This window comes from Garra rufa, chromosome 2 (genome assembly GCF_049309525.1).
Source record: "Garra rufa chromosome 2, GarRuf1.0, whole genome shotgun sequence".
Lineage (NCBI taxonomy): Eukaryota > Metazoa > Chordata > Actinopteri > Cypriniformes > Cyprinidae > Garra > Garra rufa.
The window spans coordinates 19,929,003-19,995,130 of record NC_133362.1 but is presented as its reverse complement, the minus strand read 5'-3'; the positions used below and the strand labels follow the sequence as shown (position 1 = coordinate 19,995,130).

The 66,128-nt window shown below is 36.2% G+C and overlaps 5 protein-coding genes across 6 annotated transcripts in view; 1 reads left to right on the top strand and 4 right to left on the bottom strand.

The window, feature by feature from the left end:
* Positions 1–7,200: 7,200 nt before the first annotated feature.
* Positions 7,201–23,846, bottom strand: LOC141326228 (metal transporter CNNM2-like). 2 transcript variants are annotated; one of them, XM_073834948.1, is made up of 8 exons: positions 22,394–23,846; positions 14,936–15,079; positions 13,176–13,313; positions 12,895–13,064; positions 11,894–11,987; positions 11,492–11,554; positions 10,329–10,507; positions 7,201–8,201 (listed from the first exon to the last, which is right to left on the bottom strand). In XM_073834948.1, exons 1-8 carry the CDS (start codon positions 23,844–23,846, stop codon positions 8,004–8,006), a joined length of 2,439 nt encoding a protein of 812 aa, XP_073691049.1. In that variant the 3' UTR covers positions 7,201–8,003. The 2 variants fall into 2 exon arrangements, with proteins under 2 accessions (XP_073691049.1, XP_073691050.1); XM_073834949.1 differs by lacking the exon at positions 11,492–11,554.
* Positions 23,847–26,663: 2,817 nt separating this feature from the next.
* borcs7 (BLOC-1 related complex subunit 7) lies at positions 26,664–30,334 on the bottom strand. Its single transcript, XM_073834947.1, has 5 exons — positions 30,200–30,334; positions 29,912–29,974; positions 28,337–28,380; positions 28,134–28,154; positions 26,664–28,042 (listed from the first exon to the last, which is right to left on the bottom strand). The coding sequence occupies exons 1-5, from the start codon at positions 30,329–30,331 to the stop codon at positions 27,991–27,993; spliced, it is 312 nt and encodes a 103-aa protein (XP_073691048.1). The 5' UTR covers positions 30,332–30,334; the 3' UTR covers positions 26,664–27,990.
* Positions 30,335–32,361: 2,027 nt separating this feature from the next.
* Positions 32,362–36,488, top strand: cyp17a1 (cytochrome P450, family 17, subfamily A, polypeptide 1). Its single transcript, XM_073834616.1, has 8 exons — positions 32,362–32,694; positions 32,765–32,903; positions 33,343–33,572; positions 35,131–35,217; positions 35,464–35,673; positions 35,758–35,927; positions 36,022–36,125; positions 36,205–36,488. Exons 1-8 carry the CDS (start codon positions 32,362–32,364, stop codon positions 36,486–36,488), a joined length of 1,557 nt encoding a protein of 518 aa, XP_073690717.1.
* A 2,162-nt stretch (positions 36,489–38,650) lies between these two features.
* Positions 38,651–55,236, bottom strand: wbp1la (WW domain binding protein 1-like a). Its single transcript, XM_073834946.1, has 4 exons — positions 55,052–55,236; positions 48,713–48,815; positions 44,975–45,136; positions 38,651–43,812 (listed from the first exon to the last, which is right to left on the bottom strand). The coding sequence occupies exons 1-4, from the start codon at positions 55,199–55,201 to the stop codon at positions 43,076–43,078; spliced, it is 1,152 nt and encodes a 383-aa protein (XP_073691047.1). The 5' UTR covers positions 55,202–55,236; the 3' UTR covers positions 38,651–43,075.
* A 10,345-nt stretch (positions 55,237–65,581) lies between these two features.
* fbxw4 (F-box and WD repeat domain containing 4) overlaps positions 65,582–66,128 on the bottom strand; it is a 40,921-nt gene continuing 40,374 nt past the window's right edge. The window contains exon 9 of the mRNA XM_073834945.1: positions 65,582–66,098. Coding sequence (XP_073691046.1) covers positions 65,964–66,098 — 135 coding nt within the window. The 3' untranslated portion in view covers positions 65,582–65,963. The remainder of the gene's footprint in view (positions 66,099–66,128) is intronic.

The following is a 66,128-nucleotide window of genomic DNA, read 5'->3' as shown; positions in this document are numbered from 1 at the left end:
CTTAACACAGTAATAATAATAATTTAATTAGAAGGGTTATATTGACCAATTGGTTTTGTTTACATCTACATTACATATATATGTGTGTTTGTTGGTTTGGCTGTTTTATTAAAAAAAATTTCAGAGGTAAATCAATAACAATTGTATTTTTTTTTCAATATTTCAAGTGTAAATTATGAGATTTGTTGTATTTTGAAAAGCAAAAAGTTGATAATACTAATTTAAAAGTTAAGGATTTATTAGTTTGAATATACATTGAACCAAAAACTATCAAAACATATAATTCAGTATACTTTATTTTTGACAAAACATCCCATGCTTAGGTAGTGACTGCACATTTTCGGTAGTTACAGTAATGCTAATCAGCACATGGTTTGCTAGCACAGTTCTCAACAGTTGTTAACATAAAAACTGTTACAGTTTAACTCCTAAATAAAGTGTGTTTATTTGTAGAAAATGGTGTAACAATAGCCTTTTTATTTGACCATTTATGACTCAAACATCTGATGAGCATACTGACACCTTGTCAGCTCACAGTGGGTGCACCTATAAACCTGTATCCTATTTTTCCTATTCGGGTCAGATTTTTCGCGCGCTGTCTGCGGATGTGACGTCAAGCGCGTTCATGTTAAACGTTTCAGATCACTCTGCCACCACCGCTAGCAGTCATATATATTGCAAACAAACTTAGTTTCTCAATCAATATATGTATTTGACTGTTCTTACCTCTGTAAACATAATGTTGACTTCTTTGCAGCGGATGACTTGTGAAGTGTGTACAGAAAGGAAGAGCAGTTCCGTTTTTTGGCCACAGGTGTCAGTCGCGAGTTTAAATTTCAGAAAATTGCATATAGTCCCTTTAAAATGATGGGACCTATCTACTCACACAGTCACACATTTCATTTTAGGGGTTAGGGTTTGGGACAGTCACCTTCCAATTGAAAGTACCCAATAAATGATTATTTTTATATATGTTATGCTTACTGATATTTTAAATACTATTGTGGGTTTCAAAAGAAGGATCTTAGTAAACATCTAAAGCTGCTTTCACACTAGTAGCGACTTTTGTTGGTTTTTGGCCATGAGCAGGGTTGCCAGGTTTTCACAACAAATCCCGCCCATTGATTAGATTAGATTAGATTAGATTCAACTTTATTGTCATTACACATGTACAAGTACAAGGCAACGAAATGCAGTTTAGGTCTAACCAGGAGTGCAATAACCAGCAAGTGCAGGATAAAGGTATAATTTATAAGTTATAAGTGCACTTATAGGAGATATGTACAGGGGGAAGCTATGGATAATATTTACAGATGAAGTACTGTGAACAAAATTTACAGATGATAATTAACTTCAATTAGAATGTATAAATAGATGAACACAATATACAGGTTGCTATTAACTATAATGTAAATTGCAGGTAGATTTGAACATAATTATACAGGTTGCTGTTTACTAAAGCGGAATTTACAAATAGACATGTGTAGATATAGATTTATCACAGATTTACAATATGTATATGTGCAAAGGAAATGTGCATTTACAAATGGGTATGTACAGTGTAGTGCAATGAATATTAAGTAGTGCAATGGTAGTGGGGAGAGTGTAGGGTGTGTGAGGGGGGCAGAGGTGTCAGTGGGGGCAGAGTTCAATAAGGAGACAGCTCTGGGAAAGAAGCTGTTCCTCAGTCTGCTAGTTCTTGTCCTGTGGCATCTGAAACGCCTGCCGGAAGGCAGGAGAGAAAACAGTTTGTGGGCTGGGTGAGAGGAATCCTTAAGAATACTGCGTGTTCGACGCAAACAGTGCTTCTTCTGAATGTCCTCAATGGATGGAAGTGGAGTCCCTATGATGCGTTGGGCAGTTTTCACCACCCGCTGCAGTGCCTTACGCTCCGCAACAGAGCAGCTTCCGTACCAGACTGTGACATAGTTCGTAAGGATGCTTTCTATCGTGCAGCGATAGAAGTTCACCAGGATAGCTGAGGACAGCTGATTCTTCTTAAGTGTTCTCAAGAAGAACAGGCGCTGGTGAGCCTTCTTGACCAGGCTGGAGGTGTTGGTGGTCCAGGATAGGTCCTCCGAAATGTGGATCCCCAGGAACTTTAAATATGAAACAGACTCAACAGCCATCCATTGATGTGGATGGGTTCGTGTGAACCTCTTCTTCCCTTCCTGAAGTCCACAATGAGCTCCTTGGGTTTGGTGGTATTAAGGAGCAGATTATTGTCTGTGCACCACGTGGCCAGGTGCTGAATCTCCTCCCTGTGGGCAGTCTCATCGTTGTTGCTGATGAGACCGATCACCGTAGTGTCGTCTGCAAACTTGATGATGGTGTTAGATCCATACACAGGCCTGCAGTCGTGGGTGAAGAGGGAGTAGAGGAAGGGGCTCAGCACACAGCCCTGTGGTACACCAGTGTTGAGCGTGAGAGTAGCTACTCATTGCTACTCAAAACTAGCTAAAAACTATCCCAGTTGCATTTTGTATGAATGAAAGTAAAAACGGCAAGATGAGGCTCTGTCATGTTTTATTTTGTTTTATTTAACATTACCACAACTTAAATATAGGCTGCGTGTTGGAAAGAAAGTGCGCGAGATAAGACCACTACAATCTGTTAACGGTCTAAACATAAACATTTTGACTATATTTATAAGATATATAAGTTTATATGTATTTAAGTTTGAAAGTAAAATAAATTACAATATTTATTTATGTTATATCATACAATGCGTGACCCTGCCGTTGATTTGCTTTGATGACGTTCCAGGGCATTCCAAATGAGTGATTATTGTCAGCAAAGTCCACTTCAACGGATATACCGTGCTAAGGGAGTAGGGAGCAGTGAACATCGCGTAGGGACCCTGTCGATCGGAACGCACCTTGGTTGATTTATTTGCCATGCGTAAATTGCATTCTATATATACACCTGAAGCAGCCTTACAATGTCTTTTCACAACACATCATCAGTCGGCCATATTGGCAGCACAGAATATACACAAAGCCACTGAACTAAACAGAACTCGCAAATTCTTAGTTTTGTTGCTGCGGAAATTATTGTCATATTTTGTGCTGTACTAATCAGTCGGACCAGAAAAAACATTTGGAGTATGATAGACTGACAAAAGTTATAACAAATCAAGAAGAAGAGTGCAAAAACTGTCTGAGGAACAAAAGGCGTTTGTGGTTGGCCAAACCGAACCAGGATTTCCAGGGCAAGAATCTTGACAACATTCAAGTTTGTTCTTATTTCTGGTAAGGTAGGTAAAATATTAGGCTAATATCTTAATTAATACTGCTCATACGTATCTTTACCACCTATTAACTTTAGTTTGTCAAAATATTGCACCCTTTCCTGCTAAATCCTTCTCTATGATTTAGCAGCTTCCACATACTTTTTTCTGTGGTTTAGACAGCATAAATTAGCGTATTCAGTAGTACATTAACCATGCAATCTATGCTGTTGTTCACATCCGATTATCTCCAACATGGCCGCACATCCAGGTAACTGATCAATCTTATTAGAAACATTCAAAACATAAATACTTAAAAAAACAAAAAAAACAATGCAGGCAACCATAAAGTTGTCAAAGTTTTATTATAGCAATTTCCATCTGCATTATATATATATAATATGTATATTTAAATCTGATATAGCATTGTCTGTTTTATAGTATGTAAGCATACAATAGTACTCTCTGATTTATGACTGTACAGTATCTCTATACACATTCAAGATTGAAAATAGCAGCAGTGTATGACAGACTCAAACCGCATGTTAGAGCACCACATTTTGAAAGACGTTTCCTCTTTTCTAAGGCAGTCGATCCAACGTGAAAACACTGATCTGATCTGTAGGACGTTACCAAATGCTTTAAGTGAAACGAAAGGGTGTTCCTCTTTAACACAGTGTGAAAAAACTGGAATAAGCGGTCGATGTAACAGAAGAACAGGAATGCTGACCGAAGCCTTTGTTAGTGTTCAACAATCACTATTTCACATCTCAAGCCCCTAAACAGTAGTTATGTTAATCGAACAGACTTACTCTACCTCTCAGTCTCATATTAAATTCCGCTAGTTAACGTTCAGATATTTTGTCCTACCTGTGAGCACATTAATTGGTCATGATTGTCCCTGCATAGCTGTTGCACTATTGCACTGAGAGGTTGCTACATAAACACTTGAGACGTGAATGTCCTGGTATCCAGCGGCTTTACGCTTCTGACAGAAGCTTCTCAGGAGGTTTTGATAAAATAAAAAGTCAGCGGATAAAAACATCAGCCAGAGATTCGTTCCCCTTTTTATCAAGAGCGTCAAAGAAATAGTTCACACAATTCTGTCATTAATTACTTACCTTCATGTCGTTCCAAACCCGTAAACCCTTCGTCCAACTTTGGAAGTCAAATTAAGATATTTTTGATGAAATCCGAGAGCGTTCTGACCCTACATGGACAACTACCACGTTCAAGGCCCAGAAACGTAGTAAAATAGTCCATGTTACAGCAGTGGTTCAGCCGTAGTGTTCTCGTAACCTACGAGATTACTTTGTGCGCAAAGAAAACAAAAATAACGACTTCAGGTTTCCGCTGCGCGTTAACGAGAGTACCACCAAAGTCCTCATCGCATTGCTTTCCTCTGCTTGTAAAAAAGGCACAGCGCATGCCTCGTAGTACTATCGTTAATGGCGGCGGAGAACTAGTGTAGGAAATACAAGACACAAACAGAGATAATGGAAAATAATCTTAGGGTATGTTTACATTAAATCGGATACATTTGAAAACAAAGTTTTCGTTTTAAAACGCTCTCCATCCACACTGAAACGTCGGATAACATTAAATTCGCCTAACTGCACATGTGTAAATCCTCATAAAAGCTCACTGAGATGATACAGACGTAATAGATTTTCTCACAATTCTTCTGGCAGGATCATTTTATTTACGGAAATATCTCATCATTCACTGACGTTTAATCTAAAAAGCAGCTGCCCTCATGTTTTGCCACAGGACATCAATTGTGAGTTTGTGACTTTTTCTGTCATCTTTCTAGGACTGTAAAATCAAGAATGTACAAAGTAACATCTTTAGCAACAGTGTGAAAGTGAATAGCATATAACAGGCACAATTACTAGGACTGGGAAAATTATGTGGGTGCACCACAAACCAAGAAATGATTTAGCATCGATTCTGAGATTTCCCAAAGCTTAGTTCTTGAGCTTTCCTTAGCTTAGTTTTGAACAGCAGATGGCACTGCATGCTTTAGAAACAGCCGTACTCTGCTTGTTTCCAAATCCTCACACACACTATAACCTAAAATAATTATGTATAAAATTCAAAAAGGTTGAAGTGAATTACAAGGGTGTTTACAGTAATCTTGCATCATAAAAGCATTTTGAGCCGAGGTGAAATGACTCAGTCAAAGGCACCAGTGCTCTTTAGCACTCTTCTTCATGAGCATTTGAGTGTGAGGATAAAAACTAGATTAGAGCGCCATCTGCTGTTAAAATCTAAGCTCAGAATCAGGGTTGCCAGGTTCACACAACAAAACCTGCCCAAACTGCTACTCAAAACTAGCCCAAACGCGTTTTAAGGTGGGTCCCTCATTAAAAATCAGGTTCTGGGGGGTAAAATACACTTTTTTGGCAGGGTTCCCCTGGTAAAATTAGGATTCCAGGAGCTAAATATTACATTATTGGGGTCACTTCAACCCGCGAACATTGAAAAAAACAAACAAAAAAAAAAACAAAAAAAAAAACAAAAAACGCAGCAACAGTGGTCAAGTAGCCCAATTCCGTGGGAAAACCATTTAATGCATTCGAAGATCTCAGAGCTGATTCACGATTGATTTATCGTTGCAGCCCTAACAATTACCGATATAAACGTAGATGTCTATTGGTACAATATGCGTCACATGACTAAACTATGCCATTGTTTTCAAAAGCCTCCGTTTTCACAGTCCATACTTCAACACGAAAACGGTGTTTTCAAATGTATCGACTTTGGAGAACATTTTCAAAAAGCTTTGTTTCCTCTGACAAAAAAACTGCATCTCAGTGTGGACGGAAGGCCAAAACGGAGATAAAAATATGCGTTTCAAACTAAAACATATTAGTGTGGACATGGCCTTAAGGAAATAGGGGTGCAGAAACTTATTTTAAAATCAACCTTAAGTATGACAGAAAGAGCTCAGGTTCGAGAACTGTTGAATACTGTTTGTTTTTTAATAGGATACGATGGATAAATTTTGTTTTGTTTTATTTGTTAAATGTTATTATTATAATTTGCTCCTTTTCCTCCTATATCCTCATCTCATCTTCTAGAATTAGATTGTAAAGATACTGATCGATCCACACCATGCCAACCATGGAGGAACGTAAATCGCCAATAAAAAACAAAGAAGACTGACCTGAAAGAGAAGAAATTGTTGAATAAAGTCATTATTTTTGTTTTCTTTGCGCACAAAAAGTATTCTTATAGCTTTATAAAATTAATGTTGAACCACTGATGTCACATGGACTATTTTATCGACGTCCTTACTACATTTCTGGGCCTTGAATGTATATGCAGTCGGATTTCATCAAAAATATCTTAATTTGTGTTTCGAAGATGAACAAAGGTTTACATGTTTGGAACAAGCTAAAGGTGAGTATTTCATTTTTAGGTGAACTATCCCTTTAATGTAATCTTGTCATGATAAAGCTAAATAAATATATTAATGCTGAATTATTTTCCTTTTTCATCTGTTTTAAATTCAATAAATCATCAAGTACCTCTTTTACAATCCCATGACATTGAGTCCTACATGAATAGCTTCTCTAAAAATAATACAAATAATAAGATAAAAGCAATTATGGAATCTGAGGATGAGATATAAGTTACGGTGTAAGTTCCTGAAATAGTGTGTTTGAGGTCCTAAATGCAGCTAGCTAGCTATCTGAAGAAAGGTAGTTGGGACATACAAAATGTTTCTTTTAAAAATTAAGAGTTATGTGATTACAACAAAAGCACTGAAAATCAAAAACGTATCGTTAATAAAGTGGTCCGACGTACATAAAAATGGAACCAGTCATGAGACGTATACTCTATTCACCTTAAAATAGGTGACGCTGTACCTCAGCACAATCAGGATTGACGTAAAAAATCTCTTTCTCTATATATATAAATATATATATTTATATTTATATATATAGATGAAAAAGGCCCTCATATGTAAACACTTTTGATTTCTTTGTACTGCGAACGCTGTACGTAGCACATCTGCGCGTGACGTGGATAAACCTGGGCAGAAGAAATCTCTGAAATCGTCGTCGGGGTTATTTGGCACAGTCCAGACAAACGCCGTTTTGCCTGCTTACGCTTGTCATGTCCGAGGCTGCTGTGTTTGTAACAAATTCTCTTGAAAGACCCACAGTTATGCCTCCTGTTTTATCCTGTCTACGCCAAATGTCTTTGGTCGTGAGGCCTCTTCTGATAGGCTGAGACGTATCCTGGCTAAACGTTGAGTGGTCGCTGATATCGCATCTGTGGCTGCATCTGCTCAGGCTTCCTGGGTCGAATGGAAGAATTTGGAGAGCTCTGTGTTCGCCCCGGGCCCTCGAGGGCCTCCTTTGTTGACAGTAACCGAGCACTGTCTAAAGGCACCGTTATTTCTTTGTCCTTCTTGTATCGTGTGTGGTTGAGGTGTGGTGTGGGTCGTCACCTTGCTCCTTCTTAGTGAAAGTGTGTATTTCAAGTGTGTCTGTCCTCTAGCGAGAATGATGTGGTGGTCCCTGACTGATCCGCTGCCTACAAAAGGTGTTAAAGTCATTAGTGCATGCATTGTGGGATATGCGGCCCTTCACATTGTAGTCTTGGCGTACGTTCCCCTTTGAAATCGACTGTGATGAGAGGACTCGTTATGTCAAAGTGAAGCTGCCCGGTGTACGAGAAGGCCTCTCGCTCAGTACGTGGAAGGGAGAGGCTGATGGAGCCGTTAGCGCTCTTTTGCCATCTCTCTCTCCGCTGAGGGTGGTTAAATTGCCCCGTCGTTGTGACCGGTGTGGTTGGGCTTGTGTGCGTTGGTGGTCAAAAGAGTGGTCGACTCTTCCAGTGGTCCATCCTGATGCTCTGTGAAGGTTAATTCGATCTTGGTGAACTCGCTGTCTGTGGACTGGGGCGTCTTGTCCATGCGAGATGCCATCAGGGCGTTCTGATATTGCTGGCGACTCACCTGACAGAGGAAGAATTAATGAAACATAATTATACTGGTCTATTCTGGACATTTTGTAATGGGGTACTGCGAATATCTGTAATTAATCACATGTGGTTGTAGTTTTATATCATTTTTAAGTTGCTTTTAATAGAAGCATCATGCAAATTCACATTGAGATTTTCAGATTTAGATGAAAATCAAATGTATTGAACTACGAGTAGTCACTAAATTATAGCTGTATGATACAAGAAAACTTTTGATTCAAGAAAACTTCAGGGTTTTTTTTCTTGCTTTTTTGCATTTTTAATAGGCTATTTTAATAAGTTAAATGAAAATATAAAATATGTGTAACTATTATAACATTAACACATCCATGATTTAATTGTTAGTTTCAATCAACTTTCTAAAGACAAAATAGTAAATTTAATAATTTGTTTTATTTTATTCTACAATAACAATTTCAACAGTTTCATTAAATAATTTGACAGTTCTAGTTCATAACAGTAAGAAAGATCTGTTCTTAGGTTCTTATGACACATTTTCTGAAATCTTTCAGTGGCGAGTTTTACCTCATGATTTCAGCTTGGATATTAATTGTAAAAAAAAAAATGTATATGAATTCATTTTTAATTTTGTTGAAATGTTTATCTTCAGATTTATATAACATTATATAACATATATATAACGTTTTTTCACCAAAATCTATTAAAGCTAGTTTGGGTCACTGAATAAAAAAAAGAAATAAATAAATAAAAAGGTAATTGTGACTTTTTATCTCACAATTCTGACGTTTTTCTCAGAATTGATTTATAAACTTGTAATTCTGGCTTTTTTTTCCTCAGTATTTATATACATTTGCAATTGTGACTTAACTCATAATTGTGTGTTATACAGTTATAATTGCAATATATAAACTGGCAATTTTGAGAAAAAAGGCACAACTGTGAGATATAAACTAATTTGTGAGACAACTGTGACTTTTTTCCTCAGAAATGTGTTTATATCTCGCAATTCAAACTTAACTCACATTTGCGAGTTTATATTACGCAATTTTGAGAAAAAAAAGTCAGAAATTCAAGTTTGTATCTCACAAAAGGCTCAATTGTGAGATACAAACTTGCATTTCTGACTTTTTTTCTTCTTTTTAAAAATCATTTGTGAGACAATTGTGAGATATAAACAAGTTTTAATAGATTTTGTGAGTTTATATCTCGCCATTATGACTTAACTCGTAATTGTGTTTTAAAGTCATTTTAAATTGCAACTGCAAGATATAAACTCACAATTCTAAGAAAAAAGGCACAATTGTGTGATATAAACTCATTTGTGAGACACACTTGTGAGATATAATAAAGTTTATATCTCACAATTGACTTTTCCTCAGAAATGTGAGTTTATATCTCGAAATTCTGACTTAACACGCAATTGCGAGTTTATATTATTTCTAAAGTTTATCACACAAGTTTATCACACACAAATCTAACTTAATAACTTGTCATTGTGTTTTATAGTCATAACTGCGGAAAAAAAAGGCACAATTGTGAGATTTTATATTATGAAATTTCAAGAAAAAGACTCAAGTTGCAAGTTTATGTCCTGTAATTCTGACTTTACATCTCACAATTCTGAGGGAAAATGTTTTTGAATTATGAGATGTGAATTGTCAGAATTGTGAGATAAAAAGTCACAATTAACTTCATTTTTAACTCAGCGGCTATATAAATATCTGTTATAAATACGCAGTAAATAAATAATTCACCTTAATACCAAGTAAATAATTTTCTAGAAAAAACTGAAATGATTTGCTTTTCTCTAGTACAGAGATTCCCAAACCTTACTGTCAGTCGAACCCTTACATAAAATATTTACATATTTATTTATAAAGTACACCCTAAGATTTTAAGGTGAAATGTCAATAATTTAATAAAATGTCAATGGTCATGCATGAAGCCCCTGGCTTTGGATACAAGCTTCTGCTTAATGTTAAAATATAATAAGATTTTTATTTTTAACATGACTGTGGTCAGAAAATGCTTCAAACTTTAAGCTTCTATAAAGCTTGAGGAACTTTCAGCAATTCCATGCATTTCAAATAAACCAGTTTGAGTTCAGAAGTGCAATTTAAATTCTCAGCAGCATTCAGACCTTGATGTAGAGCAGGTCAGAGGCGGCTCTCACTGAGTAGTCTGGCACGTAGACCTGCAGGAATGAGTTGAGCTGGTTGTTGCTGCTGCCCAGTGTGGGAGTGACCGCCTCCATCCGGTCACTCCTGTTCAGGGAGTCCGAGTGGTTGAGTCCGAACGGTCGTGGAGGTGACTTATTTTCTGTATAGCAAATAAAAGGTAACATGCAGGTCAGTGGTCAGCCGCTGGCATTGCTGTGATGTAAACAAACGAAACAAAAGATTCTTGTCTGATGTTCCATTCATTTTTCCATTCATTTTGGATGACCCTGTCTATTCTCATGAACCGTGCTGTGGAATGCTTTTGTGTGTTTAGACACAGTTGAGCTTCAGTTATTTACAATCCTAATTTGTGATGAAGCAGCCATTTAATGCAGCCTCTGCTAGAAATCCAGTGAGGGTTTGCTTACACAGCCAAAAAATTAACATAAATAAGGGAAAACAACCATAAGGCTAATGACTTCTAGCATTCTTTTGGCACTACCTTTTGTTTTGCTGATAAAACAATGGATCCATTCTCTTTTTACACGTTTCCAAACTTTGCCAGAAAGTGACATAATTAAGATTAGAACATCTGCTTAATAACTCGCACTTAATGCAAGGTGAAGAGTTTTTAATCAAAATAAGATTAGGTTCTCCACTTCTTAAAGAAACAGTTCAAAGGGTGTCTGTGGGGAAGCAGTCCAAGAGTCATTACACTGGAATGTATATAATCCCAGGGTCAGATGTCTAACCGTGTCGATTTTTTCAATATTAGAAAAATATACATGAAAATTAGTTATTAAACAACAAATGGTTTGCACAGTAGCATTAAAAACATTTAAGTCAGTAAGATTTTCAGCAGCCATTACTCCAGTCTTCAGTTTCACACGGTCCTTCAGAAATCATTCTAATATGCTGATTTGCTGTTCAAGAAACATTTATTATTACTACCAATAATTCTGAAAACATTTAATCAGTTCATCAGATCATTGCTTATAGGCTCCATGAACATTATCAGATAACTGACAATTACTTTGTAAAAGAAAATGAGGACCTTGAACAAGAAAAACTCCTAATAAACCATGCAGATTCTAATGTGAAACAGGATTTAGAGTGAAAAGGGGTGAAGAAATGAGTGTGGTACCTGGAGATCCTGCCAGCGATTCTGCCCTGCTCACCACAAAGGTTCGAGACAAGGAGAGAGGAACTGGAGAGCGAGAGGAATCAAGGGAAAAATAATGAGAAAAGATGGGAAAGACAAAAGGAAATCATGGGGAAGAAAATATGACTTACACAGGACTCCATCAAGAATCAGAAGAGTAATCATTTGCATAGTGTGCATTTACATAATGTGATTGATTAAAGAAAGCATGTATAATGATAGATCTGAGAGCAAAAACCTTCATGCATGATTTGGTTGAAGATATAAACCATATGAAAGAGTGTAAAAACTTTGGAATGAAATTCTTTCATGATTAAAGATTGTACAATTAACAATAAAATCATCTTCATTCAAATCCTGACATTTAGAATCCATAATTCAGACCTGGTGAAGAGGTTAAAGACAGCACTCCATAATAAGAGAAGGCACCAGCTTCAAACTTCATCCCCTCTTTTCCAGCCTCAACCTCCACCTTCCCCTGTGGGTCAACAGAGTTACAAGTATTTGAGATAGATCTCAGTTAAAAGTGACATATCATGAAAATCTGACTTTTTCCGTGTTTAAGTGCTATAACAGAGTCCCCAACCCAGAAAACGTAAAAAAGAACAACCCAGTAACTAAGTAAGCCTTTCTCTACAAGCTTGTGAAAAAACAAGCCGCTCAGGTTTTGCTCCCCCTGTGATGTAGAAAGAGATCTTATTATAATATTACCGCCCCTTAATCTGCACGTTTCCGCCATTGTGTACCAGTTGTAACCCCATGGAGAAAGTTCAAACTGTTCTGTCATTAGCTACACAGATGAGCACAGAACAATATTTAGACTCCCAGCCTCAGAGGAGACAAGAGAGCAGTTGATTTATGATTCATTTACTGTATATTACGCTGCTGCCACATAGATCTAATAGAAACATGTGATTTCTTTCCCAGCTGTTTACCTTCACAGACATAACCAACTGTTTTTGTAACTCATGTGTGCTTTTAACATGAACGCTTTTAACATGACCATTTAAGCACAATAAGACATGAAAGAGAACTTAGTACTTACATGCCGTGTGACAGCAGCTTTCTGTGCGCATGCTTTGGATGTTTGCACTCAGAAAACTATATATCAGAAGTTTAAACTAATATGGCTCAAAACACATGATTTCAGCATGATAGACATTATAATCAAAACCAAACTGAGGTTTTTTGAAATGGTTAGGGAGCAACAACTCATTTGCATTTAAAGAGGCATGCAGCGTGTTTCTGCTTCTGCCACTCAAAATAGGTATTTTCAAAATGAAATAATAAATGAAACCTTTCTAGGTAAACAGCTCTCTAGGTTTTGGACTAGAGCTTCAATTGAATCTCTCAATCCTTAGTGGCCTCTCAATCAGAACTCATACCTGCAAGATGAGAATGAAGTAGTCCACAGGTTTATTGCGGTGAAAGAGGTAGTGCTCTGACATTTTCTTGTTTTTGTCATCATATTTGAGCTCCTGGATGACATTAGGATGTTTCAGCAAGCGCAGGAGGATTTTCTCTGACATTTGAGCTGTACTAAAGGACTCCACCTCTGGGGGAAGAATGAAAAATGGGTTTAAGAATGCTTTACAAGTTTGTGATTGCATTTTTAATCATAAAAAAATAACAGAGACACATGTAGTTACATGCTGGACATCAGTACCAGTTGCCAGGAAACGCAGTGCAGCCAGAAGAAGCTGCGGTGATATTTTCACCCTCAGCTCATTATCTGTGGGTTTGAAAGCAGAGAAGTCCTGTTTCTTCTCTCTGTGAGCGATCCTCTTTTTCGTCTTGTTGTCAGCTTTCATTTGGGAATAACAGAACAACATGGTTAGATGGTTTTACTTACATTGTGTTAAAAAAGAAAAGCACTTGAGAAGGTGCCAAGTTCTCAGATAGGTAGTCTTTGCATTCATTTTTATTTATATGGTTATGAATAAATGTTATTCCAAAGAGGTTTCAATTTTAATGAATGTAAATAAAGTGTAACCATAAAGTAAAAAGTGGACTACTTTGAATCAGTGTTGCCAAGTCCAACATTTCCCCATAGAATTGGGCTACTTTAACACTAGCCGTGTTTCCATTACCCTTCAAATTGCGCAAATTGAAATTGCGAATTGAAACTACGCTTAATAGAAACATGTCAGTTTCACAAAAACAAAAAAATTTTAATTTAATGCTTGCATGAGGTGGTTTTTCAGGCAATTCGAAAAAGGAATATTTCACAAAGCTGCAATGGAAACGTTTTTTTTCGTATTTACAGGTCCCCTGGCATACATAAAAGTCACATGAACATTCTTTAAATGTACTATAACCTCTAAGAAACACTTCATATGTAGCCACTCACAAGTATAAGGTGCTTTCCTAGCCATTGATGCTTAAATAACCCCTTATTTACACTGCATTACGGCTCTGACACAAAAAATTATGTTTTAGCATAATTTGTGATTGGAAACTACGTCATTTTTTTATCGACATTTATAAAATAAATCACAAAAGTTTTCACAAATCTGTAATGGAAACGTAACCCCAATAATGTGATATTTAGCCCCTAAAATGTGAATTTTACCAGGAGAACCCCACAAAAAAAAAAAGAAAGAGAAAAGTGTTTTACCCTTTGAGTAACATTAGGGCGTTTTTTGTGAAAACCTGGCAACCCTGCCTTGAATACATGTGAGCGTAAAATATCTTAAAATTATATACAGTAGTCAACATTTGAAGTGGATCAAAACCTTCTTCAAAGTTGTCCTAAAACAATACCCGTTCTTGTCTTAGGACAACTTTAACTTTTTTGATCCACTTCAAATGTTGACTATATATATTATATATTTTTTTATATATTTTTTTTTTACTAGTGGGTGCAGGACACTAGTTCATTTATGTAAGTGAGGATAGCAAAATAAAGTAAACTGTGACATATTATGCCCAAAAATTCTTCATACAGTGGGCTACCAGTAAAATGTATAACAATTTGGGACCAAAAATTATTCAGATACTTTGACCTGACCAAGTTTTGCTTAAGTGTTTTTCTTTCATTGTTAATACAAACCTTTTACACCACAGACTGAACAAAATGAAGCATTGCTTGGTCAACAAAGTATTGATAGCTGTGTAAATATTGTCCTGTTAACATGAATTTTTGGTTGATTGTAATTCATTACATAACTTTCAATCAAAGTTACTGGACACTATCAAGATGCATTTGTTCTGACACAGTTTAACTGGTCATATTTTATTACCATTTTCTAAACTATAGCGAATAAACTGATAATGTGAGAAATGTTGAAGGTGTCCGAATAAATTTTGGCTTGACTGTATGTATGAACTATATATTTTGGAATAAATTAACGGTAAGTTGAATAAATAGAATAAAATTAATAAATAAACTCAAAGGTTTGGATTTAAACAGTAAATGGTACTCACTGTATAAGTCTGTCTCATCTAGAATCTCAGATTTGATGATTTCCTCAATGACGTCCTCTAGCGTGACAATGCCCAGAACTTCATAGAACGGGTCTCCCTCTCCTTCGTTGTTCACTCTTTGGACAATGGCCAAATGGGATTTACCTGCCAAAGCAAGAACCAAATACAGTTACACTACGAGTTTATCTCCGGAGATCTTTTCAAACTTGGTGGTCCCAGTGTACCCTAAACAACCATAAATGCACTAAACCTCACAGAATAACAGTTCTGTTGGTTTATGATTAAAATATGTCACACATGCTTAATAAAAACCATGAGATTTGACAGTTGTGACTATTCAAACACAAGGTTCTTGGAATCAGTCAGACAACGATCCATCGCGTTTTCTTAGCAAATCTCTCATGGTTCCACATCTGTTTTCCCAGGACCTCCTTGATAAGCTGCTTAAAAAATTCCTGCCCAGCACTGTCAACCAAAACGTTAAAGAAATTCTTTTCCTGTTTCTCAGCTAGTGATCATTTAAAAGGAATTTTCCAGACCCAGAGCTAATATTAGATCTGAAATGAAGTTTCCATTCCACTTGGGCAATGCTCTCACCGGCGTGGCAGTGTAGCAATTTATTATGTAGGGTGTCCGTATAAAACTTTTCCATAAATAACAGTATATAGCAGCAAAAAAGAGAAGTGGTTTCTTTTAAAAAAAAAAAAAAAAAAAAAAAACACTAATGGGCGGCAGTGAGACCCAAGTTAATGACTGACCAATCTTTGGTCAAAGGGACATGCAGGCCTGTTTCATGCCTGTTGGAATCACCAATACTTGCCTGAGGAAATATAGGTTTGTTTCCATTTAAAACCAGCATGACTTGAAAACAGTGGGAAAGTAAGATTATTTTGTAAATAAAAACTGTTTAACAGCCCCTCTTTGTTACAGTCTAGGCCGCCCACATCTCTCACCCCTGATCTGTTTGATCTTAAGAGAGATTTAGACAGTCACTCCTCAACATATGAACCAAATAAGACACAATAAATGATCTGTCATTGGTTCAGTCCAGTTACAGCCAAATTGAGAACACAGGTAATATATCCAAAGGATCTACAGAAGAAGAGCCATTGTTTTGAGTTTCCAAGAAATGCCCACACAGTGTCACAGAGGCTTTAACAGCAAATAATAAAAAGTCTAACTGTTTGATTTTGACCATTTTGAGAAGATATTTTGAAGTGTATTCAAATTGCATAATGTTCTTTCACATTTCTAGTTTTCATGTGCACTAACTGATGCACTCATGTTGAATTGTTGCATTTTTAAAATCAAAAATACAGTAGAAACTAATATTGCACAATATTATTACATTTTTAAAATAATGGATTACTATTTTAATATATTGTGTACTGTTTAACACTGAATTTTTCAGCATCATTACTCAAGTCTTCAGTGTCACAAGATCCTTCAGAAGTCGTTCTAATATGCTGAAAAAAGCTCTTCTGATCTTCCAAAGTACAGCAAAAACAGTAACATTTTGAACATTTAAAATAACTTTTTTCCTATTTGAATATATTTTCAATATTTTGAAATGTAATTTATTCCTGTGATTTCAAAGCTGAATTTTTAGCATCATTACTCCAGTCACATGATCCTTCAGAAATTATTCTAATATGCTGATTTGCTTCTCACAAAAAAAAAAATATCAGAGAGTAAAAATACACTTTTAAACAGTAGTCTATAGTCAGAGCATACAATTCTCCCACACTTCCCAAGGCATAAAAATATGACCTCTGGCATGTAATAATAAGACACTTCCTTTCCATGCTTAAGACATGACTGTCAATCATAAAGCATTCTTTCGAGGGGAAAAAAAAAACTCCAAGATGGATTGATGGAATGCTTTCTAGAATGGTCTTATATTAAACATTTGGGCTCAAGTGAACAGAACCCATGGTTTCTAGACAACACACAAAGACACATTTTGTACATTCCCACCTTATTTATGGAATGAGGTTTTTCCTTAGATATTTTCCATAATGGAACTTCCCTATAAATAGTCGATGGGACTGTGGGTGGCACGTCTGTGATGCTTCACTGGAACATCTTACAAATGTTGCAGGCACTTATCAAGGCCAATGTGCCTTTTTATATAGTACTTTTTTTTAGGTTCCCAAGGAAAAGACTAAATAACTTTTCAACCCGGAAATGGAAATTTCAGTGCAGTAAATTCACCCCTAGTTCTTCTCCCCTGTGGCAGGCCTATGACTCGTAGCATCATGAACTGTATAATAGCACATGCACAGTTATTTCAGATACAAAATATAATTAACATTAGCTTATTAAATTACAAAGCTTCTCTTCAGACCTCAGTATGTTAGTCTCAGTCACATCAAAGTCACAAGTCAAGATATTAAAGCTTCCAGACATACTGAAAACTTCAGGGCTCATAAACATGTTTACTTTAATTAAAATGTTTAAAAAAAACTTCACTTCATCATCTATACCTAGAAGAATTTTGAAGAAAAAAACTCTTAACTGAGATAATTACATAGAATAACATTTAAACTGGTAACAATGAAAACTACTGGTGGCACATTTAAACATTTATTACAATTATAAATACCCTACTAGTCAAAAATTTTTGAACAGTAAGATTTTACATTAAGATGTTTTTTCTGCTCTTCTGCTCACCAAGCCTGCATTTATTTGATTTTTTAAAAATATTTTTACTAATTTAAATAACTGTTTTCTATTTGAATATATTTGTAAATGTAATTTATTCCTGTGATTTCAAAGCTGAATTTTTATCATCATTATTATAGTAACATAATTCTATTATTCCGAATTGCTGCTCAAAAAACTTATTATTATTATTATTATTATTATGTTACGTAGAATAAAAAGCTTTTGCAACATTACACACTACCATTCAAAAGCATGGAGTCAGTATTTTTATTTTTTTTATGGAAGTTAATATATTTATTTAGCAAGGATGCTTTAAATTTATCAAACGTGATGATTTCAACATAATAGTAAGCTGTTTTTGACATAATAATAATCAAAATGTTAGAAAGATTTTTGAAGGATCATGCGACTGGAGTAATGATGCTAAAAATTCAGCTTTGAAATCACAGGAATAAAAATCATACTGTTCAAAAACTTTTGACTGGTAGTGTAGATATAAGTATTCAAAAATATACACTCTACAAATTGCTGGGTTAAAAGTTTAACCCGACCTTCTGGGTAGTTTTATTTAACTCAACTATTGTTTAAAAATTACTATATTTCTTGCTTAAAATAGGAACCTAGCATTTATTAATATGTTCAATAAATCAAAATTTATTAAAAATGTGAATAAATTATTAAGTAATAAAAATTTTATTTTTTATAAACTTGCTGCTCATGAAACACTTCTTTATAATCAATGTTGAAGTTTTAGGATTCTTTGAAAAACTGTTCAAAAGAACAGAATTTATTTAAAATACTTTTGATCAATTTAATGAATCCAACTTTTGAGTGGCTGTGTATAGAATTTATAATGTAATATACTTTTTAAATTAAAGTCATAATATAATATACCATATAATAAATGCATAAATATGTTTATAATTTAGATTCAGAACTTTTCCTCCTTTTTTCCTGTATCAGTTTACTGCTCAGCTGTAACTGTAACAACAACGTAAGCCTTAAAAGAGTTTTTACTGGAAACAAGTGGCTTCATCATGTTTACACGATTTATGTTTAAGTCTGCCAAATGCGCCTTATTTTGTCAACATAAACATCAGTTAACCCTGTGAATTCCTGACCCTGCTTACAGGATTACACATTCCAACCCCACAACATTTTGAACGCAAATACCTCTCATTCCTGAAAAGAGTCATTTTATAAAACTAGAAAAGCCAAGAGTGAAAAAGCCACAGTCAAAGCGGTTTACATAACAAACAACAACCTGAAATTCAAGCAATAAAGATAATAAAATAAACAGTGGTGTACAAAATGCTAAAACAGCCAGAAATTAGAATTGTTTAACAAACAGTACAGGACCCTAGAATACAGATATACATAGTATATAGATATAGACCATCAGAGACAAGCAACGTAATGGTCATTTGTCCTTTGACACATGAGGTGACAACATGCTTTTACCATAACAGCATATCACTACATTTGTGTTGAGTAAACACAGTTTGAAAGCTATGCCGAGTCACAACAAAGACAGGGAGAGAAAGGCTTATGTGGGTGATATGGAGTCATTTACACAGGAGATGTGCGGGCTTCTAAGACAGGCTTTGTTGATGGACTCAAGCTTTACACTGTACTACACATACCTCAATTGTTGCCCAAATCTGGTTAAGTCCATTTCCTGTTGAGCCACAATTTGTGGAATGTTGGGCCACAGTCCTACTATGGTCTGCGTCCACAACTGGGTGACAGCGTGTTTGTAAATGATCATCGAACGCAGAATACTTCAACTCAAACTGGCTTCTACACTGAAACAACTGATTAAACCTATTAAGATACTGTAACTAAAACTACAATTTACCCATTTAAATGCACATGTTACAGCAGCATTCTTCTACAGAATGAAATTGCATAACCTGACCCATTCATAATGTTGTTATAAAATAATTCACCGGTTCTGATTGCTCAGAGCACTGAATGAAAATTACAAGCCAGAACGATTACTCAGTGGCTGTTGAAGGAATGATTCCTTAAACAGCAATCATAAAACAGCTTTATGGGATGTGATGTTGTAAAATAAAAACTTGGGTTATGTCTAAGCCTAAGTTAGCGGTGGATATGGCCTTTTCCTGAACTCTGCTCCAGAGGTCAATGTTATATCTGAGCTAGAGACTGGCTTGCATCACTCACGGTGAAGTTTAATTCACTTTCTTGAACCGTCTTGACCTCAAAGACAACAGATCTTCTCCTCAACAGGTGTCTTCACATAACATTTTAGAGTTGAGGTCAAAAGTTTGCATACATCTTGCAGAATCTGTAAAATCTTAATTATTTTACTAAAATAAGAGGGATTAAATGCATGTTACTTTTTTTATTTAGTACTGACCTGAATAAGATATTTCACATAAAAGATTTATGTAGGTTTTTATGAAGGTTTACATATAGTTTACAAGAGAAAATAATAGTTCCAATTATAAAAATTATACAGTTAAAAAGTTTACATACAGTTGATTCTTAATACTTTGTTGTTACCAGAATGATCCACAACTGTGTTTTCTTTTCTTTCTTTTTTTTGTTTGTTTAGTGATAGTTGTTGATGAGGTCCTTGTTTGTCCTGAACAGTTAAACTGCCCGCTGTTCTTTAGAAAAATCCTACAGGTCCCACAAATTCTTTGGTTTATCCACATTTTTGTGTACTTGAACCCTTTCCAGCAATAACTGTATGATTTTAAGATCCATCTTTTCACACAACTGAGGGACTCATACCCAACTATTACAGAAGATTCATATGCTCGCTGATGCTCCAGAAGGAAATCCAATGCATTAAAGAATTTGAAGATCAGGTAAATACAACTTATTTTGTCTTCTGGGAAACATCTTTTGTAGCTTCTGAAGGGCAGTACTAAATGAAAAAAAATATGATATTAGGCATAAGAAAAATGTACACATCTTCATTCTGTTCAAAAGTTTACACCCCCAGCTCTTAATACATCGTTTTTCCTTCTGAAGCATCAGTGAGTGTTTGAACCGTCTGTAATAGTTGCATACGAGTCCCTCAGTTGTCCTCGGTGTGAAAAGATGGATCTCAAAAATCATACAGTCATTATTGGAAAGGGTTTAAATACACAAATGCAGAAAAACATTCATTTGTGGGACCTGAAGGATTTTTCTGAAGAACAGCAGGCAGTTTAACTGCTCAGGTCAAACAAGGAACAACTATAACTAAAAAAAAAAATAAACAGCTGTGGATCATTCAGGTAACAACACAATAAGAATCAAGTGTATGTACATTTTTTAATTTTTATAAATTCAACTGCTATTTTCTCTTGTGGACAATATGTAAACGTATTTTATGTGAAATATCTTATTCAGGTCAGTGCTAAAAAACATGCATTTTGTATGATCCCTCTTATTTTGGTAAAATAACTAACATTTCGCAGTTTCTGCAAGGTGTATGTAAACTTATGACCTCAACTGTATATTACAACCAATAATCATTACTTACTGAGCTATGGCAAAACAATGAAATGTTAGAGCAGTGGATAAAATCTTTACTGACCCAGGGATCCCGACCCTCACCCTACCCAGGGAACTTTCTCTGTAAGGCTTTATAAAAAAATGTTAATTAAAAATTAACTAACATTACCACATTATAATACACTAAACAGATAATTAATCAAGGAGTTAAAAATTAGTCATTTACAAACATTATGAAATGCTTTACATACTAATTTAAGTGTAAATGAGCTATTGCCCTGCAGCACAGTTTGCCAGATTTCTTAAAGATATGTGACTCTGGACCACAAATCCAGTCGTAAGTAGCACAGGTATTTATAGCAATAGCTAACAATACATTGTGGGTCAAAATGATCGATTTTTCTGTTATACCAAAAATTAGGATATTAAGTAAAGATCATGTTCCATGAAGATATTTACCGTAAATATATCAAAACTTTGCATTGCTAAGCACTTCATTTAGACAACTTTAAAGGTAATTTTTGCACCCTCAGATTCCAGATTTTTTGCAGTTGTATCTTGGTCAAATATTCTTCTATCAAAACAAACCACACATCAATGGAAAGCTTATTTATTCAGCTTATGGATGTATAAAGCTCAATTTCACAAAATTGACACTTATGACTGGTTTTGTGGTCCAGGGTCACATATAGTATATCTTATAGCAGGGGTGCCCAAACTCGGTCCTGGAATGCCGGTGTCCTGCAGAGTTTAGCTTCAACCCTAGTTAGACACACCTGAACCAGCTAATCAAGCTCTTACAAGGCATACTAGAAACTTCCCTGCAGGTGTGTCGAGGCAAGCTGAGCTAAACTCTGCAGGACACGGGCCCTCCAGGACCGCTTTTGGGCACCCCTGTCTTATAATATATGATGATATGTAAATATATCACAAATATCTGTAGTAACAAAGAGATAAAGGGTATATTTCGACGTACAGCCAGGTATGATAGTTGGAGCGGCGTACTGTTGCTATGGTTACCTCCTCAGCCGAACGTGACTTCTATTTGCTAGCGAACTTTTAGTGGTTAATTAAAGTTTAAAACTAATACTGACACATGATAAAGAACATGTACTTTTATTTTAATATACCTGACTTATTCATAAAGCAATGAAACTGTCTAACTACCATTTTTAAACTTCTAAAACACACTTTTACAGTTACACAGGTGAATATCTTTTTTGGAGTCCTCAAGCATACTTTTATTATTATATCACTGATTTCCTCAACAACTGAAGGTGTAGCTTTAAAAAAAAAACAGCGCATTATACAACTTACCTTTTTTAAACTCCTCTAGCATGGCATCCAGCTTTGTATCATTGAAGACAAAATGCAGAGGGTGGCTGTAGAACTTGGTGATGGTTTTCAGCGGCGTGCAATCATCTGGATCCACAAAGGCCAAGTCCTTGACAAACAGCAGGTCCACAATATGACATCTCTCGCCCTCATACACAGGTATTCGCGTGTAGCCGCTCTCCATGATCTCAGACATGGTGTTGAAGTCCAGGATGGCATCTGCGGCAATCATGAAGCAGTCTCGCAAAGGCGTCATGACATCCTCCACAGTTTTAGTCCTGAGCTCCAAAGCGCCCTGGATGATGTTGAGCTCCTCTTTGACCAGGTCATTATACGGATCTGTCACCCTGAGCATCTCAAGCAGCTTCTCCCTGTTGTACACAGTGCCGATCTCCTGCCCCAGCACGTGGTCCAGGAGTTTACTGACAGGATACGATGCGGGGAAAGTAAGGATCATGAAGAATTTAGTCAGGAGTATTGTGTTTGCGCCCACGGCGAGCCCGTGCCTTGAGCAGATGGCTTGTGGCACGATTTCTCCAAAAATTACGATGCCTATAGTGGACACCACCACAGCGATCAGCCCTGATCCTGCGATGTCATCGAGCAGGATAGTCAAAGTGGTATTGACCAAAACATTTCCCAGGAGCAAAGAGCACAGCAGGTAGTTTCCTTGGCTTCGGACTGGCTCGATCTTTTTCGCGTAATTCTTCTCCTTCTCAGTCCCGCAGTTCTGGACAATCCGGAGCTCCATGGGATCCAGCGCCATCAGTCCCAGATTCAGCCCGCTGAACATCCCTGACAAACACAACAACATGGCAATAAAAATCACCTGCAGCCAGAAAGGCAGCAGGAACTTTTTCTCCTCGACCACGACAACTTTAGTGTCATGCCCCTCGTGATAGATCCAAGTGTTTTCGGACCACGAGTCCTGCGCGCCAGGTGTGGAGGTGGCGATGCACAGGTAATACACTTTACTCTTCTCGGTTTTTCGCAGAGGTTTCACCTCTATTTCAATAATCCCAGATGTCTTTCTGTTTACCTCCACGTTAGGAAGGATGATGATATCGGAGGATCGGATGCCGCAGGGACGCGAGGCAGGTTCGTCTCCTGGACTCTGGCTTTCCGCAGGTGCGCTGCCGATGCTGTGTTCCGTAAAGGCGAGTTTGGACCACGTCTCGTTGTTGATGTTTTGCCCATAGACCCTTAACCTGACACGAGAGCGCTCGCTGATGCGCAAAAAGCCTCTGTCCATAAACGTCACCTCGTCGGTGTCCTCGAGCCGGAGGCCAATGATGACAGTCTCTTCTGGCGCGTCTTTACCATCAATGCTACTGATCAGACAACTGCTGACAATTAAGAATATAACAGTCAATGATCTAGCCCGGTTCAGCGCCGCCATATTAGAAGTGGGCACTGCGGTCCATTGCTCTGCCATGTTGACAATGGGCAGACTTTAGTCAATGAATGTAGGATGCCACAGTCAGAGGGAATCCTCGTCCGCCTTCATCCTCTCTATAGCCGCCCTGACATCAAGCAACAAGGCCGGCATTACTCACCGCGTATTGCTGCCTCTCTGCACCACGATGACACACCAGCACGCTCTATGTGAACTGCTGTGAGTACAGATGCCTAATGACAGACGTTTGTTTTGACCAATCCGGCCGCGTATGCAAATTAAGACCTGGTGTATCCAATCACATCGTGCGGAATGTCGGAGGAGAGGCGGTGCTATAAAGCTTAAACGCAGTAGTGGGTGTATCCAAAGACCAATCAGCGGGTAAAATGAGCGGTACCTAGAAGGTGGGAGTGGTCACTGACGACCAACGGTATGTCACCATTGAAACTAGTGGCCAATACGTTGCATTAACGTAGTGACATTTCGGGGTTAATTTTTAAAACAGAGGAAAAACAGTGTGACGGATTTAGTAGGCTAATTTAAACACAGGGAAATTTGCAATAATATTATGACACTGAATAAAACGATTCACTTTCTTTTTGCTTGTTAGCGCGTGTGCGCGTCTCTGTCAGATAAACAAACTCGTAACGCCTTCATTCATGCGTTCATTATGCCACTTTCAGCAAGACTTCCAAAAAGTCTGTTCGTTCATAGAAACACTAAATTCAATAGCAAATCAAACTGTTTATGTTGCAAAAAATCAAAGAAAAAGGGAAATTTGGATACTAATATGATTGTTATTTTAAATTGCTCTTATTTGGCCACCTTTTGGAGAGATTTTAAATTACACAAGACAAAACGATTTTAATTAAAACTGTTTTAATTTATATCTATGTTTATAGGCTAATAATACATAATTAAACATTCTAAAGTGTGGCTATTTTATATTTCAATTATTTCAATTAAAATAATAGTTTATTCATAAAATGAACAAAACACAAAAAAGTAATTGGCTTAGTCAAAAAAGACAAAACTGAATCCTAAAACAGTAAAACGTACAAGCATTTCACTCATGCAGAGAGAGAGGAAGAGAGAGTTTCGTACATCTTTCTTGCTCTTTCATGTTCTGAATCATATTGGGATGATCAATGTTGTGAATATATATAAAATAATGTATAGTTGAAGTCAAAAGTTTACATACATCATGCAGAATCTGCAAAATGTTAATTATTTTACCAAGGTAAGAGGGATCATACAAAATGCATGTGATTTTTTTTATTTAGTACTGCCCTGAAAAAGATATTTCACATAAAATGTTTATATATAGTCCACAAGAGAAAATAATAGTTGAATTTATAAAAATCACCCAGTTCAAAAGTTTACATACACTTGGTTCTTAATACTGTGTGTTGTTACCTGAATGATCCACAGCTATGTTTTGTTTTGTTTAGTGATAGCTGTTGAAACACAATGCATTAAGAGCCCAAATGACCTTCAAATTTTTGAATTTGAAGGTCAGGGTAAATTTAACTTATTTTGACTTCTGGGAAACATGTAAGTATCTTCTGTAGCTTCTGAAGGGCAGTACTAAATGGAAAAAATATATATATTTAGGCAAAATAAGAAAAATGTATACATCTTCATTCTGTTCAAAAATTTACACCCCTGGTTCATAATGCATTGTTTCCTTCTGGAGCATCAGTGAGCGTTTTAACCTTTTGTAATAGCTGCATATGAGTCCCTCAGGTGTCCTCAGTTTGAAAAGATGAATCTCAAAATCATACAGCCATTGTTCAAAAGGGTTCAGAAACACAAAAATGCTGAAAAAACAGAATTTGTGGGACCTGAAGGATTTTTCTGAGGAACAACAGTTTAACTGCCCAGGATAAACAAGGGACTCATGAACAACTATCACTAAAAAACAGCTGTGGATCATTTAGGTAACAAAGTATTAGGAAACAAACGTATGTGAACTTTTGTACAGGGTCATTTTTTATAAATTCAACCCATATTCTGTCGTGGACTATATGTCTTTAATGTGAAATATCATATCATACTAAGGTCAGTATAAATAAATTACATGCATTTATGATCCCTCTCATTTTGGTATAATAATTAACATTTTCCAGGTTCTGCAAGGTGTATGTACACTTTTGACTTTAACTATATATATATATATATATATATATATATATATATAGACATGTATAGACATACATAGCTCTTGCCTGATTGCATCCTTGTCACTAAAACCTGTTAACCTGTAAATTATCTACTTAAAGGGGCTATATGCAACTTTTTCCCCAAAATAAACGTAACAATAGCCTTTTTATTTGACCATTTATGACTCAGAACATCTCCTGATGAGCATACTGACACCTTGTCAGCTCACAGTGTCGGGTCGGATTTTTCGTGCGCTGTCTGCGGATGTGACGTCAAGCGCGTTCATGTTAAACGTTTCAGATCACTCTGCCACCACCGCTAGTCATATATATTGCAAACAAACTTAGTTTCTCAAACAATATATGTATTTGACTGTTCTTACCTCTGTAAACATAATGTTGACTTCTTTGCAGCGGATGACGTGTGAAGTGTGTACGTACTAGCGCGCGCTAGCAGTTTTTTGGCCACAGGTGTCAGTCGCGAGTTTAAATTTCAGAAAATTGCATATAGCCCCTTTAAAAACAAAAAAATTGGTAATGTGTTTACCTATAGAGGGAGCCAAAACACTGTCCTCAATTTTCAATATCAATGCAGCTTGTACAAGACAGACATAGTCAAACAGGCCAATGTAAAATGTGCAAGATGATGTTGCAGATCTGAAGGGCACAGAACCATTACAACCATTCTTAGCTCTGTAAATATTTATAGTTGGCTTTATTATACATTATGTGCATAGAGTTGTGCATATGCTGTGTCAAAGCAAACTATAAATGTTTTTTTTTTTTTGCATAGATTCGTAAATTAAATAACATCGTATATGCAAGATAAAATGGCATATTCTTCAGTGTCGCTTTGACTGATTGCTATGACTATTCCACAGAATTTAATTACAGCCACAACATATTTTGTTTATATTAAGTTGTAAGACATCATCCTTTTGAAACAACTTGTAATAGTAAAGATTAACTCAAGACTTGCCCTTTCACAAGCTCTTGGCAGACTGCAAGACTTCATTATTATAGACCTTGGGTACTGATAAGTTAAACTGGGGAGGTACAGAACATTCATTCCAATTCAAGGTCTCCAATGATCCTGTGAATGTGAACAGGCAGATGTGCATAGCACAAGACCATTTACCAAGCACTTAAAGGAAATATTTGTTATTTATTATAGATAGTTGATATTGCATAACTAATATTTTTCCTTATAATATTAAATTTGTCTTGTATTATTCATTGTTTTGTTAAAATAAATTAATGTACATATCTACATATTGCAAATGCAGTTGTTACCATCCAATGCATTTCAATGTTGAAAATAAACATTGATGCTCATGCTTATATTTTGACTGTAATGTAAAACAAATATATGCACGTCTCGCAGGCACAAGTCAAAACTTAGTTGAAGCGAACAGTTTTGCTCAAGGCCTTGCTCTAGGTCTAGGACATCCATCTGCTTGCCCTTGCATGTGGGATAAACTTTGTGTTGGACTTTCAACAAAGGACACGTTTCATTCATTCACTTTAGCTTTTTTTTTGGAAAAAAAAAAAACGAATTAGCAAAATGTGCAGAAACAATTCCGTTACATTTTATACAAATACATTCAAGTAAATTTGGCACAACAATAACACCATAAAACAAGACACATATAACTTAAGAGAAAATACAATTTTTACATTTGGTGTAGACTGAATTGGGAAATCTTCACTAGGACGCAAGATACAAAAGCAAATGTTCTCACACAAACATAGGCTTAAAAGGAAACAGAGTGAGAGTTTTGACATTGTATCATTTCAAAAAGACAAATATGAATACTGGAAACAATCTCCCACAGAAGAGCCTTCACTTATGCAAGGTCTCATGCATGTTTTTCATGACCATCCAGAAGAAGGTGTTAAATAGCAATCTGGTATGCAATAAGCCATCATCTGCAGTCACAAAAAGTAATCTACTGTTAAAAAAAAATCAATGAGAAAACTAGAGAATGCGATATCCACAGCATGTTATTATAAGGGCTCTATTATTTCATCAAGTGTTTGAGCTGGTCCTGCAGGTTTTTGGAGTGTTCTACACTGTGAAAGGCATTAAAGATGAAAAGTTATCAATTGTTTAGAGAAATTCACAGATAATAATGATTTGAATGACCTAAATATAATGACTTACTTCTTTTGAATGGCCTCTTGCCTGTTTAGATAAAGAAATATATCAGGTTTCAGACAGATTTCTAATCTATGATCTATGAAATAAAACAAATTAAAGTATGGGAATCATGTTGTGACCAAGGTTATGAGGTACATGCATGTACTAGTACTGAAGAAGACATTAATGTGGATAAATGCATTATGTATGCATATTAATCTACTTACTGATATTGCAAGTGGGTAGTAATAATAGACATTTTCCGTAGACTCTGCAAAAATAAAATACTTAAGTTAAATCTCCTTCATTAAACATGAAATAGCCAACTGTATTGTATCTGATACATGGAATTCTAAGGCCTCTAAATTATCAACATGATCAAAACTTCTGTTTAATTAGTTCATAATAATCAACACTTTTTAACACTTTACACTTTAGGTTGTGGTATATATGTCTTTTTGCATTGGAATATTTTAATGGTTTACTAAAAGTAAATATAAAAAAATATTTTAATATAGTTTGATATATATTTCAAGATGAACATTTACTGGGCTGAATCAGCTTAGCTGGGTAGGTTTACTTGATTATCCATACACCACTTTTAAAATCATATTAAAATCTAACGTTAAATATGATACAACAGTGTTTTGTTAAATTGTGCATCTTTCAGATCATCGCATTGCATTGTATGGTTTGCCCTCACAATAGAAACTAGAACTTTGATCATAAAATGTCATTTAAATATCATCATATCAACAAAAAAACATTACTAGGAGGTATAAAACAACTATAATTTCTATGCATTTTATTTAGTCTGTTATACTGTTTTATCTTGAACACTTTACAATAAGGTTAATTAGTTAACATTAGTTAACAACATGAACTAAGAATGAACTTCTACAGCATTTATTAATCTAATCTTAGTTAATGTTAATTTTAACAATTACCGATGAATTACTAAAATCAAAAGTTGTGCTTGTTACCATTAGTTAATGCAGTTCAGTAGTTCACTTTCAGAACAAGAATTTACAGATAATGTACTCACCCCCTTGTCATCCAAGATGTTCATGTCTTTTTTTCTTCAGTCGTACAGAAACTGTGTCAATATAATGGACTTCTATGGTGCCCCAGAGTTTGAACTTCCAAAATGCAGTTTAAATGCAGCTTCAAATGGCTCTAAACGATCACAGCCGAGGAAGAAGGGTCTTATCTAGCAAAATAATCGGTTATTTTCTAAAAACATTTACAACTTATATACTTTTTAATCTCAAATGCTCGTCTTGCTGAGCTAGACAAGATGAGCATTTGAGGTTAAAATGTTTATAAATTGTAACTTTCTTTGAGAAAATAACCCGTCATTTTGCTAGATAAGACCCTTTTTTCCTTGGCTCAGTTGGCTGTGATCGTTTAGAGCCATTTGAAGCTGCATTTTGGAAGTTCAAACTCAGGGACACCATAGAAGTCTATTATATGGAGAGAAATCCTGAAATGTTTTACTCAAAAAACACAATTCCCTTACGACTGCAGAAAGAAAGACATGAACATCTTGGATGACAAGGGGGTGAGTACATTATCTGTAAATTTTTGTTCTGAAAGTGAACTACTCATTTAAGGACTGTATTTTCATTAACTAACACCAACAAACATTAATGAATACTGTAATAAATGTATTGTTCATTGTTTGTTCATGTTACTTAATACATTAACTAATGGAACCTTATTGTAAAGTGTTAACGTTTTATCTAAAAAATAAATAAATAAACTTGTTATAAAGAAAATTATTTTGCCTTCATATCACTTACATCTTCAGAATGCAGAATTGCATCTTCTTGAATTACCATATTTCTTGCTGCCTGACTGAGTAGCTGTAAAGTAGAAGAGACCACTGTTAATTTTATGAGTTGACTGCATTCACATGCGTCTAAAACCTAGTGAAACGACTGTTTACACACAGCATGCCACATATTTGTGCATATGATACCCAAGATATAAGTTTTGAAGCTTGTCTCAGTTGTGTATTACTATAAAGAGGAAACAGCTAGCCAGGCGAATATCGAAAATACAAACAACATAACGTTTCGTATATTTACTTCTTGGCTCCTGGATCCTTTCAACACTTGACGGGTTAGAGCGATCACATCTCCACTGCAAGAAGAGACTTTATCAGACAATAAACCTTTAACAGATTGACCGAAGCGAGGCTGAGTCTCGGAGGAAGCCATCACTGTTTACTACGGCACAAAGCGAGGGACAATTTCAAATATGAACGCGAATGACACAGACGAGAGGATGAGGTAACGTTACTAGAATGCTTCCAAATTTCTATATATTTCACAAGGAACTATGTCTTTACTTTCTGTCACTTAAACGGATGAAGAAAAAGAATGCCTTAAGTCTTTGTAAACTAATAGAACATCTTGATCTTGCTGAAAACCCCTAGTTATTTTTGTTTCATTTATTCATTTTGTTTTATTTATTTATTTTTCCTTCTTTTCTACATCATGCTTGTCTGTTGTCTGATTAAGGAATTATAATTTTTGTACCAGGCCATGTATGGTTGTAATGTTGTTTACTTATGTTCAACAGTGTTCAATAAAAAAAATTAAAAAAACGTTACTAGAAAAAAATACATTTAATAACAAAGCAGTCAAGTGACGTAAGGCAAAGTTAAAGCTTGTTTTAGTACATTTTATGTTCATTTCATTTTTGTGTTATGGATTTTATGTAGACTATTAATTTTTATATAAACAATTATTTAACGTAATAAGCATCAAAAGTAGGTATTTTTACGATTATCCGATTTAAATCCTCTTAATGTAAGAAAAACGATTATTTTTCTGTAGGCCTATATTTAAAATACTATTAGTGACTACAAACCAACATTTTATATATATGTGTGTGTGTGTGTGTGTGTTTTTCAAAGAAGTTCTGCTTACCAAAGTACAGCAAAAACAGTAAAAATCAGAAACATTTTTACTATTTAAAATAACTGTTTTCTATGTGAATATATTTTAAAATGTAATTTATTCCTGTGATCAAAGCGCAATTTTCAGCAGTCTTCAGGGTCACATGATCATTCAGAAATCATATGCTAGTTTGCTGTTCAAGAAACATTTTTTTATTATTATTATCATCAATATTTAAAACAGTTGAGTACATTTTGTCAGGATTCTTTGATGATTAGAATTAATTTTTACTGGGGCGGGGAATAAAAGAAATTAACTTTTATTTAGCAAGAATGCTTTAAATTGATCAAAAGTGATGATAAAGGCATATATAAAGTTTCTCTTTCAGCTAAATGCTGTTGAATAGAAAGTTTAATTAACTTTATATTCATTAAAGAAATCTGAAAGAATTCTACTGAGCTGTTTTTTAATAATAATAAATGTTTTTTGAGCAGCAAATCAGAACAAGAATGATTTCTGAAGGATCATGTGACTGGAGTAACGATGCAAAAAATTCAGCTTAAAAAATCACAGTAATACATGACATTTATATTTACATTTACATTTAAAATATATTCAAATAGAAAACGGTTATTCTAAATAGTAAAAATATGTCAAAATTGTATTGTTTTTGCTGTACTTTGGATTTAAAAAAAAATGCGGGCTTAGTGGGCAAAAGGGACTACTTTAAAAAAAACATTAAAAAATCTTAATGTTTAACAGTAAAACAGGGTTTTAATGTGTGCAAAAAAAAAAAATGCTATAGAAAATTGAACAGACTATGAATTTCTTTTCTTGAAAACAATTGGGTTTAGTTTGACCTATATAACTGATCACCATTTTCCTTTATCAAACAAGGCTATTTTGTTTTTAAGACTTTTAAGCCTAATTTTGTATACTATCAAATTGACATTTATATTTATGAAATGCGCAGCATAGAATGCAGTGGTAATTGTTTCTGCAAGCTCTGCAAGATTTATAAAAGAAATATAATTCACAAAGTTAAGCTAAATGTTGAAAAGAAATGTTAAACTGCAGGTGAAATGTCAAAAAATATATAAAAATAAGAAAATAAAAGATCGGCTGTGCTACCACACATGAACTTGTATGCATCTTTGAATGTGTGGAACCAATCATCTGCTTTGTTGAAAACAGCCCCAATGACACTTAGATAGTTGAAGCTGAACTATTTCAGGGTCAAGGAGGTGGCATTGAAGAATTCGCATAAAAAGTCTCCCGTTGCCTCGCTCATACAGGCAGTGCTGATCTGAAGAGCTGGCAGACGTTTGGTTTGAATGTAGCTGACAATGTCTGAACCACTCATCCTGCCATGGCTTCTCTGTTCATGCCTGTTCTCTGCAGTAACTCTAGCAGCGCTGTATCTCAAAAAGAAGATGAATGGATTTCTGCCAGGGAAAAGATCTCCTCCAAGCCTCCCCTCACTCCCCATCATCGGGAGTCTCCTCAGTCTTGTGACTGACAGTTCTCCACACATCTTCTTTCAGCAGCTGCAGATAAAATACGGAAATCTTTATTCCTTCATGATGGGCTCCCACAAAATCCTGATTGTGAACAACCACCATCATGCCAAAGAGGTCCTGATCAAAAAAGGAAAAATATTTGCAGGGAGGCCACGAACTGTAAGTAAACTGCATCACTTTGATCATTTCACTAAATCATATAAGGTTACCTTCTATGTTTGTCTTTAAGGTTACAACAGACTTGTTAACGCGAGATGGGAAAGATATAGCGTTTGCTGACTATAGTCCCACATGGAAGTTCCATCGGAAAATGGTACATGGAGCTCTTTGCATGTTTGGTGAAGGTTCGGTTTCTATTGAGAAGATAAGTGAGTATCACTTCAGCCAACATGATATACAAATATGTGACCCTGGACCACAAAACCAGTCTTAAGTAGCAGTTATTTGTAGCAATAGCCAAAAATACATTGTATGGGTCAAAATTTTACATTTTTATTTTATGCCCAAGATATTAAGATATTAAGTAAAGATCATGTACCGTGAAGATATTTTGTAAATTTCCCACCGTACATATATCCAAACTTAAGTTTTGATTAGTAATATGCATTGCTAAGAACTTCAGTTGGACAACTTTAAAGGGGATTTTCTCAATATTTGGATTTTTTTGCAACCTCAGATTCCGTTTTTTTTTTTTTTTTTTCAAATAGTTGTATCTCGGCCAAATATCTGAGTTTCCAGGGTCACATCACATATATCAAGCAAATACAAATCATAACCTGCTACCCTAATCTTACTTTCCACCTGAAGTTTGCAGGGAGGCAAGCTCTATGTGTGAGACGTTGACTGAGTCCCAGAACAGCGCTGTGGATCTGGCACCGGAGCTGACGCGTGCTGTCACAAACGTGGTGTGTGCCTTGTGTTTCAACTCTTCATATAAACGTGGAGATGCTGAGTTTGAGTCCATGCTCCAGTACAGCCAGGGAATCGTGGATACAGTCGCTAAGGACAGCTTGGTGGATATTTTCCCGTGGCTGCAGGTAACGTTAGGCTAAGTTTTAATATGTGAATTTTCAGCAGCATTTTTACTCCAGTCGTCAGTGTCACATGATCCTTCAGAAATCTGCTAATTTGCTGATTTGCTGCTCAAGAAGTTGAACCAGCGATAAATTTGTTAAAGATTCTTTGTTGAACAGAAAGTTCAAAAGAACAGTATTCATTTGAAATAGAAATGTTTTGGGAGATTATTAATGTCTTTACTGTCACACTGATCCATTTAGTGCATTGCTGAGTGAACTTATTGATTTCTTTAAAATGAATCATACTGACCACAAACTTTCGAACAGGAATTCTGAGACTTGACTTTACTAGTGGTTAGTTACCTGACCCCTTACGAAAATTAACAATGATTTTACCACAAATAAAACCAAAAAACATGGTTGTACAGTACATTACCAGTCAAAAGTTTTCGAACAGTAAGATAAGATTTTTAATGTTATTTAAAGAAGTCTCTTCTGCTCACCAAGTCTGCATTTAGTTGATCCAAAGTAGCCTAGAGCAAAAACATAAGAAAATGAAAACAGTTTTTTATTTGAATATATTTTAAAATTTGAATTTATTCCTGTGATTTCAAAACTGAATTTTTAGAATTATTACTCCAGTCACATGATCCTACTGAAATCATTCTAATATTCTAATTTGCTGCACAAAAACATTAATTATTATTATTATTATTATTATTATTTATTATAATTATGTTGAAAACAGCTAAGTAGAATTTTCAAGTTTCTTTGATTAATAGAAAGTATAGAAGAACAGTATTTATCTTAAACAAAAATCTTTTGTAAGATTATAGGCTAAATGTGTTTATCTTTTGATCAATTTAAAGCATCCTTGTTAAATAAAAGTATTAATTTCTGTATTTCTTTACCAAAAAATTATACTTTCTCCAAGCTTTTGAATAGTATAGTGTATACTTTGTATAATATAGTGTATTATGTTACAACAGCTTTTTATTTAAAATAAATGCGGATCAATGGATCTTTCTATTTTTCAAAAAATCCCGAAAAAATATACTCAACTGAGCACAACTTTAAATATTGATAATGATAATAATAATAATAATAATAGCAAATCAGCATTTTAGAATTATTTCTGAAGGATCATGTGACACTGAAGACTAGAGTAATGATGCTGAAAAAGTAGCTTTGATCATAGGAATAAATTACATTTTAAAATTTATTCAAACAGAAAGCAGTTATTTGAAATAGTAAAAATATTTCACAATATGACTGCTTTTGCTGTATTTTTGATCAAATAAATTGGTGAGCAGAAGAGACTTCTTTGAAAAGCATTAAAAATTAAACCATTGTGACCACAAATTAACCATGGTTTTCTACACTATCCATAACCATAATAATTTAACCATAGTACTTGTAGTAAAACCGTGGTTATACAAATGATAATAAATACGCCAAAAACATGGTTACTACATTTTACTACAATAAAACCATGGTTAATTTTCATAAGGGAAGATATCTTAAAAATAATTTTTGTCTTATGATTTGAATTCTAATACATGTTTATTTTTCCTCCAAGATATTCCCAAACAAAGACCTCAAAATCCTTAAACAGTGTGTTTCAATCAGAGACAAACTTCTTCAAAAGAAATACGAGGATCACAAGGTAAAAGTGCGTCTTTTGCTATTTTTTAAAGACAAATTAAAATTTTGAATATTCGCTGTTTGTAATCAACACGAGTTCATAAACGCTGCGTGAACAATACACAGTTTTAGATGGAGTGTAACTCCATTTCAACCTAGGATTTGTCAACGTATGTGAATTACAGTGAAGACTCAACAAACAGCAGCTGTCTTTGCATATTCCACAGAATTTCTCCCTCAATATCCTGGGATTTGTCTCCCTCTACAGGTGGACTACAGCGATAACGTCCAGCGGGACCTCTTGGATGCACTTCTGAGGGCCAAACGCAGCTCAGAGAATAACAACAGCAGCACTCAAGATGTTGGTTTAACCGAAGACCACGTTCTCATGACTGTGGGAGACATCTTCGGAGCAGGGGTGGAAACCACTACCACTGTACTCAAATGGTCAATAGCTTACCTTGTCCATAATCCACAGGTAAATAAGGTGCTCACGACTAGCTTCACTAAATCATTAACAGTGGAATGAAACTTAGTAGATGTTCTTTGGATTTGACATTAGGTGCAGAGAAAGATTCAGGAGGAGCTGGACAATAAGATTGGAAAAGACAGGCAGCCTCAGCTCAGTGACAGAGGGAATTTGCCTTATCTAGAGGCCACTATAAGAGAAGTCCTGAGGATTCGACCAGTCTCCCCACTTCTCATCCCCCATGTGGCGCTCCAAGACTCCAGGTCTTTTTCTTTAATTAGCTGCATTAAATTGGTTAAAAGTGCTCAAACGAACAGAAAAGTTCTGTCTTAACATCTTCTCTGCTCTCTTTAACAGTGTGGGAGAATACACTGTGAAAAAAGGAACTCGAGTCATTATCAACCTGTGGTCTTTACATCATGATGAGAAGGAATGGAAGAATCCTGGGCTGTTTGATCCAGGTGAGATTCTGCAGAGATAACAAACGTTCATGTGAATCTGTGGACATTAGCAAATATAATGAAACTTCTAATCCAATAGGACGGTTTCTGAACGAGGAGGGTGATGGTTTGTGCTGCCCTTCGGCCAGCTATTTGCCATTCGGCGCAGGGGTGCGAGTTTGTCTTGGCGAGGCCCTGGCCAAGATGGAACTCTTCCTATTCCTGTCATGGATTTTGCAAAGGTTCATGCTTGAGATGCCGGCTGGCCAGCCTCTGCCTGACCTCCAGGGCAAGTTTGGTGTGGTTCTTCAACCCAAGAAATTCAAAGTCATTGCTAAACTAAGGGCAGACTGGGAAAAAATCCCACTAATGCAGCAAGGCTGAGTAAATGTATTATGTGTGTATTTTTTTATGAAGCATGCTATCAAATCACAAATCAGACATGAATAAAATCTTGAGAGAGTGTGATTCCATGACCAACAGCTATTGAATAGAATGCAAGGGTCAGATTCTAGAGGTAAAATCACATTGATTTTCTCCACAGGGAGTTAATTTTTAATTAAATTGTTAAAGGAATAGTTCACTTCCAGAACAAAACTGTACAGATAATGTACTCACCCCCGAGTCATCCAAGATGTTCGTGTCTTTCTTTCTTCAGTCGTAAAGAAATTATGTTTTTTGAGGAAAACATTTCAGGTGCCCCTGAGTTTGAACTTCCAAAATGCAGTTTAAATGCAAAGGGCATGTAAAGGCACCTTTGCATGTTCACTTTGTAAACATTGGATCGGTACTTCTGCAGCGATGTAGGATGATTTTGAAGTTGGAGGGAGTTTTTTTTTCAACATGCCTTAACGGTCCTAAACAGGAATACACAGAGTTTACGCAGAGCTAGACCAAGATGAGTGTTTGTATTTTTTTCCCCTGATAGAATAAATAAGACCATTTATTCCTTCCCTTAATAAAGCCATTAAGTACATAGTCTTGTACCTTTGCCTTTTTTTTGCTTTAAATCAAAGTTTGTATTGTTGTGATTCACGGCATTTTTGACAAAAACCTTTTAAAAATCCCTATGGGGGAAAAATGGTAACACTTTACAGTAAGATTAGTTAACTACATTTGTTAACGGGTCATATATTGACGTAAAAGGATTTTCAACAGGCCAATTTTAAAATACACACACACAAAAATATCTTTTGTAATTGTTCAAAGAATGTTGTGTACACATAAAGTCATATTAAAATTTAAATAAAGTGATTTTAGTATATTTTTATATAGTTCAATCAGCTGTAGCCTTAAAAAATGTCATGAGGTACGACCATGATTTATAATAAAATTAATCCATTTCTTTAACATACTTAACATTTTTTATATGTTCTCAGTAATTAAAGTGTTTAGAAACAAAGTATTTGTGTTTCTTTTTAAATGTGCAAATAATTATTTTTTTGGAGTTTCCTTCTTAAAGAGATAGTTCAGCCAAAAATTTTTATTTAATGTTTATCTGCTTACCCCCAGGGCATCCAAGATGTAGGTGACTTTGTTTCTTCAGAAGAACACAAAGATTTTTAACTCAAACCGGTGCTGTCTGTCAGCCATATAATGGCAGTGGATGGGCACCAAACCTTTAAAAGTAAAAGAAAACATGCACAGACAAATCCAAATTACACCCTGCGGCTCGTGACGATACATTGATGTCCTAAGACACGAAACGGTTGTTTTTTGCGAGAAACTGAACCGTATTTATATCATTTTTTACCTTTGATACACAGCCATGTCCATCTGTCCTGACCACGAGCTCATCATCCCACACATTACATGTGAACGCGCTCTGGCGTAGTAAACGCAAACACCGGAAGCGATCTGTCACGTGTAAAAGACACTCATCGTTTACACAGTGCACAGAGATTGTGGGTATAGCTATTTAAAATGGTAATTACTTGCGCTTATCCTCATTGTTCAAACCGATTTAAAGCTAAAAGATTATGTTTGCTTGCGTGAACTCATCCGGGACAGTTGACTTTTCACCGATTTCTCCTTACATCATTCGCGTATACTACGCCAGAGCGTGTACACGTGTAACGAGCCGGATGATGAGCTTGTGCTCATGACAGATGGACATGGCTGTGTATCAAAGGTAAAAAATATATATAAATAATGTTCAGTTTCTCACAAAATCGTTTTGTGTCTTAGGACATCAATGATCGTCACAAGCTGCAGGGTGTAATTTGGATTGTCTGTGCATGTTTTGTTTTACTTTTAAAGGTTTGGTGCCCCTCCACTGCCATTATTTGTCTGACAGACTGCACCGGTTTGAGTAAAAAAATCTTCGTTTGTGTTCTGCCGAAGAAACAGTCACCTACATCTTGGATGTAGATAAAAATCAAATTTTAATTTTTGGGTGAACCATCCCTTTAATACATTAGTGTTAGCAAATGACACTTTATTGTAAAGGATTACTAAAAAAATACTTTTAGAACAAAGGCCGCCAAAAAAAAAAGGCAGGCACTGCTATTTTGGACACATGAATAACTCACAAAAATCCATTTGGCTTTAAAAGTTTTTTTTTTTTTATTCATATGGAACATTCTTTGATACTCTTTGATTTGGTTGAGTCTTTTTATAAAATGCGGAAAATACAATTTTATATATAAAAAGAAAGTGACTACGGATACAAAACTAAAACATAGTACCAGGCTTGAATCAAAGCTTAAGAACAAAAAACCAATTGGCTTGCAAAGCCTTCGTCACCTTCAAGCAGGCACACACACTCACTGCTCAGTGTCAAAACAGTGCAATGACAACTTTTTCAGGCAAAACGAATGAAAACATCTCATTCACAGTGAGCTACAAAACATAGTGAATCAGATTTACACTTTTAATCAATACCTTTGGTCTCAAACATCAAAGGATAACAAAAAAAACAAACAATGGAGACTAAAGCTACAGTAAGATCATAAGCACCATTGCTGCGACAGATGACTTGATCTCTTGACTGACTTCGTAGCTTCAAGCTTTTACTTGTCAAATGTTATGATGCTATGGTCCAAATCATTCAGAACGCTCAATATTAGGTTTAGCCAAACAATACTGCTACATAAATATTTCCAAAGGCACGTCAATGTTGGAATCTGCCTCCCAAACCGGTTCTTCCAGCCAGCGCACACCGGCCACATCATGTTTGAAAGAAAATTGGCCACCATTATGCAGGAACACTCTGATCTCAAAATCAACAACATCTGTGCCCAAGCTAAGACTCTATTATAGGACGCCTAACTGCTAATCCAAACCAAAGGTCAAGCAAACACAGTGGTCTGAAGAAGGATGCACTTAAAGGAGCCTACAATGACACAAACACACACTCGCTCACTCACACATACAGACAGTGTAGGGAATGCAGTGGAGCAGCTTTGGACAATCTCACCGCCACAGATAAACGAATCTCAATCTTACCGTGAACCCGATATAAGTGCTACACTAACATGACAGTAACCTTACCTGATCTGCTACGATACAACGCACATTAAAAGCTTAATAAGGCCTATACATAAGTTACTGTTAGTGGTGCAAGAGTTCCCTTACAGTGTTAAGATACAAAAACAACTTACAAGCACTACGGGAGAATACAGAAATTAAATTAAGGCAAAAAACACACATGATCGATGGAAGGCTTATCAAGTGATCCTTTCAAACGAGACGTTACCACAAACTTTGACGTTACCAAAATCTTCACTCATACTGGCCCTTATGCAGAAATTCTACGACAAACACACACACTCTTCTCTTTAAGGCATATGAAAACTACTTAAATCAACAAAGGCACCTAGTGTAAATGTACAAGCTGGGTTCTATCTATATACAAAGGTATTTTCAGCCTTCATTTTAAAAGTCTTTGCATAATGAACTTCAAAACGTGCTAGTATACAGCTTGTGGATGTATTCAGTTTCTGCTTGTGGATCTATTCAGTTTATGCAAATAATCATGCAAAATAATTGATAAAGCCAGAGACCGTGTTATACAATGAGGAGACAAAACAAACAAAATGGCACCCATACCCTGCTAGGTAGAGAGAATGTTCACTTATTGATACGAAAAGATAATCACGTTCCTTCCTTTTTCTGAACAGCATCATGCAGATACTCCAGAACAAACATTTTCAGAAAAAAAAAAAAAGATTAAAATACAGACAACTGAATGTTAAAGCTCTGAAGTAATAACAGACTGCTATGTGGCTGTCTTTTCCATTTTTTGTGCACAATATAATCTTAAATTGATAGTTCACCCCAAAAAAAATGATTCTGTTATTAATTACTCACCTTCAAATCATTCCAAATGGATAAGACTTTTAATTTTCTTTGAAACAAGAATTGTTACTTTTAATCAAACCTGCAAAATGTCTTAACCTTCTTGGAAATTCCACCTTCAATCATCCTAAATATCAATGCTTCAAAAAGTTCATAAAGAGATCGTAACCATATTTCATATGAATCAAGTGATTTAATCTAACAGGATTCCCACACCTTGGTTAATTTCAAATTCAAGGACCTTTCAAGAACTTTCCAAGTCCGAGACCCTCAAATTCAAGGACTAAATGTGGGGGAACATTTCAAGTGGGAGCAAGGTTACATCGTGTTACCTTGCAAGATACATTGTAAAGTTTTCATGTGTTAAACACAACTATGCAAAAAAAAAAATGTTTTTGGCCATATGACAGAGATCTGATATGCTATTTGTCATAAAAGCGAGCTAGTATGCATATGCCATAGGCCAGCAAAATAACACATTAGCAGACTGGCGAGAATAATATGGAACTTCTTCCAGAAAATGTATTGCGCAAAATAAATTTAAGCACTTTCAAGGACCTGTATGAATGGTCATTTTCAAAAACTTTCGAGGGCCTTGAAAAAAAAATTCAGATTCACAAACTTTTAAGGATTTCAAAGACTAGTGGGAACCCTGTCTAATTGCTTAACGTGTATTATATACGATTTTCACGAATTAAACACGTGTTGTTTATCACAGATTTTTCACGAGTAAACGTGTTTAACATATAAAATGCACATATTTTTGTTGACATGTTAAAATTCACGTGCCTTCCAATGATAGATGTGAATTTGCATCCGCGCCATGCAAATGGCGCAAATTGGGTGACGCGATTGTTGTAAATGGAATTGCGGAAGGCCAAATGGTTCAAAAACACGTGAATTTTAACAGGTCAACAACCCATGAAATACATGTATTTAACACGCATTATATGAGATTTTCACGTGTTAATCACGTGTTGTTTACCACTAATTTTTTTTTTACAAGTAAACAACGTGTTTAACGCATGAAATACGCGTATTTTACGTGTTGTTGACATTAAAATTCATGTGTCTTCCATACATAGACGTGAATTCATGTCGCACGATGCAAATGGCACAAACTGGGTGACGTGACTGCTGCGACTGGATTTGCAGAAGGCCAAATAGTTCAAAAACGTGAATTTTAACTTGTCAACAAGACATTAATTACATGTACTTAATCTTAATGCAAGATTTTCACACGGTAAGCACACGCTAACCACTGATTTTTGCACGAGTAAACAACGTTTAACGTATGAAATAAGCGCATTTTACATTGTGTTAAAATTCATGTGTCTTCCATAGACGTGAATTCACGGCACGTGATGCAAATGGCACGTATTGGGTGGCGGAATTGCTGCAACTGGATGTGCGGAAAGGTCAAATGGCTCAAAACGTGAATTTTAACACATCAACAATGTGTAAAATATGCAATTTTAACATGTAAAATATGTGTTGTTTGCGAGTATTTGACGCACAGATTTTTCACGTTAACTGCACATTTAGCGTGGGAAATACGCATATAAAATGCATATTTTCCGTGTTAAACTTCACATTTTTTTTTAACCATTTGGCCTTCCATAGACGTACGCCTCAACTATGTCTATTTCAACTCCAGCGTAAATTTAGCGTAATGCGTTATCACGCTAGCCAATCAACAAAGAGCTCACTGACACATCTAGGGGCCTGTTTCATAAAACAAGTTTACCAAATATGCCAGGTTTATTTCAGTTAGTCTAACTTATTGTCAGTTAATTTGGTTCAAAAATAAGTCTTGCTTATTTGGTAAACTCGTTTTAAGAAACAGGCCCCAGTTGTACTGGTAAATGTTGTTGTTCTTTTGTTTTTATTTGTGCAAATGATGCAAAACAAAATCCAGTAAATAACATGATGCACATATTTACTTTCGTGTTTGGTGTGCACATGATTGTTGTATAATGAATATACTTAATGTAAGCTTTTATTCACATATAAACACTGATTCTTGTGCATCATGTATGTTTCAGTTTTTGTTTACCATATTTAATGTGCTGTATGTATACGTATTTGTTTTAAAATCTTGAACTTTTTGAAGCATCAGTTTTTAAGTTTTGATCTCTTGGGTTTTATTAAAATCTCTTTTTTTGTTTTAACAATGAACAAAAGTCTTGTGCACTTGGAACGCCATGAGAGTGACTAAATAAAGACAGATCTTTCATTTTTGGGTGAACTGTCCCTTTAAATATTTCAAAATGATATTAAAGGTAAGAATTCTGGAGCAAAAGCCAGCACAAATCAATATCCCCTAACCTTGAGTGCCATCTTCATCTCAGTACGAGGCAATCAGCCCCCAAAAACCAACAAAAGTCACCCAGAGCTCGATAAGGCTATAAACCGAGGAGAATTTCCCCTGTGGCTTTGATCGTGACCTCTCTGTGAGGCAACAGACCTATTAATGTCTTTACTAGATTACCCTATTAATCCATAAAAAACCATGAGGTCTCACACATTAACGCCCTTTTAAAACTCTCTCTCACTCACACACACACAAAATATACACCCAAAGTGACATTGCTGACAGTACAAACTGATGTATCTCGAAAAGTAAAGGGAGACAGCAGTCTAAAGTAAGTCTATGCTGGAAACGTTTGTGCTCAACTCTGGGGGTCCATGTTGTTGGCGTGATGTGGACCGTCCTGTTCGTTGATGGTGTGCAGATGGAGGCAGACCGGAGGTCGCTGATGTTCTCTGTGCTCCAGAGGAACGTCAGAGGCAGCCAGGCCCTGTTCCTCATCCCCTGGACCAGGTGGAGGGCTACTGCCACGGGGGTTGCAGCTATCACAGAAGTCCTGCTCCTCAAGCCCCCCTCCATCCATGTGCCCCACAAGCTCTTTCATTTCCTCTTCTTCCTCTCCGTCCCCAGGCCCCTGGTTGCACACGCATACCTCAATCCCAGAGTCACCTGTGAAGCGCCGGTGGCGCCCTGGAGTCTTGTCTTTGCTGTCGGGAGAACAGTCTTCTACGGGTTCGGTCAGATCCTCGCCGGAACTGCCCTGTTTGACAGGACTGTGTGAGGTAGCGCACGCCACCTGCTGGGGCTGCCCGTCCTCTTCTCGGCTGAGGTACTGTGGTTTGTGGGTGTTTCTGACAGGATGGTGTGTGGTGGGAGAATGTTGCTGCTCCACGCAGGGTCCCGGAGAACAGTTTTCAGGTGCAGATGGAACAACAGGGCTGGATTGCAGTGGAGGGCAGAGCTCATCTGGTTGTTCAGAGCACAGGGGGTCAGAGCTGGTGGACTGGCCTGGCTGAGAGGCACTGTACGGAGGCGGGGGCGTCGGAGGTCTGTTCTCGACTTCCTCATATGCGGGTAAGAGGTAGCCAGGCAAGAACCCTGGAGAAGGGAAAGAAGAAATGCATTTATTGACTGACCATGACTAAAATAGTATTTCCTCAATGAACAGATCTAATAGTTCTTCTTCCAAATTGTTAAAGAATTAGTTCACTTCCAGAATAAAAATTTCTTTCTTCAGTCGAAAAGAAATTAAGGTTTGAGGAAAATATTCCAGGATTTTTCTCCATAAAGTGGACTTCAATGGGGACCAAAGTGTTGAAGGTCAAAATTGCAGTTTCAATGCAGCTTCAAAGGGCTCTACATAATCCCAGCCGAGGAATAAGTGTCTTGTTTAGTAAAACGATCGGTCATTTTCTAAAATGCTTGTCTTGCACTAGCTTGACTTCACTTATTACATAGTCATGACCCAGTGATTACAAAGCGAACATAGGTAAAACAGCGATGATGGACGATTTTGAAGTTGGAGGCGAAAATGCGTTAAAGTTTTCCTAACCTACCTTTTCGAAACGGAGTATACAGACGAGGAAATAACCACGCATGACCTTTCTAATGTGATTACATAATGTGTTAAGTCGTTGAAGCACATTGCAGAGCTAGTGCAAGACGAGCATTTGTGGTGAAAAATTATATAAAAATTATAGAGACTTTGAAGCTGCATTAAATGGACATTCAACCCGCTGATCCCCACTGAAGTCCACTATATGGAAAAAAATCCTGGAATGTTTTTCTCAAAAACCTTAATTTGTTTTCAACTGAAGAAAGACATGAACATCTTGGATGACATGGGGGTGAGTAAATTATCAAGACATTGTTATTCTGGAAGTGAACTAATCCTTTAATAACTTGATTCTGATATTATTGTTAGCTACTGTTTTGCACACTTACATTTTATCCAGCTTGTACAGCTTTTTTTTTTTAATTCAGTGAAAACATCCCAATCTAGCTCTGGCTACTATTCCACTTACATTATTGCATATTTCATAAAATATTTCATTGTACACTCTCAGAAAAATAGGTTATAGAACATTTTCTTAAAATGATTTTCATTGTACATAACTATTATCTTCTCAGTTATCCTATTTCTAGTGTATGGAATTGTCTGATCTAATCTCTGTGTCCAAAACTAAATTGCACATTGGGAGAGAAATTCACATTGTATTGATTAGAGGTAGAATGACAGCGGATTAAAGTGAGTACTGACTGAAATAGAAGGGTAGAGAGGTGTAGTTATGGGCTTCTCTGTAAGCGATGAGGTTGATCTCATGCTGTCGCTGCTGTTGTTGCAGTCTGTGTTTGGCTCGACGGTGGTGACACACACAGCAGCACCCCAGAATGATGATGAGAGTCAAGACCAACCAAAACCCTGATGAAAGAGCACACACATAACACAATACTGTTAATGAGTAAAGAGAACATCATGTCCAAACCAGGCACAGCACACCATAAATCACAACACAAGCTGTTGTCAACAGTGTTGCCTGACAAGACATTTTGTCAGTTGCTTGTTTTCTATTTTTATTGCATCTTGTCTTAAAAGCATTACCCAGAGTCAAATCTCACATTTTGATTGGCTAATGTTTTTGGAAGAAGTTTCTTATGCTCATGAAGGCTGCATTTATTTGTTTAAAAATACAGTAATAACAGCAATATAGTGAAACAGTATTACAATTTAAAAAAACTTTTATATTTTAATACATCTTAAAAGTGCAATTTAGTCCTGTGTTGGCTAAGCTGAATTTTCAGCATCATTACTTTAGTCTTCAGTGTCACATGATCCTTCAGAAATAAAAAAACTGCTATATTCAGAAGGATAGAAAGTTCAAAAGAAAAGCTGCATTGTAAATTTTGGGCATTCCTTAAGTAGGGAAGGGAGGCAGAAATAAAAAAACAAAACAAATAACAATGCCAATATTACAAAACATAACATTAAAAAGTGTATAAATCACTGGTTTTCCAAAGACATATTGTCCAACAGTGATACCGACAGGTAAAGTTACAGCTGGATTCTGCATCTCTCTCACCTCCCCTGAGCCCATTGAATTTTAAAAGACCACCTAAAGTGTGTGGTGAGTTTGGTGGGGGGGTAATTGATAATGAACAGAGAAAAGTCATGTGAGAGGGGACAATGCCTCCATCGCAATATAACTGGATATGACTGGTCATGTTTGGCTATGATTGGTTCATGCAAAAAAATGGTGTTAATGAAAAGACTAATTTAAAAAAAGTGAGTAAACAGCTCACACACTGAAATATAACCATTGTTACGTCAAAATAAAACTTAAAATGGGATGAAAACATGATCTGTGAGGGTTTTTTGTGAGTAATCAGCTTGGTAAAATTTAAAGTAAATATCTGTGTCTGTGACCAATATTTACCAAGCTTTGATGACTGATGAGCCAAAAAATTCAAACATAGTTAAAAGATAACAATGAAAAAGAATAGCTGAATATAAGTTCACAAATAAAATACAGCTGAAGTCAAAAATGTACATACACCTTGCAGAATCTGCAAAATGTTAATTATTTTACCAAAATAAGAGGGAATGTTATCTTTTATTTAGTACTGACCTGAGTAAGATATTTAACATGAAAGATGTTAACATATAGTCCACAAGAGAAAATAAAAGTTGAATTTATAAAAATGACCCTGTTTACATACATTTGATTCTTAATACTGCGTTGTTACCTGAATGATCCACAGCTGTGTTTTTTTGTTTTGTTTAGTGATAGTTGTTCATGAATCCATTGTTTGTCCTGAACAGTTCAACTGCCCACTGTTCTTCAGAAAAGTTCTTCAGGTCCCACAAATTCTTTGGTTTTTCAGCCTTTTTGTGTATTTGAACCCTTTCCAACAATGACTGTATGATTTTGAGATCCATCTTTTCACACCGAGGACAACTGAGGGACTCATATGCAACTATTACAGAAGGTTCAAATGCTCACTGATGCTTTAGAAGGAAACACGATGCATTAAGAGCCAGGGGTGTAAACTTTTGAACAAAATGAAGATGTGTACATTTTTCTTATTTTGCCTAAATATTTTTTTTTTTCATTTAGTACTGCCCTTTCAGAAGCTACAGAAGATACTTGCATGTTTCGCAGAAGACAAAATAAGTTAAACTTACCCTGATCTTCAAATTTATGCATTCTGTTTTCTTCTGGAGCATCGGTGAGCGTTTGAACTCACTTTAATAGTTGCATATAAGTTCCTCAGTGTGAAAAGATAAAACTCAAAATCATACAGTCATTGTTGGAAGGGGTTCAAATAGACAAAAATTGCTGAAAAACCAAAGAATTTGTGGAATCTGAAGGATTTTTTTTTGAAGAACAGCAGGCAGTTTAACTGTTCAGGACAAAAACAGGGGACTAATGAACAACTATCTCTAAACAAAATAAAAACAGCTTTGGATCATCCAGGTAACAAATTATTAAGAATCAAGTGTATGTAAACTTTTCAACAGGGTCATTTCAACTATTATTTTCTCTTGTAGACTATATGTAAACGTCTTTTATGTGAAGTATCTTATTCAGGTCAGTACTAAATAAAAAATAACATGGATTTTGCATGATCCTTCTTATTTTGGTCAAATAATTTACATTTTGCAGATTCTGCAAGGCAAATGTAAACTTTTGACTTCAACTGTATATTGTTTAAATTGTTACTGCCTTAAGTTATTATTTTGGAATTCATGTAAAATGCTTAAAAACACTGACTCCTCATTTCAGAACACTACCGCAGGCCATTGTGGTAAATGTCTTTACTGTCACTTTTGACCAATTTAAAGCATGTGTGCTGAATGAAAGTAGTAATTTCTTTAAAACAACAACAACAAAAGTCTATAAAACACTTCCAGATTGGTACAGAAATGTTTTCTCCCAAAACAACCTAACAATCTGGCACCAGCTTACAAGAAAAGAATGTACTGGACATTAGGGTGTGACGCTCCTCAGCCAACGGTAAGAGTAGTGCAATGTCATGTGAGATCCAAGTGTGTGAAACTTTCCCCCAAATAAAGCAGAGACCTTTTCTGGCAGACGGGTGGGGTGGTCCACTTTTCCTAATAGAGAAATTTAAGGCAGCTGTTTACAGGGCAGGTCCGATCCAGTTACACTGGATTTGTGTCTGTCCGGGTCGCATGTATTTGGCACGCTGCACAAAACCCAAAGCGCAGCCCCTTGACTCAGCAGACGATGTGCTGTAATTACCGTGGAGATGAGGTTAGTCCTCAGTTATTAAAATAGATGGTACACCAGAGGGAGAGGGGTAATTTGATAACACAGGAACACTGCCAACGGGCGTGAACAGGGCAGAACAACAACTAGATCAGGGCCAGCCAATGACATAAAAGTTAGAAGCAACACACACAAAACATACCTATAATTAAAACTTGAGAAAGATGTTTAAATAAGGACCAAAAAAAGATTATATCCATTGTCCTGTGAGGTCCAGGTCAAAATTACAGTTCCAGTAAGCTGCGTGATTGAACACCTAAATCCCATTACTATTTACGGAAGCAAAACAATTACAGTGACAAACATGAGCCATAACTTGGATGTCTTTTCCCAAGGCATGCCGCCTCCTGTCCAACCCATAGCTGGCATCAGAAGCATGGGCTGCTTACTGCAAACAACTCGAGAACAAAAGCAGGTGGCATGTTACACCCTAAATGCTATTACAATCGAATTTAAATGCTTATTCATTTCCAAGTTACATGTAATGTAATTTAAAAAAAGAAAAAACTAGACAGACTGCCCTTTCCATCAGAGTTCACAGTGTCCTGGAACTGATAAGTGTGTCATTCATAAACTGATATGCACTTGAAATAACTACACACATGTTCAAACCACATGAGGATGTTTCAAACCCTATAGAAAACATACACACCATGGACTGACTTCATCTTACAGCATGTGTAGGCAGGAAGGACTCAGATACTTACACCACACCTCGTAGTAATAGCTGCAACACTGAGATTCCCCACAGCAGTAGCCTGAATCACAAAAGTAGCTCTGGTTGTTCACTCCTATACAAGGCAGCCGGCTCTGCAAAACCAAACAGAAAATATAAGCATATTTTCAGCACAGATTCTAGAAGAGCTGCGCACCAAATGGCGATAAATTAAAATGAAATTAAATTAAAAGTAGTAAAATTAAATTCATTTTCAATGCAATATATAGTCAAACACAAAGACACTATCTTCACATACAGGTGAAAATAAATGCACATTAATACAACTGATCTTTGAGAGAGTAGATTGTATCATACTCAGTGCACATCTAGTCACACTTGCAAATTAAATTACTACATATTAAAGCTGTTTCCTCTGCTCTCGTTTTACCTGTCTAAAGCCCAGGAGAAAAGGCATGATAGGCGTCTGATAGGAAAATCAACACAGCAGTTTTGTTACACACAGGGCTGTAAAGAGCAAGGGAGAGACAGAAGAGGAAGGTCGGGCTCGGGCCACCCACCACCCACACATGGTACAGTGCGACAAGAACTGCCCCCTTTATTGGCCGGAGGGGCTCGATTTAAACGGACACATACATACACAGCCTCCCTCATGGCATTTCAGACTCAGCGAGGGCTGCCAGGGAATGCAAGTAAACAGGATGAACAGACAAGAGGTCTGTGCTTCTCTCACATACACACAGACATCAATGACAACTGCTGGCCTGACAGTTGTCTCGAGTGTTGTGGTAGATACAAAGGATAGTGAAACTGAAATCTTGCCTGGTGAACGATAGTCTTAACTTGACAGTAAAAATGCCATGGCTATTTATTCTTTTGAGATTATGAACAGTGATAACAAGCAGTGGAAAGTGAAAGATTGAGTGTGTGCAGTGCTGCAAATCAGCACAGGGTTGGACGTAGTGCCAAAATGTTCATAGAAGGAATGGGAACTGGCAGCAAACATGTGAGTTAAAGGTTAATTAAGGTTAATTATTAGACATTCCTGGACTTATAAAGTGTAACAGTAGGGTTCCGGAAAACAAAAATACCATTTATTTTCTAAATAACTTGTAAAAGACATTTTTAGTGCTAATTTGTGAAGCATTTAAGATGAACCAACCAGGAGGTTGGTAAGCGATGTTATATCAGATGGTTATTATCCAATTTTTGGATTAAAAAATTAAATCTGTAACCTTGGTGTTGGATGTCTCTACTCCACACCAGTGTCAGAAATTAATGAGGGCTTGGGGCAAATGCTGCCAAAAGGAAAAAAAAAGCCCCATAATTTCAAGACAAAGAAGCAAATAATGCACCGGCACAATTAAACAACATTACGGGTGTCGCAATTGTCGCAATATAAAAGCGCTGAGCCTTATAACAAATCAAACGAGTTTCTGTTGAACTTAGGAATGCATTGGCCAATCAGAGGTGCTTAGATTACTCAGCGCTGAAAACCAGAGCTGTTGATGAGTGCACACTCACAAATTCCCTCATCATCAACAACACAGGGCAGATAGGATATAAATAAAAGATTTCGTAGCTTCAGTGATTACAACGGGAGTTTTTGCATAACTTGCACTAGACTTGACTAACATCATGGGCCGACATGTTTGTCTGTGAAGCCAGAATGTGACGTGCCCAAAACTAAACAAAAACGTTTCATATAGTGTTGGGCGATATGCTCAATTTTCATATCGTCCTATCGTCAGCCTGTGAGATCGCCGATACACGATACTATCGTGCTAATTTATTTAATAATATGTAAATATGTCAATATGTAATAAATTCCTTATTTGTTTTGTAAAGGTAGTGCATGTGACTTGTGACACAGCTGTGCGTGTACAGAGCGCTGACGGTAGTTCTGTTAGAGAGGTTCAAGTTTACTTTCGGTTTCATTCTCTGCTATCTTCAGGGAGCGGTAAATGTGCGTGCGTGAATGTAAATTAATCTTTCTTTACCCGTCATATGGAGATAATGTTACCACTGTATGTCTGATAGTTGTCATCAGTTCATGTTGTAGTTCAGTTCATATAGAATGTGGAGAAGCGATGTGCGTGTAATTCACGTGCATATGTTTAGCGCCATTTTATCGCATCATAATTCTAGTTAACGCATACACAGATATTACTGAAATGAATGTTTATGTTTACTATACAGACGGATTCTCATATATCGTATTTAATTCAGCCTAAACCACATTTTACTACCTCTGTTATAATGACTGTCTACACTTAATCTATGTACACTGTATGATGAATAAATGTCTTACCCATTTTCACTGCACACATCTGCGGCGCAACGCAGCCACTGTATGCTTGTGTTTATACCGCGGCAAGTTTCTGAGGCATCCTAGAACCGACTCTCCACGCCGCATCGCTAAAGTTAGGTGCCTTTTTGACGCATGATAATAATAATAGTCAGCAACAGGCGATATCTCTGACTATTGTCGATACACGATACTATCGTCTATCGGCACAACCCTAGCTTCATATTTTCTATATTTATATTAATAATCATTATTACAATATGAAGAGCAATAATCAACAATAATGATTTTTGTCATACTATTGAAGCCATATGAGCTCCTGTTTTTTACATTTATAATTTATATACAGTTTTAAACAGTTTGTTATTGACAACCGTTTAAAATATTGATTAAAGTAATTAGGTAAATTTAAGCATTTGTCATTAAAGACAACATATGGTTTTTATTAAAAAAAAATAAGGCCCTCACAAATGTAAACTGCTGTTTATAAAAATGCATATTTCTTTTATTCATTAATTTCTATTCTTATTTATTAAACATCATGTTGTTCCTCTATGACTTTTTATTCTTCTGCTGAACATAGAAGATTTTTTGCTGAATGCTGGGCAACAAAACAGTCTTGGTGATAACTGACTTCCATTGTGTGGATAAAATAAAACACTGAGACATTCCTCAAGATATCTTCTTTTGTGTTTTACAGAAGACAGACAGGTTTAGCATGACATGAGGGTGGGTATATTGCTGAATTTTTCATTTTTGGACAAATTATCCCTTTAAGTACACAGCGTTTTGCCTTTGTGTGTGATCTACTAATTTACAGTAAAATCTATTACTTTTTTAAAAATCCTTATGTACAAAATGAATAGGAAAAACATTTGCACTTTACTGTGTTATTTCAAAAGAAAAACAAAAAGGTTTTATAATCTTTCCAAAAAATAATACGTGCAAAATGCATTCGTAAATTTATTCTCTTTTAAAGTTGGATGCTGAATCTATGTTGGAAGTTAATATGCACAATACTCTTCAAAAGTTTGGCTCAGTGAGTTTATTTCTTTTTTTTTTTAAGGGATAGTACAACAAAAAATGAAAATTCTATCATTTACTCGCCCTTGTGTCGTTCCAAAACTGTAAGACCTTTGTTCATCTTCGGAACACAAATTAAGATATTTTTGATTGAATATGAGAATTTTCTGACCCTCCATAGACAGCAAGGGTCCTACTACGTTCAAGGTCCAGAAAGGTACCAAGAACATTGACAAAATAGTCCATGCGTCATCAGTGGTTCAAAAATAATTTTATGAAGCTACAAGAATACTATTTGTGCTCGGAAAAAAAAAGAACTAAAAGAACTAAACTAAATAACTAACTAAATAACAATTCTTCTCATTTTAGTTTTTTTTACGCAACAAACAGTATTCTCGTAGCTTCATAAAACTACTGTTGAACCACTGATGTCACATGGACTATTTTGTTGATGTTCTTGGTACCCTTCTGGACCTTGAACGTAGTAGGTCTATTGCTGTCTATGAAGGGTCAGAAAGCTCTGGAATTTCATCAAAAATATCTTAATTTGTGTTCTGAAGAAGAATAAAGGTCTTACGGTTTGGAATGACATGAGGGCAAGTGATTAATAACAGAATTTTCATTCTTGGATGAACTATCCCTTTAAATGAATTATTTAATATTTAGCACTGATGCAATAAACTGATAAAAAGTGACAGTAAAAATATTTGGAATATAACAAAAGACTTCTATTTTAAATAAATGCAGTTCCTTTCAACTTGTATTTATCAGAGAAGAATTCTGGGGAAATTTTTTTTACAGACTGTACAGACTTTGAGTGTAATTTCAAATCGGCTCCCGTGTGAAAAAAGGTTGTGATGTAGAGCTTTTCATTTTCCTCCCTTAAAAGCCTTTGACTTCAGAAATGCCACTTCATTGAAGTGCGAACGCCCTTCACAGGCACAAAGCATGTGTTTTCTGTAATGTTAGTCGATCAGAGATCAGCTTATCTTTTAGGCACCTACATTCCCTCAGAGATAACACCTGTGGAGAGCAAACAGCTCACTCCCTGCTTTTTTCATTCCCTGACCTTGATTTACCACCTGTCACAACAGAGAGAAGAGCATCTTCATACATACACGCCTCTCACAGTCAAGGCCAGAATAAAAGCACACAGTCAAAACAGCCTCTGCCCGTCATCAGGGAAATCTTTTAAATATGTGCTTTTTCTAGACAGCCAACATTAAAGTGTCAATCACAGTCTACTGTATAATTTGAACTGTCATTAAACAATCAGACTGCGGGACAATCACAACCTTAATACCAAAAAAACCTGGCGGTGACTGAAAAAACCTATTATACATCCTTACTTCAGTGGCAGCAGTAATAACAGACAGCCTTGTTAAATTGTTTACTCATCAGAAAGGGAAACATTAGGGGCGAGACAAAGCTTTATGAATCATTCATTTGGCTGTGTATTTACATGTAACCTCAGCAAGACTGAGTGGAACAAACCCTCCCTTAGAATTGTGTTCTGTTTACAGATACGAATTGCTGGAGGAGTTTGAATTAGTCTAAAATGAAACCTAAATGTAGAAAAACTTAATAATTTTTTTTTTTTACTTAAAGGTTGTATCAGCGATTTCTAGCCTAAAACATAAAGTGTCAAATTCAGCTGAGCTTTCTTCACGATCCGCTCGCTGCCTGCCCCATAAATTGTCTGTGAAAAAACCGCGTCTCTCTGGTCAGCCTAGGGTCCGAGATATGCCAAAAAAACAATCGGTGCTACCAACCTTTCCACAGATAAACAAACCGTGTTCCAACCAATCAGCGTCAGGGGGTTCGTGTTGTGGACTTTCCTACTGGTGCAGGGATGTGAGGGAGGCGGAGCGAAAGTCCACAACACCAAACCCCTGACGCTGATTGGTTGGAACAATGTTTGTTTTTGCTGTGGAAAGGTTGGTAGTGCCGATTGTTTTTTTGGCATATCTCGGACCCTAGGCTGACCAGAGAGACGCGTTTTTTTTCACAGACAATTTATGGGGCAGGCAGCGAGCGGATCGTGATGAAAGATCAGCTGAATTTTACACTTTATGTTTCAGGCTAGAAATCGCTGATACAACCTTTAAGGCATAGATATATACTTTGTACAATTTAATTTAATTCAAAAGCTGACTAATTAACACTTTAAAGTCATGATGCCTAATGCAGTGACACAGTTAGTCCATATATCATCGATCAGAGAAAGAACAGTCCAACCAAAAAGTATTCAGACACCAGATATAATTTTTTATATTTTTTACTTGTGGGTGCAGGATACCACAGTTCATTTATGTAAGTGAGGATAGCAAAATAAAGTAAACTGTGATATATTATACTCAAAAATTCTACAAAAAGTGGACTACATGACATCAAGATGAATTTGTTCCGACAAAGTTTAACTTGTCATATTTTATTACCATTTTCTAAACTATAGCAAATAAACTGATTAATTTGAAGGTGTCTGAATACATTTTGGGTTTAACTGTAATTCAGTTGTAATTTTATCAATTTGAATTTGTTCTGACTCCATTTAACTCGGAGTTCTTGTCATATTTTATTACCATTTTCGAAACTATAGCAAATAAACTGAAAATGTGAGAAATTTTGGTTTGACTCCTGTACATTGATTCCTGTACATTTACTTAGGATGACAACTTTAAAAGCCATATAATAAACAAAGCTAAAACTGTTCAGATCAGCCCTCCATATTGTTGCCACTTGAGTTTACTAAAACTAAAATTTTGTTTAGAAAAGGATGACAATGCTCATTTATGAACCTTATAAAATATGTTTATGCCATTTCAGCCTTAAAGGTCTGAGCAAGCTTTGTTGTCACTGCTGTGAACACACACAGGCTGTGTTTCAAAACCTAAGGACGTGCCTAAGTAGACAGCATTTTGAGCACGATTAAACGCACCTAAGGTGCTTCAAAATGCTGTCTAAGTAGGCAGCTCACTAGGCTTTGAAACGCAGCCCACAGTCTACCGGCTAGGCTAACGATGCTAACAGGGTTTTTACCTCGGTCAGCGCTGCCTCCACTGTCACCGAACCGATCGGTCCAATAACCGCGTTACATACAAACAACCCCATTCCCAACTTTATATATCCAACCCCCCGCATTCCGTCCTTTCCCGTGGCTTTCGACACATCTGCGACACGGTAGGACATTCAGCTAGCCAGCGAGCTAGCTTCAGTTGCGTCTCTTTCTTCTTTCTTTCAACTCTCTCACAAACTCCGAAAGTCTCCGCAAGCCCCGCCCCCTGCCGCTACAGGTCCGTTCAAGCGAACACTTCCTGGTTTGTCAAACAAACGTAGCGACGATTGGACGATTTGTCTGTCGTTTAAACACAGCTAAAGCGACGGTAGGGCGTGACTTTGTTGTTCTTTACCAGCTGAGATCAAGAAATCAGCTGACATTGAATTTAAAGGGGCAGGAAATGACATATTTCCCTATCTAAAAAAAGGAAGCACGCCAAAGCAAGAAAGTATGCTAAAGATAGACGTACGGATGGAGTATTAATATGATCAATTATGTAAGTTTACTGACTGAAAATCTTTTCCTGGATGATACAATACAGTTATGTAAGTGGATAATATAAGTAGTCATGTAAGAAAATATAACTAAAGTAATTTGCCATGATGGGAAATACTGCAAACTGCAAATATCTGCCAAATAATGTCTTTCCTTATGTCACAAATCACATTTTCCTACGTTTGAGTATTTAAACTGGTAGGGGTGTAATTTAAAACAAAATGCTGGAATCAAGTACCAATGTTCTTCAGTATCTCAAGAATCTACTGTATAAAGTCAACTATGTTTGTTTAAAATAGTTTAAAATGGACATTTATGAATGAATCTGCTTCATCAGATGCCAGTCCACACAGACAGGGAATACATTTATAGTGCCTTTCAAACAAAATAACCAGATGAAAGCATTTTATTAGATGGGTTGTTGTGAAAATACTGGATTTGGACAGGCCTTGATGCCTTCTTACCTGTGAAGGCAGCATAGTTGAGGATTCGGATGCAGCCTGGGTATACGCTGTCATCGAGAAGTGACAACCGCTGATCCCAAGAAAATCAGTGTAATCTCTCGAGTAAACTTGTTTGTTTAGTGGTAAATGTTATTTTGACAGCCATAGCTAAGGGCTCTTACTTGCTTTATTCCTGGGACATATCTGTCCGACTCAGGACCGCGGCTTCTTAGGTGAGACCCTTTGAACCGAGGCAAGTTAAAAGGAACAAAAGCAAACAAATCACATTGTTCTTTGAGGAATTTTTCTTGTTCACTGCCTTTCATTTCTCTCTTTTTTAGGCACTTCTCTCATTCAGAAGAGTGAAGTCAATGGATCCTTACATCCCAGCTTGACAAGTTAGGAGGATACAAGCTAATCCCCTTAATCTGTCTATTCTCCCGTGCAGTGCCAAAGGGGGAGAGGTACCCAGCACAAGTAATCCTATAGAAAAAACAATAGGATTAGACCCTGGCTCTTGGAGTGACAATCAGATATCTACTGACTGATTTGCAAAGTAGGGTCGAGTTTCTTCAAATTAGCTTTTTTTCTCCCTCCTCTAGGGAAAAGGTGCCTTTCATTAACTGCTGGTGGGATTCCTTTAGGACAGATGCTGGAGGTCCGCATGAAAGGCATGTATTCTTCGCTTCCAGCACACAGGTCCTGGGCTTCTCCCACAGCAGAGGCTGAGAGGTGGGGACGCTCCATTGGCCTGGGCGACCACTCCACCCCTTTACCCTCTGTCAACCCCTTTATAATTCAAACTCTAATGCTTTCAAAAAGTGTTTGACAGATGGATCGGATTCCTCTGCTCACTGAGGATACATGTAGCAGATCAACAAGGCTAAATGAGGAGGACAATGCTGCCTGTTCTTTTCATTTGTATGCAGCTATGCAACATGTTATTTTTTTAACATTTAATGACACAAATGTCTTTCGGACAGTTGTTGCTTTTTGATATATTTTATGGTTGATACAATTAAAAACTTTGAAAATCAGTGTTTTAAAGACTGATATATACCACCATTTCAACCAAAACATGTTTCTACATACACTACCATTCAAAAGTTTGGGGTCAGTAAGACTTGTAATAGTCTTTAAAGAAGTCTCTTATGCTCATCAAGGCTGCATTTATTTGATTAAAAATACAGAAAAAAACAGTAATATTGCAAAATGTTTTTTTTATTTTAACATACTTTAAATAGAATTTATTCCTGTGATGAAAAGCTAAATTTTTATCAGCTGTTACTCCAGTCTTAAGTGTCACATGATCCTTCAAAAATCATTCTAATATGCTGATTTATTATTAGAATGTTGGATAATATCAACAGTTGTGCTGCCAAAAATTTTTTGGAACCTGTGATTTTTTTTTTTCAGGATTCTTTCATGAATAACAAGTTTAAAAAGTACAGTGTTTATTCAAAATATAAATATTTTATAACAATGTAAATTATTTATTATTAACTTTTAATAAACTTTTAATTATTAACTTAATACATCCTTGGTGAATAAAAGTATTAATTTCTAAAAAAAAAAAAAAAAAAAAAAAGAAACAATAAAAATTTACTGACCCTAAACTTTGAACGGTAGTGTATATAATGGAATGAAAAAAGAAATATTATAGTAATATATAATTTATAATATAAAAAGTTATCAAAGAAATTGTATGAAATACAATTATCTATCTATATAATATTTTGATGTGAATAATAATTAAGATTTTTTTTATATTAACCTCTACATATTTATATTGTTTAATATATTAATTATATTAATTAATAATTATTATTCAAATATTGTCATTATTTAATAGTTCAGATGTCCATTTTTTCCAATACAAAATATATTTATCAAAGAATTGTTATAAAATGCAATTAGGAAAGCAATACATTTTTGATTATTTAATTTTTTCGTTTATTTTCAATATATATATATATATATTTTTTTTAAATAGAGTCTCTTATGCTTATCAAGGCTGTGTTTATTTAATCTAATACTATTTTCTAATATTGGTTTCCTATTTTAATATACCTTAAAATATTATTTATTTCTGATGCCTTCTGTGATACTTTTTTCTTTGATGAATAAAAAGTTAAAATAAAATCTTTTCTAATAATGTCTAATGAGTCATTTTATCCATTTAACACATCCTTGCTGAATAAAAGTATTAATTTCTTTAAAAAAGGGAACATTTATTAACTCCAAACTTTTCAATAGTAGTGTCTATTGTAACACAAAACTATTATTTTTTTTAACTTTTAATTTCTATTTTGAATAAACACTGTTCTTTTTTTAAAACTTTTTATTTATCAAAGAATCCTGAAAAAAGTATCACAAAACAAAATGAAAAAATAAAAATAAAGCAGCACAACAGTTTCCAACATTGATAATAAATCATATTATCAATGTTGGAAACTGTTGTGCTGCTTTATTTTTATTTTTTCATTTTGTTTTGTGATACTTTTTTCAGGATTCTTGTTAGAATAATTTCAGAAGGATCATGTGACACTGAAGACTGGAGTAACAATGCTAAAAATTCAGCTTTACTTCACAGGAATAAATTAAAATATCTTAAAAGTATATTAAAAATAGAAAATGTTATTTTAAACTGCAGTAACATATTACAAAATCATTTTTTCTGTATTTTCCATCAAATAGATACAGCCTTGATGAACATAAGATTTAAAAAACATTAAAAATCAAACTGATTCCAAACTTTTGAACAGCAGTGTATATGTATGAGTGTGTGTGCATACTTATATATTTACTATATATATTTATATATTAAAATATATTTATTCAATTATTTATTACTCAAATATTATTTTATTTTATTGTTCAGATGCACATACTTAAGTGTTAAGTGCCTTAAGTGTGTCCAAATAAAATTCATTAGCTGTGTCTCGCTTGTGACCTTTAGATGGCACTATTGGTGTAAAATTACCCCAAAATCCTCTGTGATGTCTATGTGAGTTGAAGCCTATTCCTGGGTGTGTGATTAGCCACTGTGACACTTGATACTTAACCACAAGCTAATGCAGCTTGGGAAAGGCATTGTCCTGTAGGAAACAAGGGTCACCTGCACTGAAAAGGAAGTCCTTGATTCCATTTAAGTCCAGTGAACTTGGCCAAGCAAAACATAGAGTGACTCTTAACTTCATCTCACATTACTTTTCCAGTCCAGTCCGTAAATAAAGAGAACAGTTGTGGATTATTGGGCAAGTGAATAATGTGTGAAATTCACTTGGACCTGTGGTTTTGATGTGAAATAGTTATTCTCATACTAAAAGTCAAGACAACCCTGAGAAATGTGAATGGAGAGTGTGAAGATATAAAGATCTTGTTCATGTATCTCCAAAATATAAAACATGATCAGAGTTGAATGACTAAACATGCTATGACTCCACTAAAGTCTAAGGTAACATGACAGATACTGTTTCACCTGCTAAACACTTTGCTCTCACAGCCAAATAGCTTGGCTTCCCGCTATTCTTCCAACATCTGCCTGGAGAATCACGGTGTAATTGAGGCTTTAAAAAGGCATGCCAAAAAGCTCAGCAGATGCATCATTACAGTCTTCGGCCTGTCTTTTGAAAGCTTAATTTACGAAGCGGTCTTTGCTTAGGTCTCTTTCAGTGGTTTGCACTCTTTACTCTGAGCGCTGTTGGGAGGCTAGAGCATGTGTCCAGCATGGGAATAGATGCTGTACAAACAAACAAAACAACTGGAGCTATGAATTAAAACAAATTAGATCATAATGCTTTCAAAAATGTCATCAGCGGTTTCTCGTGAGTGCTTCTTGCCATCCAGATGTTTCTCCTGAGATCAAAGCAGGAATGTGCTCTGATGGTGTAAACATATTTGTTGTGTAATACTGCTAGATAATGTTGCAGGAAAGTAGACCTTTTGTCCCTAAATTGCCTGTATGATTTTACAGTGATTTGTGCAGGTGCAAAGCGTGTAAAGTGGTTTTAATCCCACGTCTTTGTAATCATTGCCTTTTTATACACCAGCATTTCTAAATCTGTGCTGCGTGCACAGGCAAGTGTAAAGATAAAGTGTAAATAATCACGTTACGCCAGACGTGACATTGGTTGGTCTGTGGACAATGTTTGTGTGTGTTCCTTTGTGTGCTGTAGGTTCCGAAAATGTAATCCTCAAATCCCCTTCCCATAAGGCGCCTCCAACCCCTCCTCACGTCCTCTGAACTCTGAAGGTCTTCATTACCTTTGTCAGAAACTCTGAGCTTGTGGCTCACCCACAGTTCCCCAAGGGGCTTTTGGTAATGACCTTGTTGCGAGCTAGCTAACTCAGATAGATAGATAGATAGATAGATAGATAGATAGATAGATAGATAGATAGATAGATAGATAGATAGATAGATAGATAGATAGATAGATAGATAGATAGATAGATAGATAGATAGATAGATAGATAGATAGATAAACTGATTGAATGACAGACAGATAGAACGACAGACAGAATGACAGACAGACAGATAGAACGACAGACAGATACAGACAGACAGATAGAACGACAGACAGAATGACAGACAGACAGATAGAACGACAGACAGATACAGACAGACAGATTGAATGACAGACAGATACAGTGACAGACAGACAGATAAACTGATTGAATGACAGACAGACAGACAGACAGACAGACAGACAGACAGATAGATAGATAGAATGATAGACAGAATGACAGACAGATACTTAGACAGATTGAACAACAGACAGACAGATAGAATGACAGACAGACAGATAGAACGACAGACAGATACAGACAGACAGATTGAACGACAGATACAGTGACAGACAGATAGATAAACTGATTGAATGACAGACAGACAGACAGACAGACAGACAGACAGATAGAATGACAGACGACAGAAAGAATGACAGACAGAACAGTTGACAGACAGACATAGATAGAATGACAGACAGAACGACAGACAGATACTTAAGGTGCGTTCACACCGGACGCGAATGAAGCGGCAAGCGCGAGTGATTTACATGTTAAGTCAATGCAAAGACGCGAATAGCCATCCTGCGGCGCGAAATGCGCGAATGAGGCGGCGCGAAACGCGCGAATGGCGCGGCGCGCATCGAGCGTTTCAAGCGAAACGCGCGAGTTCAAAAATCTGAACTTCGGCGGAATTCCGCACCGCGGTAACCAATCAGGAGCTTGCTCTAGTAGTGACGGAGGCAGAAATCCGAAACAACAATGGCGGACAAAATCACCGTTGCTGTCTGTGGTTCCTCGGAGCTGTACGATACATCTTTGGACTTTTGTAGAAACAGGAATAAAAGGGATCTTGCTAGGAATAAAGTGAGTGAAGAGGTCGGACAATCTGGTTAGTTTTAAAAAATGCTCTTTACTCAATTTAACCTACATATACATACATATTGAGACTACAAGCAAGCTAAAGCTGGCAAATTGAGCTCATTCACCTATTTTACAACTACTTTCCCGCTGACGAGTGGCAGAAGCCCCTCCCTTGACGCGAATTCGCGTCTGTTGTGAAGAATGGCGCGAGTAAACTCAAATGTTCAAGCGTTCAACTACGCGCGAATAGCGTGTTTTTTCCGCGCAAGTCGCGTCCGGTGTGAACGCACCATTAGACAGATTGAACAACAGACAGACAGATAGAATGACAGACAGACAGATAGAACGACAGACAGATACAGACAGACAGATTGAACGACAGATACAGTGGCAGATAGATAAACTGATTGAATGACAGACAGACAGACAGATAGATAGAATGACAGACAGAACGACAGACAGATTGAACGACAGACAGACAGATAGAATGACAGACAGACAGATAGAACGACAGACAGATACAGACAGACAGATTGAACGACATACAGATACAGTGACAGACAGACAGATAGATAAACTGATTGAATGACAGACAGACAGATACATAGACAGATAGAATGACAGACGACAGAAAGAATGACAGACAGAACAGTTGACAGACAGACAGATAGATAGAATGACAGACAGAACGACAGACAGATACTTAAGACAGATTGAACGACAGACAGATAGAACGACAGACAGACAGATTGAATGACAGACAGATACAGTGACAGACAGACAGACAGATAGATAAACTGATTGAATGACAGACAGACAGACAGATAGATAGATAGAATGATAGACAGAACAACAGACAGACACTTAGACAGATTGAACAACAGACAGACAGATAGAATGACAGACAGATACAGACAGACAGATAGATAAACTGATTGAATGACAGACAGACAGACAGACAGACAGACAGACAGATAGATAGATAGATAAATTGATTGAAAGACAGACAGACAGATAGATAGATAGATAGATAGATAGATAGATAGATAGATAGATAGATAGATAGATAGATAGATAAACTGATTGAATGACAGACAGACAGACAGATAGATAGAATGACAGACAGAACGACAGACAGCTACTTAGATTGAACGACAGATTGAACGACAGACAGATAGAATGACAGACAGACAGAACGACAGACAGATACAGACAGATTGAACGACAGACAGATACAGTGACAGACAGATAGATAAACTGATTGAATGACAGACAGACAGACAGACAGACAGACAGACAGACAGAATGACAGACGACAGAAAGAATGACAGACAGAACAGTTGACAGACAGACATAGAATGACAGACAGAACGACAGACAGATACTTAGACAGATTGAACAACAGACAGACAGATAGATAGATACAGACAGACAGACAGACAAATTGAACAACAGACAACAGATAGATAGAATGACAGACAGATGACAGACAGACAAAAAACTGATTGAACAACAGACAGACAGATAGAATGACAGACGACAGAATGACAGACAGATAGAATGACAGACGACAGAAAGATTGAGAGACAGACAGAATGACAGACAGACAGACAGACAGACAGACAGACAGACAGACAGACAGACAGACAGACAGACAGATAGAACGACAGACAAATACTTAGACAGACAGACAAACAGACAGATAGGTAAATACAGACAGACAGACAGATTGAACGACAGACAGATAGATAGAATGACAGATGACAGACAGACATAAACTGACTGAACGACTGACAGACAGGCCGATGGATGACAGACAACAGAAAGAATGACAGACAGACAGACAGATAGATAGAATGACAGACATATACTTAGACGATAGATAGATAGATAGATAGATAGATAGATAGATAGATAGATAGATAGATAGATAGATAGATAGATAGATAGATAGATAGATAGATAGATAGATAGATAGATAGATAGATAGATAGATAGATAGGAAGAAGGGGAATGCAGGAAATAAAACTAGAATCAGTCATATAGTAAATATTGTATTGTGGCAATTATCTAATTTTACACGCTTTAAAATAAAGCCACTGTAAAATTGTAAAATTGTGTAAAATTCACTGCCTTCATTTTAGGAATATCCACAATGTCATCCTCAATATGAGTGAGTGCCCATTTACTGCTGAGCTCCAAACCTGCGGATTATTATTTATTAAACTGACCACGTCTTTGAGTCCCGGGAGGCCATATTTCCTGCATGATTGTACAATATCTGCACGGAGGTGTAGGCATTCCTTTTATCCTCAGTGACAAAATCAGCTAATGGATTGTCCCACATTGCATATGATCTAATTTATTCCGTGATTGACCATAAATCCCATCAAACCCAATATGAGCCCCAGCTTTTAAGAACCACATTGAGGAACAACTGTGCTGTGCATTGTCAGGGATTGTTGAGCATTTCTTAGTAGTTTATAAACAAAGTATTTGTTAGATTAAATATTCCTATGATGATGTTAGTTTGCACAGAAATTAAAATTCTGTCATAATTTTTTCATGCTGAATATATGTTCTTCATACAAGTTATGACTTTAGAAGATTTGGAATATAACACAAGTCGCATTGACCACTTTCATGATTCTTTTGCAATGCTTTTTATATCTTTTTGAAGTCCTCATTCATTATAATGAAGGTGAAGATATGGGTGAAGAAATTATGGCAAAAATCTTCATTATTGGGAAACTAATCCACTAAATCCTTTAATACTGTTTATATACAGTATATATATGTATGTATGTATATATATATATATATATATATATATTTTTTTTTTTTTTTTTTGCCTTATGGAGTTGCATCAAGCATGTGTATGACACATTCTGTTTGTTTTTCTTTGACATCCAGATGTTTTTAGGATAACATGGCTGTATCCCTATGAGTTATCACAGAAGAATCCGAAGGAAAAGAGACCTGCCTGGAGTGTGATGGGACAATACCTTTGCATTGTCATCCAGTGACTGCGCCAAATCCAAGTGGGCTTTAACATCAGAAGCATGAGGTATTTGTTTTGGGATGGCATGGATTAACCGTGTCAGTGCAGGCCTCCGCTAGCTCTGGATGCTAATGCGCTCAGCTACTTGTATGCTGTGAAAAGAAGAAGTGTGTGACTGTCTTCTTTAGTTATTCTGTTTCCCTCTTTGCAGATGTCGGCTCCTACACAGACTCAGCAGCCACCCATAGCTTTTAAGGCCTAACCTTTGACCTCAGATTTCTCACTTTACGGTGTATAACACTAGCCGAAAACACTTACAGGGTCAACAAATGTCTCCCTTGTCTCTTTAGGAACACCAGAGAAAGTATTAAAACACATGGAAGAGAAACAGTTATAATTGTTCAGACTTAAAATGTACTCACCCTCAAGCCATCTAAGATGTAGATTAATCACTTGCTCACCAATGGATCCTCTGCAGTGAATGGGTGCCGTCAGAATGAGAGTTCAAACAGCTGATAAAAACATAAGTAATCGATATTACCCAAGTTCATCAATTAAAGTCTTTTCAAGTCAAAAGCTGAAAGTTTTACAAACAAATACATCATTAAGAGGTTTCACCTCAAACTGTTGCTTCCAACTAAAATATGAGTCCATAATGTTGCATTCACACATACAGAGATCTACAAAACACCTAGAAGTCTCTTATTTTCAATGATAGTCTAGTGATTTGACAAGTTTGTGCTCCATATGTAAAGAAGAAATTCAATGACTACCAATAGGAGACAAAATATTGGCGCACATGTGATCTGTCTCTTTTGAGATACTGTAGTGAAGTGACAGAAAGACGAAGTGCTATGGTAAGCATTTTATCATAGTAAAAAATGATGCATGGAAATCTATGTCAAAAACCGTCAGAGTTTGATTCATGCATTGATAATGATGATGCATTATGAATGCAGTTTATATACGAACACATTTTACCCTTCAGGATGTAGATTTTTACCAGTAAGGAAACTGATTTCTTGTCAAAACAGAAAGACATCCCATTTTTGATAAGATTTTCTAAAGCTATGGCCAGTTAGGATAATATTAGGGCATCTAGCAACAGGAACACCTTACTGAGGTGTCATGGAATCAATATAAACAACAACTAACCAAGGAATCCAGAGCTTGGCTAACCGAGAACAAAAAAGACACCGTACAAAGAAAACAAAACATGTTTATTTGGCTCATTGTTGGAAAAATATACTTTGAGTTACAATATATCTATTATCATATGTGCTGTGGTTTAGCATACATCCCGTCAGTGGATGTTGGCAGCTCTGAGCGGTGTTTGTTTTAGACATCTCAGAGGTCGCTGGCAATGTGTTAAGTCCGTTAAGACTCGGGCCACAAAAGGTCGTGAACCCTGCTTGCTCTCAGGAGCCTGTGGAAATATCCACCAGGTTATAACTGTATCGTTAGCTGCACTGATTATCCAAAGGCAAGATGGCTACTTCCCCATTTGAGGTTTTGAGACCATCACTAGGGGCTTGGAGGAGATGAAGAAAGAGCCTAAAAGTTTCAAGGAACATCAACGGATGGTTATTTCCGGGACTGGGACGCTGTAGTTCTGAAATCAAGGGAGTAGAGGACAGAGGCCAGGGCGGCGTACAGGTGAGTGGTGTTGAAGCACAGGCTGTACACTGGGCTGCTGGTGGTGGGTGCCAACTGGAACATCTGTCAACCGATTATTGCAAAGATGAGTAT

Coding starts and splice junctions, on each gene's coding strand:
- LOC141326228 (XM_073834948.1), bottom strand. CDS start 23,846: ATGGCAGAGCAATGGACCGCAGTGCCCACTTCTAATATGGCGGCGCTG. Junction 13,065..13,175: donor ACTGCGTTTCCTGGCAACTG/GTACTGATGTCC, acceptor TTCTTCCCCCAG/AGGTGGAGTCCTTTAGTACA. Junction 11,988..12,894: donor ACTTCATTCTCATCTTGCAG/GTATGAGTTCTG, acceptor GTTGACCCACAG/GGGAAGGTGGAGGTTGAGGC.
- borcs7 (XM_073834947.1), bottom strand. CDS start 30,331: ATGGCTTCCTCCGAGACTCAGCCTCGCTTCGGTCAATCTGTTAAAGGT. Junction 29,975..30,199: donor AAGGATCCAGGAGCCAAGAA/GTAAATATACGA, acceptor TCTACTTTACAG/CTACTCAGTCAGGCAGCAAG. Junction 28,155..28,336: donor ACTACCCACTTGCAATATCA/GTAAGTAGATTA, acceptor TTATCTAAACAG/GCAAGAGGCCATTCAAAAGA.
- cyp17a1 (XM_073834616.1), top strand. CDS start 32,362: ATGTCTGAACCACTCATCCTGCCATGGCTTCTCTGTTCATGCCTGTTC. Junction 33,573..35,130: donor ATATTTTCCCGTGGCTGCAG/GTAACGTTAGGC, acceptor TTTTCCTCCAAG/ATATTCCCAAACAAAGACCT. Junction 35,674..35,757: donor ACCTTGTCCATAATCCACAG/GTAAATAAGGTG, acceptor ATTTGACATTAG/GTGCAGAGAAAGATTCAGGA.
- wbp1la (XM_073834946.1), bottom strand. CDS start 55,201: ATGTCCTACCGTGTCGCAGATGTGTCGAAAGCCACGGGAAAGGACGGA. Junction 45,137..48,712: donor CTATTACTACGAGGTGTGGT/GTAAGTATCTGA, acceptor CTCTTTCATCAG/GGTTTTGGTTGGTCTTGACT. Junction 43,813..44,974: donor CTCTCTACCCTTCTATTTCA/GTCAGTACTCAC, acceptor TCCCTTCTCCAG/GGTTCTTGCCTGGCTACCTC.